The sequence below is a fragment of the Coccinella septempunctata genome, chromosome X (assembly GCF_907165205.1).
Source record: "Coccinella septempunctata chromosome X, icCocSept1.1, whole genome shotgun sequence".
Taxonomy (NCBI): Eukaryota; Metazoa; Arthropoda; class Insecta; order Coleoptera; family Coccinellidae; genus Coccinella; species Coccinella septempunctata.
This window is the reverse complement of record NC_058198.1, coordinates 14,869,932-14,942,020: the sequence shown is the minus strand read 5'-3', so window position 1 is coordinate 14,942,020 and position 72,089 is coordinate 14,869,932. Positions and strand designations below refer to the sequence as shown.

The window sequence follows — 72,089 nt, the reverse complement described above, 5'->3', positions numbered from 1 at the left end:
TGTTGTAAAAATATGAGATGGTATCATTGAATGTGGTGGCCAGAACTCCCAGCAAACTCAGAAAAAGCAAAAGTTGATACCTTTAAGAAATTGCCTTTCCGTTCCTAAAATATTTTCTGACTAAGGTCAATTCTGCCGTTTACAGCGAAATATGCAAGTGCTTACTTACTCAAGGTGGAAAAAAATATGTTATCGAATAACTTATTCAATTGGAATGATATAATGATGATTGGAACACAATCTATGGCTAAGTTTTTACGTTAAAATTCGATATTTCTAGATTTTTGCGAAGTTTTTTCCATTTTTAAGGTCAGTATTTGGTTTTTTACTATCGTAGAGGAAGCGTAGGTTTTTGTTCAAGTGAATTGAATTAAATCTTATAATGCATGAATTATCAATTATTATGCTTCCTTTCAACTGCATGCAACAGATTTTTTGAAAATATTCAAGCAAATAAGCAGTGTCCGGTGATAATGTTTTTCAATATTCTAGGTACAAGAAAAAATATAATTTCGAATAACTCATCAACGTGAAAACTACCTCTGTTTGTTATATATCGCTCAAATTGTAATTATTTTGAAGGTGGATTTGAGAAAGGATAGAAATTTGTTGAAGTCAAGGTACCGACGGAGAAAAATCTGATATGTTATTATCAACATACAAGGATTTTTTTCGGAAGAACCTCAGAATAAATAATATGACCTTTTCCAAGAAAATTGAAATTTTAGTGAGTATATCGATATTCTATACAAAATGTGTGAAATAATGGTTTGTTTTTAAAACTTGACTTTTTATGAATTACAAACAATTCATTCATTCATTCATTGCTGTATCCCGTTACCGGGAATAAATCTACAAAAAGAAGAAGAAGAAAAAAAAATTCGAACAGACTTGTAATTTCTTAGTGCTAGTTGCGACTGTGTGCCCTCCTGTGACTAAAGAGACCCAACCGTGACCTGCAGATCCTTCCACACTCAGGGCATGGATAGTCACCAACCAGATCTGGCCGCCGCTGTATCCTTCTCGATTCTCCATTATAACTGTGTACCAAAGACCTCCACTGTGACCTATCAAACGCTAGTTGTTCCCAGTTATGATTGGCATTAACTGATTTTAGGGATTGATGTAGTGTATCCTTAAACCGCTTATACTGGCCTCCTGGTTTCCGGGCTCCCTCAGTGAGTTCGCCGTATAGAGCTATTTTGGGGAGTCTTGTGTCTTGCATCCTCAGAATGTGGCCGCTCCATCTGAGTCGGGCCCTCGTTACTTTAGTCTCAATTGTTGTACAACTCGCGCGCTGCAAGACTTCTGCATTCGAGACTTTGTGGAACCATCTGATGTGCATTATCTGTCTTAGATGACGTTGCTGCGTCTGTTCAAGCTGTTTAATATGTCGCCTGTAGGGAGTCCAGCTTTCGCTTCCGTAAAGAAGCGTTGGGAGGACCACTGCTCTGTAAACAGCTGTCTTGGTCTTCAGATTGAGGTCGTGATTTTGAAACACTCTGTCCTTCAGCTTCCAGAATGCCCGTGATGCCGAATTGATACGGTTGTGTATTTCCGCGTCAAGGTTAGCCCTAGTATTTATGAAGCTTCCCAAGTATTTGAACTGCTCGACCTCTTCTAGAGTTTCATTGTCCAGGCTGATATCTGTTTGAAGGCTTTCTGGCGGACTTACCAGGATTTTGGTCTTGTCAATATTGAGTCTAAGGCCTAAAGCTTCGTATGTTTATAGATGTCCATCATTATCTGTAGATAGATCAGTCCTCTGAGCTGCTAGCGATGAGTGAACAGTCGTCTGCATATTGAAGTTCCGTGATAAACTAGGTACGGGTTTTTGCTCTGAGGCGCTTCAGGTTAAACAGGCCTCCATCAAATCTGAATCTTATCCCAACACCTCTTAAGGGCATGCTCATAGGCTTGTTCGTAGAGTGGTTCACAACGGTTGTGAACTGTACAGAGCAAGCGTAATTGGATTTTCGCTACCCAAAAATGGAATTGCGCTTGCTCTGTACAGTTCACAACCGTTGCAAACCACTCTACGAACAAACCCATTGTCAGCAATTATCGATACAGCTATGGCGAAAATATTGAACAGTAGAGGCGCTAATATGCAGCCTTGTTTTATTCCAGAGTTGGTTGAGAAATGGTCGGTTGTAGAGCCATTATGCTGTATTCTAGCGGTGTTGTTGGTATGAAGGCTTTTACACACTGCTAGGAATTTTTCGGGTACTCCTAGACGTGCCATGATTTTCCATAGCGCTCTCCGATTCACCGAGTCGAATGGCTTGCTTAAATCGATGAAAGCTGTATAAATACTTGATTGTTGTTCACGGGCCTTTTCTTGTAGCTGTCGCAGTGTAAAAATTAGGTCCACCGTACCTCGATTTGGTCGAAAGCCGCACTGGGATTCAGGTAAAAGCTTCTCTAAGAGTGGAACCAGACGATTAGCCATAATCTTCGACAGAATTTTACCGGCCACATTAAGCAACGATATGCCCCTGTAATTGTTGCAATTCGACGTATCGCCTTTGTTCTTATAGAGGTTGATAACTAAAGCGTCTCTGAAGTCTTGTGGCACATCTCCCTGTTCCCAGATCTTGCGGAATAGTATTAGGAGACTATTGACAATGTCCTCATCCAAGGCTTTGAATATCTCCGCCGGAATGCCGTCTAGACCAGGTGACTTATCATTTTTCATATTTTTAATCGCACTTATGATTTCCGACATTGAGATTTCGTCATCAAGCGATGTCATCGGACTATACGCGGGGAGCAGGTCTAAAATGGATAAATCCGAGTCGTTATTTTGATTCAAGACCTGTGAGTAATGCTCCTTCCATCTTTCGAGAATTTTTCTATCATCAGTTAGAATAGCTCCATGAGCATCTCTTATAGGAAAGCTAGCTTTTTTGCTTGGACCGTAAACAGTTTTAATAGCTTCGAAAAAACGCCTGTAGTCATGGTTATCGGCGTAAGCTTGTATTTCCCTAGCTTTTTCTTTCCACCAGCTGTCCTTGATTTTTCTTATTTCTTGACGGACCTCGCGTTTTATGTTTATGAAACTTATTTGGGCTGCGACATCGCCAGGCTTGTTAATTGCGGTTTTCATCGCTTTGTGTTTTGCGTCCAAAAGGAGTGCGATATGAGTTTCGCTATCGGCAAACCAGTCTGGGGATTTTCGGGAGCGTTCTGTGCCCAGTATTTCTTTCGCTGTATTTGTAAGGGATGACTTAAAACGAAGCCAATGAGTCTCAATGTCGTCGTTATAATCCGGTGGTGTTAGGCTATCTTTGACGGCAGCTGTGAATCTGTCCTTTGTAGAAGGGTTTTGTAGTTTGGATATTTGAAGGCGCTCTCTTAGATACTTCGGCTTGCGTTGGTATTTTGGGCGCATTGAGATTTTCATTCTCGAGATTACCAGCCTATGATTAGTCCAGCACTCCAGATCTGCTCTGGGTTTAGTGACCAACACCTCTTTCAGATCTTTCCATCTCACGATCACATAGTCGAGGGTATGCCAATGCCCTGAGCGCGGGTGGCGCCAGGTCCCTCTTGAATTGGTTCTCGCAATAAAATAGGTGTTCGTTATACACAGATTGTGTTCTGCACAAAGAGCCAGCAGACGTTCTCCATTCGAATTAATGCTGTCTGTGCCGTGTTTCCCTATTATTCCCGGCCATAGTTCTGAGTCTTGACCTCTGCCCACTCTGGCGTTGAAGTCTCCAAGGAGAATTATTCGTTCCCGTTTTGGGATTTTACTTAATGTAGCAACGAGTGTTTCGTAAAAAGTGTCCTTTAAGTTGTCAGAGGAGTTCAAAGTGGGTGCGTATACTGCAATGATGTTCACAAACGTGTTATTCGCTGCAGGAAAACGTAGGGTCATTAAACGTTCTAAGATACCAACTGGATTTTCGGTAAGTTTGGCGGCCAGGTCGTTTCTAATGGCAAAGCCTACGCCATGTTGTCTGATTTCGCCTTCCGGCAAGCCTTTCCAGAAAAAAGTATACGCTTGTTCTACCAAGCTACCTTCGTCCGAAAAGCGTGTTTCGCTTAAAGCAACTATTGCAATGGATGTTCGTTGCAGTTCCTTATCGATTAGAGCAGTACGCCTCTCTGGTCGGTCGGCCTTGGGGTTGTCTAGCAAGGTTCTGACGTTCCATGCTGCAAAAGCTATGTGCTTTTCATTGGTGTTTGTTCGATGATTCACTCGCTCAGGCACCCTCCCCCGGAGATCCGAATGGGAGGGTATTTTACCTCCGGATACGAATTTTGTCCTGTTCGACTGATCCATCTTTTTGTAGGAGCTGCGTTAGAAGGTGTTCAAAAGCTGCACTGGTAACGCTGTCAGTGCAACTTTGGTTGCGGCTACGACTAGATTATCTTGTGGCACAGGTATCCTGAGACGACAAGGTCTGAGACGTAAGTTGAGCAACGCAGAGAGCCATTTCCTGCTCAAGCCAATGTTTAGGCTACGTAATTGTGGGAAACAGAGTTATACCGCTCATGTTCGGTCAACATGACAACAACAAACAAAATATGAAATTGAATCACACGAGTAACACTTTTGTGAAAATTGAGCAAAAATGCCATATTAGTTCAATTATGAAACTGGCTGTCAATTCTGATTTGAGGTTCAAATGAGTCGTATAAGTGGTGAGTAAGTGCTGTGTGATGAATTTCTATAATAGAATTTCTTTTTTCTTTTCAGGATTCAGAGGAAATAATGAAAACTCAACAGAATCGGTGGCCTGCAGTTAAAATAGGAATTTGATTGAAAACTGATACAAATGGATTGAGAACATTCTTTATGTGAAACTTTATTATTTTTACTCTATTCTATATCTTATTTCGGTTTCCAAGGGGCAACAAAGTTTTTCCGTAATAAACTGAATCATGGATTATTATGGTTTCTATGTGTAATTCGAAGAAAGGTTAGGTATGGAAGTTGCTTTTTTTATGTTAAATAAAAACGTTCATCATTTTTAAGGTTTGAATCAATCGAAATAAGATGGCAATTCGAATGAATTCTGTGACTTGAAACATCATTGCCTCAAGTGGAAAATTAGTTTACGTCAACCCAAATATCGACCAGCACATGATAATTGTGTTAGAACATTGAACTCTATGGGAACTGGAATGGCTTCGTAGGTAGCAAAATTCGTCGAAAATTGTGACCGAGAGAGAGGGAAGATGTAGAGCAACCTTTCTCTCTCTAGCGTGTTTTTGTTTACACTATTATAACGTAAATTTAAATGTCATTTTCGTAGATAAATTTTAAATTACATTGTTTAATGTCTTTTTGTCAGTATTTTAGTAAAAATCATGGTGAAAAATTGTTTAGAAGCCATATACTTCCGATTTACATTCCTAAGAAACTCGAAAAATGTCTATATATCAAGTCAAGTTAGCTGTTGAACAGAATTTCTTGTGCTTTTTCAAAGCTTAAATATAGTTTTTTGGTGGGTGTTTTTTAAGTCTATGTGTTTCCCAGAGTGACAAAAGTGGTTTTTGCTGTAACAAAAAACATTTTGAATAAGAAGAATTTCATAACAACAATGGTCCAGTATTGTGTTGGAAACGGATGCCATAATGCAGGGGACATAAATATAATATAATATTTTTTCTGTGAAGTGTTGGTATCACATAAACCAATCCATCCTGAACAGTTTTACAGAAGTGAGAATCCACAAAAGGAGAGAAGCAGTAAATAATTAGGAATTATGCCTTATGTTTTTCATTTTTTTAGGTTCCCTCTCCGAAAACCTTTTACTTTACAACTTTGGACCAAAGCTGCAGGAAGGAAAAATCGGTATCCGTAGAAATACATTTGCAGTCCCCCACAGGAAACATTTCTTGGCAGTTTGTCAAGGAATTAGAAAAAGTTCGAATGGAGGAAGGTCTAAGGTTGGCTAATTCCCTCTCATCTCAGCATATCAATTATAAAAATAGAATTATGAATGTCAGATTCACTTCCGTCAATCAAAATTAATGAATGATGAACTTCATGGGGATCCTCTACTATTCGTCAGAAAATGACTAAATTAATTTTATTTAATAATTGTTAAGCAAATGTAACATTTTTGTCCCAATTATGTTGAATAAAAATATTTCAGCAATTTTGTTCTTTACTTTTTGATATGATTCCTTTTATATATTGAACTATTTGGAATATTTAAAATCTCTCGCACTGACACCAGAGACGACTGTCTCTGCTCCAGAGACAACTCTGTCTTTGCTGACACTGCTTTTCATATGATTCCAAAGCTCTATCCGAGGCTTTTCAGAAGATCATTTCCTATATTCTTGCCTCAAGATTATAATTAATATTTATATTCAAATTACTCTAAAGCTTCTATTTTATTAATTCATCAAGGCTGCAAGGGTGATTATTAAAAATTTCGTTCCCGAAATTCAGGAAATTATGATTAACATCATAAATCACTAAAAAGAGTGCAAAATTTTTAGAGATTTCGATTAGAATGACAAACTAATGATTAATTATTTTGAGTACGAACCGACTCGTTGAAAGATTTGAACAATTTGGGAAATAGAGAAAGAAGTGAATTTTTCCAATCAGTATCAAACCTTCAAATATTTTCAGTTCGAATAGTTCATTCTTTCATTCCCGCACATTGAAATGTTTACATTGCTAATAGCAACGGCGTGCGAGAGAGAAAGGTTGCTCTACATCTTCCCTTTCACTCTTCCTCATTTTGCCTGTATCGCGATGCCATTCCAGTTCCCATAGAGTTCAATGTGTTAGAATGTTTGAGAATGTAGGGAAATTAGAAGGACTCTGTTAAAATTGTTGCACTGAAATGAGGGATTCCTACTGCCTTCGAAAATTCATAGTTTGTTTTAATTGAGGAATTTAAAATGAGGATTTAGTTCTTGTGACTACTTTCATCACTAAAGAAACCTGAAAGGAAAGACAGCATTAACTTCAGTAAAAATTCTTTGAAAACTAATTCCGTTGATTCAAAAGTCTTCACTTGGGCAACATATAATTTTTAAGATGTTCAAATAGCTGCTCATTTTGTGGAGAAAAGTTAGACACTACTTCTACATATACAGACCAGTCCAGAAACCTATCTTCTTGAACAAAATCCATAAAGTATAATTCTTATTGCTTTCTTTTGAAGTATGAATAATGCTGTCAAGTTTCCAGCCCCATAAAATACTAATTCAAAGCGCAGTATATCGTTGTTAATGAATTTTCAACCAAATATCTAGCTACTTATAGGTACTGTTATGGTTTCAAAATTATGATGTATGTTCAGATACATAATCTGTGAGGGTGGATACTCTTAAAACTGATGAAACGGTTTTTAACAAAGTTTATTTAAAGATATATTAACACATTGGTGAATAATACAAAATGGCCGATGGTCGCTTGAAACTATTAATAGTGAGAGTAGCCTTTATCTATTCGCATTCCCGACAGAACTGGCTTCTGCACCATTAATAGCACGTGTACCTAACTAAGTTGCGCTTGCGCATTAGGCCGAACATAATATTAGTTGTCAGCAGGTTGCTTTATAGAAGTGGACTGGTCCCAAATCAACTTTGGCCAGCAGTTCTTACTTCAACACCCCCTCCCGAACTGAGGACCTGACAACTACTCAACAGAAAACTGAAAGTTCCATTTAACTGACTTCGATAAACTAAGAAATATAGAATATATGTAAAGTGTACAATAGTAGATAGTATTTTATTAGAATTTATATAAATCAAGTCTTAAACCTACAACAGGATTGTCAGTGGAACCATACAGAGCTTTTGCTGTGAGGCAATGGAATAGGGTTCCTTATAGCGAACCAACTGTCCTTAATATTTGGTATGGTATCAATACATTGTGTCCAGGGACCGGAGACCCTTCCCACAAGTGATATTATACCATCATATCAACTGAAACTGATCAACAGATACATATGCCATAATGCATACATATCACATAGTAGATCAACATATAAATGACATGACTGATCACATACATAGTATGTTCCATCATATCAGACTAACATGATTAATTCATAACACACATGTGGTCAGAATTTTGGATTTCGCATCTATCATTTCCAGGGACCGGAGACCCTTCCAAATCAAGACACTAGTATTCGTAAGAGTATGTATCCAGGGACCGGAGACCCTTCCTACATGTCTCAAATGAACACATCAACATGTATATTCATCAAAGTATATCTCCAGGGACCGAAGACCCTTCCAATATAACTCGAACAAATATACAACAAATTTTGAGTATTATCAGATTATGTTTCCAGGAACGAAGAACCTTTCCACAATATACCGATAAAACACTCAACAGACATATTACCAAAGTACCTAAGGGATCGAAGGTCCTTTCAAGATACTAAGATAAACAACAGAATTCATTATCAGAGTATGTTTGAGATCGAAGATCATTTATAACACTACTCAGATAAGGTATACATAATGACTGAAAAGAAAAGAATTAATATTACTTATGAAATGTTTGATCAAACAGAGCATGTTATGAGTTTGTCGTTGACTTTTCTCATTTTCTTCCTATAATATTGAATCATTATGACTTATTACTTGGTTATCATCTTATGCTTGGATTGGATATTTTTATGCAAATCAAACCTCATAGAATACAAGGTGATCACGAAACTTAGTGAGCTTTGCTGCATTCAATGGTTTTGTTAGAATGTCAGCAATCTGATCATTGGTATTGATCTTCACAATATTAATTTTCTTATCTCTTACGTGTTGACGAATCAATAAATATTTACGTTCCACATACTTCAAGCGGCTTTTACTTGTGCTAGCCAGACAGTTACGTCTTGCTGCTTCATTGTCTTCATATATATTAACTGGAAATGCTCTGAGACCCACAGTCTCTTCTAATAATTGTGCTAAAAATAGAATTTCATTAGTAGCATGAGTAAGTGCAATAAATTCCGCTTCTGCTGAACTTTGTGCTATTGTTGATTGAAGTTTTGAGCACCATACAACAGGATTACCAAATGCAAAAATCACAAAGCCTGTGGTCGACTTTTGACCACACTTATCACCTGAAAAATCTGCATCACAATAACAAGACAAAATTGGAGATCCTACTGTGAATTTTAGACCTAACTGACTTGTACCTTTCAAATACCTGAAAACTCTTTTAACTAATGTCCAATGATACTGCTGTGGATTAGCTTGGAATCTAGCCAAATAACCTACGGCAAAGGATATATCAGGTCTTGTGAACATACTTAAATACAGTAGGGAACCTATAGCTTTCTTATACGGAAAATCTGCTTCATTCGTTACTTCCGGAACTTTATGATTACCTTGAGGAACTAAAGGAGTGTCAACTGAATTTGAGTTTTCCATTCGAAATTCTTTCAACATTTCATTAACAAACTGTGTTTGATGAAGAAACAACTGATTTTCTGATCTAGTGATTTCCAAACCAAGAAATTTTGTAGGAAAGCCAAATTGTTTTACCTTAAAACGTGACTTCAACATATTCACATTTTCCTGAATAAGGTTTCTACAACTACCTGTAATTAATAGATCATCAACATATACTAAAATCAAAATGATATTACTATCTTCCTTTTTCTTATATAAACATGGTTCTCGTAAATTTGATTCAAAACCAGAATCCTTCAGAAAATTATAAAGTGTCATAAACCAACATTTCGGTGCTATAGATAATCCATAAAGAGCTTTTCGTAACTTCAATATTACCTTTGATTTATCAAGATTGATTCCTTCAGGAACACTTACATATTTTGGTCGATCAATTTCACCATGAAGAAATGCTGTTTTGACATCCAACTGTTCAACATGCCAATTCCTAGAAACTGATAATGCAAATAATAATTTAACAACTGATAGAGCTGGTGTAGGAGATGCAGTTTCCTCAGGAGTATACTTTTCAGTATCTTTGCATCCTACAACAACTAAACGAGCCTTACACACACCATTGTCCTTAACTGTAAATACCCATTTCAACGGAATACTTTTCATACCTTGTTTTCTTTCCACAATTTCCCAAACTTCATGTTGGTTTATAGCTTCAAGTTCGGACTGAATGGCAGTAATCCATTTACTACTTTCTGAACATGTCATTGCTTCCAGATATGTTTGAGGTGTTTTACTTGTCTGATAGATTTTTGTATCATATACAAAACCAAATGGATTCAAAATTGTGGCATTAACTGAAATTTGCGGCATATCAAGTCCACTGGTTTCATTGCCATCAAAATCATCTAGCTGGGATATTTCTTCATATTCTATCTCATTATTTATCTGAGAGCTAACTGAAACATTTTCTAACATATTTGTAGCACTTGTTTTATCAACAGAATTGTTGGAGCTACTCTGTACTGGACTTGTAGTTCTTACAGAATCAGAGTTTTGTTCAACTGATTTCATTTCAACAGGATTGTTTGCAACTGATACAACAGAATTGCCAGTAGGTGGCACAACAGATATGTCCGTAATGGACGCAACAGAATTGCCTACAGAGGGCGTACCTAACAGAAACGTTCTCACTGGACTCAACAGATTCAGACGAAACTGTTAATTCATCACTTGGAACTGATAACTTTGATTCATATGACTTGTAGGTCAACTCTTCATTTATTAGAACATTACAAGATGTAATAGTCTTACAGGTTTTAGGATCATACAACAAATAGCCAGTATCGGTATATCCTATTAAATACATTGTGCTAGATCTTGCATTCAACTTTTTACCTTTTGGAACATTTTCATTTCTAACTTCTGCCTGTGAACCGAAAATTCTTATATTTTGCAGATCGGCTTGTTTTCCATAGAGTTTTTCATATGGAGTCAAAAAGTCTAATGATGAATGAGGCGTACGATTGTATAGATAGCAAGCAGTCGAAAATGCAAAACCCCAGAAAGTATTTGGAAAGCCTGATTCAAATAACAAGGCTCTAGCCCTTTCTTGGAGTGTTCTATTGGACCTTTCAGCAGTTCCATTATGCTCATGTTGATAAGGTTCTGCTAACTGAATTTGAATACCAAACTGATCGAGAACTTGTTGACAAGATTCGCTGATGAACTCTGTTCCATTATCACAACGTAATTTTCTGAATTGACCAGGACTAGGAAATAATGACTGAAGATAGTTCAAAGCAGACTTCAAAAACTTGAAAGTTTCAGACTTTTGTTTCATCAGGAAAATTTGTGCATATCTTGAATAATCATCTAGAACAATTAAAATATACTTTTTCTTAGTGTAATGTGTTGGCGGATTGACAGTTGATAGATCTGAATGAAGAATTTCACAAGCTCTAGTGGCTCGATCTCTTTCTTTTGCACATGTTTTTCTGGTCATTTTTGCTTTAGAACAAATTATACAATTACCAGTACTGAGATTATACGTGAGTTCTTTAACTCCTTGAACAACATTAGGTAATTTTCCTAAGTAAGAAGATGATATATGACCCATTCTACGATGCCACATACTACCTTCCTGAGCCAACATTTTTAACTGATTACGAGTAAATCTTTTACGTAATTTTCGTGTTTCTCTTCTACTATTATTGACTTTCTTATTGGATTTGATAACTGAGAGTTTCATTTTAAAACTAGAATTATCTTTCGAACTTAACTGTTTATTTATACTTTCTACTTTATTTATATTAATTTTGTTGATACTACTTGTATCACCAGGATTGACTCTTGCTGAAATTCGATAAACGCCATCCGATACAAAGAGCAGAGAGATCTTTCTTCTTAATTTTCTAGATAAAATAAATCCATTATTAGCATTTAGCACAAGACTTGTCCCAAACTGAATATTAAATGCACGGACACTGAGAATATTATCCCTTACTTCGGGGACATACTGAACATTAGCTAGATGTACAATGTGCGAACTTTTTCCAAACTGTACTAGTAATGGAAGTGTTCCCTGACCCATTGACATAGTGCTTTCAGTTTCCGATGCCAAAACAACAGATATCGGCTCTTTATAAGCCTGATAGTTCAACAAAATATTCTGTACATTCACTACATGGTGAGATGCACCAGAATCAACTAGAAATGTTGCAAACATACTGAAATTATTCAAATCGAACAATGACTTACTAGATTTTTGATCTTTCAGTTTCTTACAGTCCTTCTTTTCGTGTCCCTTCTTATGGCAGAAAAAGCAGAATCTCTCTGTGTTCACACATGTGTTTGACTTGTGGAACATCAAACCACATTTTCTGCAACTTGCCTCACGCTTTTCAGCTGGTGTCATTTTCTTGATTTTCTCCAACTGATCCAGTGTGTAAGGACTCTTTTCTGCCCTTTTCTCTTTAAAATAAGGAGACCTCTTAGCTTGATATTTCTCTTTCTTTGAACCATCCCTGTTTGTTCGATCAGACCTATTCTCTAAACAAAAATCACAACAATTATTATCATCTCTCTTACCACATTTGATGCAGAGCACTGAAACTGAATTAGGATTAGCAAAAGTACATTCTCCAATGGGATCGTCAATACAAAAAGAGCATACAGTATACACTTCATTGATCTCAGTATTGAGATTCTCACCCGTAATACCAAAACACTCGGAACAAATATCCAAACTATCATTTGATTCATTCTTATACATACTGTTTTCTGCTTCCTTAAAATATTGGCTATTCGCCACCTCCAGAAAGGCATTCTTTACGAACTCGTACGTCCTCGTTTCCTCTGGTAGTGTAGCCATTGTGGTGAAAAACGCCAAGAAACCATTAGCATCCTTGATTTTATGTAGAAAATATCCCACTATGATCTTCGGGTCCAACGGAAAGCCCAGTTACTTGAATTCTTGAACTCCTTTTTCGAATTGTGAGACGAAGTTCACCGGGTTCATCTTCGGGTAAAATGTAATTTTTCCAAAATTGTCCAAAACTTCCACCATTTTTTGGACATCATTTTTGCCGAACATTTGAATCAGTTTTTTGAAGGCTTCAGCTGCCGATTCTTCGCTTTCTATTACAGCTCTGGGAGCGTGCTACAAAGATGCTTCCAAGTATTGTAGCACTTGAGCGTTGTACATGTTTTTTTCTTCTACGCTCATGTTACACTCTGGTCCACCCATGTTGTGCAGTAGAAATTGCGATCTTCCTAGGGCCCTGATGTCACGTTCGACTCTTTGTTTCCATGAACGGAAATTGGAATGACCCCTCAGCTTGTCGCTGGTCTCAAATTGAGGTATTATGAAGGTGGGTATATTGACCTTCTCCACAGATTGTTCTGATACTGTGCTTCCTGTTGACGTTGCCGGAGGATTCAAGTTGTTTATTTGCTCTGCCAACATCTTCACGAAATTGGTGTTCGTGAGCATTGCAAAAATATTTTCTGGTACTCCCATCGTTGACCTTTCGCTTGCATCGGATTGGTCCATCTCGATCATCTCTTCTTGATTGAACATGCTTGTTGTTGAACACGTGGTCGTCTAGTCTTCTGTTTAACACGTGGTCTTCTAGTCTTCTGTTTGTTAATTAATACGCACGCACATACACACAAGCGCTGCTACCATGTGAGGGTGGATACTCTTAAAACTGATGAAACGGTTTTTAACAAAGTTTATTTAAAGATATATTAACACATTGGTGAATAATACAAAATGGCCGATGGTCGCTTGAAACTATTAATAGTGAGAGTAGCCTTTATCTATTCGCATTCCCGACAGAACTGGCTTCTGCACCATTAATAGCACGTGTACCTAACTAAGTTGCGCTTGCGCATTAGGCCGAACATAATATTAGTTGTCAGCAGGTTGCTTTATAGAAGTGGACTGGTCCCAAATCAACTTTGGCCAGCAGTTCTTACTTCAACATAATCCTTACCAGTTTTTTCTGTGAGGAATTATAATTTCTGAGATTCAAAATTCTATAGTTTCTATTTACTTTATTTCAATCAGGTATGTCAAGGGTAAAGAGCTGAAATGAAAGATTTAAAGAAAATTTGTTGTAATTATTCTGTGACTAATTTAAATTAGTGATATGAAAAAAATCAAGATAGGATAAAAAAAAATTGAAGGAAAGAAACCGTGGAAACGGGACAGTTTTTGGTTTTTGTTTTTGGGGAGTTGCAAGAAAAGAAAATTGTTATGAGAAGTTATGAAAGAAAATTGTGAATTCTGAAGAAGTAAACCTGAAGCAAACTTGAAATAAAAGCATATTAAAAGTTGATTAGAGGAAATTACCTTTATGTAACAGAAAAACATTAAAATTTTCACCGAAGACACAACTTGTTATGGTCATCATACCGTTATTCAAGATCAAGATATCATAAACATTGAATACAAGGAATCATCGTAAGTTTGGACATCAAGAGATAACCACATCGACGATTAACCCAGGATTAACCGAAGAAAGGATAACATAACCTTACAAATTCTTTCTTCTTCTTCTTGATTCTCAAGCAGACTACTCAGCAGCCAGTGATGCCCTTGACTGAAAAGGCCTGAATATGGGCTCAGCCTGAAAGACTATGCACCCAATCTCTGTGTTGTAGTATTGCTTCTTATTCCTAATTCCTGGGTCCTGGGGCATCAGGAGTCTTGGAGTTCCAATCCCAGGTTAGGTCAACTGAGGGACATTCTTTATATCATTAATATTTTGGGATTTAATTTCATGCTTTACATGCTATAGGTGGTAGGCTAATGGAGTAAGGAAGGCAACAAGCAGTTAAGGCAAAAGCACACACAGGAACTAAGTCCAGGCCGACCAGGCATGCCACTACACTCGCAAGCCACTACTAGAAAGAAACTCAACCAGCAAATCCAGCACTTCTAGTTTTTCAGAAAAAATACAATTATAGTTAACAGGTAAAGAACTCTCATGCAAGGAAAGTGCAGTATACAGCCCGCTACTTCTGCTCAAGTTATTAACACAACCGAAAAACAAGTGTACGATATCTCCTACCTCACCACAATCACATAAGTTTGACTCTTTAAGTCCTATTCTATGAAGGTAAGATGGCGTAAGGCAATGACCGGATCTCAAACGTAGAACGACCGTGAGGAAACGGCGTGGCCGGTTGATTTTCGAAAACCAGGGATCATCCAAAAAGGTGTTGCGAGAGGCATATAACGCATAGACACGCCCTTTCAGGGCACAGATCTGATAAAAATCGTTAATCCAGGTGTTTTTTAGTTCCCTACGGAATTCTGGCCACAGTTCTCTAGGTCCACCCGGGATGATAGGAGGACCAACCTTATATCTGCCTTGATTGGCCAACATATCAGCGATATCATTACCATGTATATAGGAGTGGCTAGGAACCCAGAGGCACCTGACCGCAACCCCGGCCTTCCTGGCCTGATGAAGGAGTTTGAAGGTTCTTATCGTGATGCAATCCGTACTAGAACTAAAATTAGCTGATTTGAGCGCTTCCAACACACTCAAGGAATCCGACACTATCAACGCTCTGGAGATATTATGCTGCCGAATCATTTGAACAGCAGTTCCCACGGCATACATTTCTGCAGTGAATATAGACCAGTGATCTGGTAAACGGGCTGACATTTTTATCAATGGGTTTGAGCAGAACACACCATAACCTACTGAGTCCGGAGATTTGGACAGCGACGCATCTGTAAAAAATATACAATGTTGAGGAAACTTTTCCGCCACTAACGCAACAAACTCCCGAGGATTCGATATTGAAAACTTTGGAAGGCCCGAATTAATTACAAAAACTCTGTTGAGTCTAACCTGAAGGGAAATTTCATAAAATGGGATATTCTGCATGGCCTTTATGAGTTGTTTTCTGGTGGACAGGTCAGAGAATGCCTGAACAAGAGGGGGTATGGATGTACGCTGCCAGAGATGGTCCAAAACTTCATGCTGTCCAAATATCTTGCGAACTGGGTGGTCTTCCACCTGAAGGATCTTTGAAACATACTTAAACGCCAGCCACCTACGTCTGTACGCAAGAGGTTGCTGTGCTGACTCATAAATGATTGCATTAGTTGGAGTAGACTTCAACAGGGACATTGCCGCCCGCAGGACCGCATATTGTGCCCTATCAAGACGCTCCAGGTTATATTTAGAGCATCTCCCATAAAGAAAGCTCGCATAATCTAAATGCGGTAAGCCAGTACTTTATATATTCTGATTAGTATGGCAGGATGACAGCCCCATGCTGTCCTGCCCAATGCTTTAATGATATTCAGTGCACCCGAAGTCTTAGCGCATGCAGTGGCAATCTGCCCGCCCCAGCGAAAATAGCTCTCAAGTTGAACACCAAGATATTTAAGTGAAGACTTCCAGGGGATAATCTGATCGCGACAAGACACATTAGGGAGGTCAACACGAGTCCTAGATTTAGAGAAAATCATTGCTGACGATTTTTCTGGGGAAAGTGAAAGATTCCTATCAGACATCCAAGCATGTATCCTCCCCAGGTCAGCTGAAAGCTGATCTATCATTGACTGTAAATCAGTACCACTTACAAGAAGGGCAAAGTCATCTGCAAACTGCAGGCTAACGGTACCAGGAGACAGAGAATCAGCAGGAAGGAGAGAATACAAATTATAAAGAGGAGGAGCCAACACTGAACCCTGTCCCAGACCACACGAGGGTGTCACAGGACCAAGTATGATCCCAACTGCTGGATGGGTGATGAACAATGTTCTGTTCATCAACATATGAACAATAAGCCGAATGAGAGTTGGGGGCACAGAGGCCATCTCAAGGTCACCCAGAAGCACAGAGGGAAGAACATGGTCGTAAGCACCTTTGATATCTAAGAATACAGCCATCACCCTCTCACCACGAGAGAATGCCCGATAGACAAACCCAGCGAGAAAAGCCAGACAATCGTTGACTGAACGACCCCTTCGGAAGCCAAAAAGAGGACGATCTGGGCCTATTCGAGTCTCGATGAGCTCCTCAATTCGATTTTTCACAAGTGTCTCAAGGATCTTTGTGACACACGGCATAAGGGCAATAGGTCTATAGCTGCCAGGAAGATCAGGAGATTTACCCTTCTTCAACAGGGGAATTATTAGAGTTTCCTTGCACTCTTCAGGTATTGTTCCAGAGTACAAAATCCGATTGAAGGCAGCCAGAAGGTGAAGTTTAACAGACATTGGAGCATGTACAAAGAGCTGATATGAAATACCATCCAAGCCTGGGGCTGAGTCTCTCTTGTTTGTCAGAGCCAGAAGAAGTTCATCCAGAGAAAACGGGGGGCAGGAATCATCAGCAGACAATGAGGGCATATTATTAGGGTCAGACTTAGCAAGGCTCTTGAGTACAGAAAGCATACATTTTTTGGAAGGAGCAAAAGAAGATGATGACGTGGAACCTGAAAATTTTTTGACTACTTTCCACATTTTTTGAAGAGTTATGAAGTCGATACCTTCACAGAAAGTTCTGAAACACGATCTCTTTTTGTTTCTCATGAGTCTTCTACAAAAAGCTCTCTTCTGCTTGACAGCTGTATAATTTTCATATGTAGGTTCATTTCGATATTTTCTCAACATCGCTCTTCTCTCCTCCACCGCCGCAGACACCTCATCATCCCACCAATGTACCTTAAAAATACCTGACACAGTGACACAGGAGGTTTACATTTTGGAATGGACCTGTCGGCCGCATGAGAGATCAACATGAGGATCTCCCCCAATTCAGTGCTGGCTGAATCTTTTCCAAGAAACTCACCACTGAGGCAAGATGTGTATTCCAGCCAGTTTGCTCTCTTAAGGTTGTATTTGCGAGAGGAGTACATTCCAGTATCCACTTGTCCGCCTGCAGGTCCCCCATAATCAACCAGGATAGGAAAATGATCACTCATGCTACAATCAGGGACAACAGTCCATTGCATGTTTAGAGCGATCGTAGATGAACAGAGCGCCATATCTACCGCGCTAGGGTTAACTCCAGGAGGGGTAAACCGAGTGGGGGTACCGTCATTAAGAACAATCAGATCCTCTGTCTGCAAAAACGACTCTAGAGCTGCACCATTTTGATTCATAACTCCTGAACCCCATAATGGGTTTTGAGTATTGAGATCTCCCACTAACAAAAATTGAGGGGTAAAAAACGGAGTTAAGTTTTTGAGACACGTGACAGTTAACCTGACATCTGGAGGGGAGTACATGCAGATTATTCGAAGGGACTGAACCTCAAGTGCAAGCTTTTGCACTCTTCTTGGGAACCCTATATTATCAAGTGGGACACATCTGAACGGAAGGTTGCATCTGATTGCTGCCGCTATTCCGCCAAAACCGTCATCTCTATCTTCCCTAACCAGTGAATACCCGCGTAATGTCACACTAATATTGGAGCTAAGAAAGGTTTCATTCAACAAGACAATGTCAGGGTTATGGTCCCTAATGAGAACTTTTAAATCGACCATGTTCTGTAGAAGTGAATGGATATTCCAGTGTAATATTCTGAGAGGAGCCATTATAAGCTTTTAAGGTTGTTGAATTGAATTATTGAATATAAGTCAATAACATAGCCGACAAAAGTTGATGGCAGAGATTTAATATATGCAACAACAAAAAAAAAAAAAAGGAAAAAAAAAAAAAAAAAAAAAAATGACTTGTTTACTTGTTTTATATTTATTCATTATTATTATTATTTTTTTTTTTTTTTTTCAATAAAGACGATTAAGTGAAGCCTGGAAGGGAGACTTCCATGCTCCAGTCAAGCGGTGTAGGAGTTGATTTGGAGTTATCCACATTGTTAATATTAGCTTCTTTGTTAGAGATATCTTCGTCGTTCGAGGAGGGGGAAAGAGGCACATTTAAAGCTGACTCTGTGATAATGAGTTTTTGAGGTGGAAGAGCAGAACTAGAGGTAGAATAACCTTACAAATCAAGAGAGAAATAGAACCATAGATAGCTGATAGAGCATAGTGATTGATAAAATGAAATGAGGACTGTAGCATAGAATTGTGAGTTGAATGAAAATTAATTTTTTAACCGTATATAGAATATAATAAGAATTTTTTAGATAGGTTAGATAGGAATCATTGATTTAATTTTTAAAATTTGTTATTTGGAGAATTAATTAATAAATTGTTAATTTTTTTTAAATCTTTCAAAATTACATACTCGGACCTACCCTGAGACAATTCAAAATTCATCAAAATTTATAATAATCAACGCGGCGCTTCAATACAATTTGGCTCCGAACGTGGGCTTCATTACAGTACATCACAACTTGATAATTTATGTGTTATGTGTTACCCATCTACGCTCTACGACAATAAAATGATAGGTTATAAGATGTCTAAAACTCTGGTGTATTCACTGATTCGATTTTGTTTTTAATTTTGTGGGAATATGGGATCAGTTTCGTTTTTCCAACTGTAGGTAGCGCTGTTTAGAATTTGACAGACCATTGTCATTTGATATTTGAAAATAATTTGAATACTTTCCTATGACGTACGAATATGTGTATTTATAAGCGATTATTGGTATGTGAAAATGTATAAGTTTCGAGAAAGGGGTGTAGAACATTCAATCATTCAACATGTCGTTCAGTAAGTTCAGTTTTCTGTATGGACAATCAAGAACTACAGCTAAGAATTCGGTGTTGTTGGAATTTGAAGCAGAACCAAATCAGATGAATGAACATTCGGGACCGATATAGCTAAGTTTTATGGAAACTTCAGCAATATTTCAAAGAATCTGTATTGGAAATACGTAATGTGAATTGTGAGCATGTATTGAAAATCAGAAATACATAAATCTATTCGAGTCTGTTACTTCAAATATTCTTCCTGAGTAGATATAGTGAAGATTCTCTTTCCGTCAACTGAATATATTGGATATTTGACCAATCAACTGTGTTTTATTAAAATCATATTGAATTACCCCCCTCACGAATTCAAGTTGTCAAACGGAAAATATCTTGAAGAAGAACAGTAAATCCTCCTTCGAACCCTTTTTCGAAAGTGTTGAAATATTGACAGATTTGTTTTTACAACGAAAATAAAACTGTAAATCACAAATATTCCTTACCAGCTGACAAAATGGGCCGGTTCATATTTTGAACTCGTTGATCGACATTCGCAAAACAAAATAAAACGAGAGAGTATCATTGGACTTTGGTAGAACAAGGATAGAACGAAGCAAATGACATGGTGGCGCCGCCACGAAACTGATTCCATATCCCCGATTTTCTGAAATGTATATGCTTGCAAAAAGTGACAAGTGCACACACCAGTGTTTTAGACATCTTAGTTATAGCAAAGAGGCACTTTGCTTATAGGCATAGAGAAAGGGTCTCTGGTTATAGACCATATTAGTGAGGTTAGAATCACTCAATTGGCGGGAGATCCATATTCAAATTTTTTTACATAGGAATCGACTTTAAGATGGAATATCGCTAGCTAGAAGTAAATGTTAATATAAAGACATGCAAAATTGGGTGCCGCAATTATTAGAGGTTGTCACCAAGTACATTTTACATCACAAAATACTTTTATATGTCCTAGAGAAGGAATACTTACCATCACATCCTGTTTCATACTCACCTGCGTTAAGTTTGTTCATCAACACAAGGACAAATTCCCGAAAAACTCTCAATATCATAATTATGATACTAGGGGGAAAAATAATTATGCGGTCCCATACACAAGAATGAAGAGAACCCAACAAGGTCCAAACCATCTGTGTCTGAAGCTTTATAATAAGCTTCCTAGTCATATAAAAAATAAAAATCTTCCTGCATTCACGAGGGCGGTAAAAACTCTCCTCCTGGAAAAAACGATATATGACCTGACCGAGTTTTGAACTGGCTGTTTCTCAGTACAATGTTGATTATCTGTTGTGATGTGTTGATGTATTTTTACAATATTATGTGTACTCATTGATTTTACATATTTCTATCTTATACATGTTTTTACATACCTATACGTGTACATACCTTATTTGCACATTTTATGCATGTATGATGATGCTAAGCTATTTTACAATATTGTATGTGTTCATTGATTTTGTACATTTATACTTCATATACATTTTGACAAGCCATATATCATTTAATGGCAACTATTTATACATGTAATAGTATTGATTGTGACATGTATGAATAAATAAGTAAGTAAGTTAGTAAGTAAAATCAAAATTGGACTCATTATTATACGGAATATATCCGTATGTCGTAGATCATTTCTGCTATACGTCAATCATGAACTGTAACAAAGAAAATGACATGCTACGCTTGCGCGTTAGAATGATGTCAGCTTCAGAGGTTAGAAACGAAATGAAGCTACGACAAACCTACATGGATCTTGCTGACCAATTTTATATTGATCCATTATTAAAAGAATATATCATTTTATTACGAAATTTTGTTTTCAACTTGTTAAGAAAGGATCATAAAACACATTCCAACAGAAATAAATCTTAAGAAATTCGCTAAAATATCCAAAAACACGCGAGAAGTACGCGGCATTTTTAGTCCCATAAGAAATGCATAGGGAATTCAGGGACCAGATCCACGGATGGATCGCGATTCGAATTTCCCGCCTAACCTCACTAATATGGTCTATAGGATAGAGAATTTGAGCCACAGAAAAAATTCATTCAATAGTTCCTCTTTTGAATGACAGTGACTGTCGACTAGGGTTGTTGAAGAAATATCGATATTTTCAGTTCGATATATCGATATTTTTTGGCGATACTTTATTTTTCGATGTATCGATATAAAATTCGAACTATCGAATCCATGGTATAGAAAATCGATATTTTTACAGACCGACAAAAATTTCTTCATATAAAAAGTATTGGTTCAATTTATAAATCATCAATATTTTTTATCGTCTGTTGACAAGTATTTACTTACTACTGGTGTATGAATTCTCAGAGCTGTAATACCTATCCTTTTTGAAATCGTATCGATATATCGATATTTTTTTGTAAAAATACCGATATTTCTTGTAAAAATATCGATATTTCTGAAAAATATCGATACGATATATATCGATATTTTTTTCATTTCCGACAGAGACCCTTTCTCTATGATTTCCGACATCCCTACTGTCGACCATAGACCTAATAATAGACATAGGCGTAACATGAAAAATATTTATAAATGGACGTAACAATTTCCGTTATCATTTGGATCTGCACGAAAAACTATCTCAGAAAGATGAGCGATTTTTCTATGACTAACAAGTAGAGAATAATCGGAAAAATTCTATGATATATAATAAATAGTAACCGAATGCCGACAATTTTACCGACAACGCGAATGAGAATGAATAGGTGGATCTACAGGCTATAGACGTATCTACCGGCACCACAGATCTATCGGCATAAATGAAAGAGTCCGCATAGACGAATCTATCTTCATAGCTGGATTTATCAGCATACGCGTATCTACCTAAAAGGTGGATCTCCTGGCTATACTGATCTATATGGGCTTATACTTATCTACCAATAAAGGTAGATCTACGGGCTTATACTAATCTATCAATAAAGGTGGATCTACGGGCTTATACTAATCTACCAATTAAGGTATATCTACGGGCTTATACTAATCTACCAATTAAGGTAGATCTACGGGCTTACATATCCACCTAAAGGGTGGATTTTTGCCATTGACAGCGAATATTGCAAAACGTTCTGAAGATCTCATAACGATCGGAACCTTTTCGGGGTCCAGGAACGGGCTATGTCTTATCACGAAGGACCGAATCATTGAGGGTTAACACACTTGCCCACTTTTACGGCCCCAAAATAACCGAAAATTGCGTAAGAATAAGGTGGAATTTCGACAATTTTTAATTTCGCAATATCGAATTGTTTACTATCGACGATCAGAGAAAATTTGATGGATTTGACGATCGATGTCAGATCGGGATTCGTAGGTAAGTTAGGCTGTGGTCCGTATATACACTTTGGTTACTTCTGGTTAGTAAGTGGGCGGTCCGTATATGTCGAATTCCTGACAATTTGGTTCAATATCAGTCACCAGAGTAACCGCTCTGGTAACTTTCGGTTACCAAATGTGTATATACGGACCATACGCTTATTTTGACTGAAGTACCGTGGCAGGGATCACAGAACGGGGTGCTTAGAATCGAACGGAATCATAAAATGAGTATTCAGAGAAAATTTGCAACAGTCAGAGAGCGGGATGTTTTACATCGATGGGAATCCAATAGGGGCGTTCGTTTTTTTACTATCGGAGTGATGGGGGATCATTTTGACGCGTGACCGTTTATCACGTGATGATTTCTCATTTTCAATGTTGAGACTGATGAAAAAATCTATTAACTGGGGCGTCGAATCGCCCCCATTCATACATGTCCGTATTGATTTTTGTTTAGTTCGGAAAATTTTGCGTGGAGGGGGGTTATACCCACATCCCTTCTGAAAGGAGAAGGCTTTTTCTCGGCCCAGGAAAGAGCTACAGGTAGCGTTCTTTCGAATTAAGGATGGAAAAAAATCCTTTTTTTTTGCCCCACCCTTTTTTTGGGTGGAGGGGATCTCGGAAATCCGGGCACCTAGGACCTCGGCGATAGTTCCAAAATTAATAAGATGGAAGAACGAAAATTTTCGAGGTGGAGGAGGTGATACTCCCGCACCCCATCGGGAATGAGAATGCTATTTCTCGGCCCAGGAGAGAGCTACAGGTACCATTATATCAAATATGGGATGGAAAATGAATCTATTTTTTTATCACGAGGGCCGTAAGCCAGAGCCATGGCAGAGGCGAACGACGAGGGCCGTAGGCCCGAGCCATGGCAGAGGCGAACGACGAGGGCCGTAGGCCTGAGCTATGGCAGAGGCGAACCACGAGGGCCGCAGGCCCGAGCCATGGCAGAGGCGAACCACGAGGGCCGCAGGCCCGAGCCATGGCCGAGGCGAACGACGAGAGCCGTAGGCCCGAGCCATGGCCGAGGCGAACGACGAGAGCCGTAGGCCCGAGCCGTGGCAGAGGCGAACGATGAGGGCCGTAAGCCCGAGCCATGGCAGAGGCGAACGACGAGGACCGTAGGCCCGAGCCATGGCAGAGGCGAACGAAGAGGGCCGTAGGCCCGAGCTATGGCAGAGGCGAACGAAGAGGGCCGTAGCCCCGAGCTATGGCAGAGGCGAACAACGAGGGCCGCAAGCCCGAGCCACGGCCGAGGCGTATCAGCCCGAAAAGGCGAATCTGCGGGCTTACTAGTTCTACACTAACTAATTCTAAGTAATGCTGAATATACGCTACTTACTTCAACTTCTCGTACCAATCATCAGTTAATCTCATTTTCAAATGTTATCGATACGGTTTTCTAAATGAAAAAATTCACAAAACTTTGCCAATGATCTAGAAGACACTGAGGAATTCGCCAAAATTTTCAACTTCTCAAAAGAGCGAACAGAGTTATACTGAATAGAATTTCTGATACCTCACGAAAAATCGATATTCTTGAAGAGGTATAATGATTTTTGGTTATTTTGATTTTGCATGTGATTTTGAAGAACTGTGTATATGTTCAACTACTCAAAGTCCACAAGCATTCAATGAAAAAACAGTTTTATGATTGCAAAGTTAAACAAAAAGCATATAGAAAGAATTGAAATTTTATTATTGTTGGATATTTTGAATCACAATTATGAAATCATACGTTAAAATCTAAAATGTTCTCAATCAAAGAAAATACTGCAGATATATGGGCATTAGAAGGGTTACAGTAACGTTTCGAAAAAACTGAGCAATTCTCTAGTGAAAATGATGGAAAACCCGAAATTCACCACACTCACTAATTCAAAGAAATCACTACATATTATAAAACAGAGTTTTAAATTATTTGTATTATTATTATCATCATTCTTTATATTTATTAGAATTTAGAAGAGCAAACAGAAAGAATAAAGCGATAATTGAAATATTGAGTATTGAGAGAGTTGAAAATATTTAATCAGGACTATAAAACCCTACGATAAGTTTTGAAATGTCTCGATTGAAAACAGAATCGATACTGCAAATTCAGCTCAGATAGACGATATGAGAGATAGAGAGAAATTATCAACTCCTCTTTTGTAGAGCTCAGAAAGTTCTATAAAAAATCAGCGATGCTATATATCCTACTCTTGAGTATAACCCAATTAATCAGTTTCAAGGTTGTATATTTGATTCGAAAATATTCTCCATTCAAAGAGGTGTTTTGAGCGTCCTAAAATAAATCAATATATAAATTAATATGACCTTCCTCTTCGGCATTCATTCCTGATAAAAAATGCTTTCCGTAGCATCTTTTTTCAACGAATAGTTAGCGAGATGTTGCAGGTTGAAAACATGCATGTAATTTTGAGAAACCGAAATTATGTTAAGTATTCAAAGTCCACAAGAATTAATTGAAAAAAAAATTATGTTTATAAGAGCAAACCTAAAGAAGTCAGTTATAGTTGAAAATATTATATCACCATTTTAAACTATACGATGAGTGGAGAAATGGTTTTAATAAAAGAAATTATTTCTGCAAATGTATTGAAATAGAAAGAGGTTAAACATACTTTACAAAAATATTTGTTTTGCAGTTAATATAATCGTTATTTTATTTTTGTTGAAAATTTGACTTGTTAGATGGTTTCAAGAATAAAAAAATATATTTTTGCTCACTTATTTATTTGAATAATTATAATATAACAGAGTATGGGCACTAAAAAATCCGCTGCCTTGGGCGCTGACTCTCTCAAGATAGTCCTTCAGGATTTGCGGGATGACGGCCATGCGATTGTCGGTTGGTATCGCCGTTATGTTAACAGCAGGGGCGTAGCTACCGCGGTATCAGCGGTATCAGTGATACGGGGCCCCCAGGCTTTAGGGGCCCCCGACTGTCTGTAAGCAAAAAATTCCTAAAAATATTATCCAAAACCTCTTACAGGTTTTACAATAGCATTTTTGAGAATAACTGCTAAGACAACCATTAATTTCAAAATCCCGTTCATTACACCGAATTGATCATTCAGATAGATACGAATACTTAAAATCTGAAATTCAGAAAATTCGTGCCATCAAAGAAGTTTTAGAATTAGTCCTGATAAAATTCAATAACCTTGCATCCAGTTTTCTGGACGTTATTACTGCAGGCCTTTTATTTTTGACCCTTCCGGTTACAACTGCAACCGCTGAAAGGGGTTTTTCAAAATTAAAACTCATAAAAAATTATCTGAGGACTTTTATGGGACAGGAACGGCTTTCAGACCTTGGAACATAAATACATGGAATGGACACTGACGTGCTATGAATGTATTTGTTGTGGTACAAACATTCGATGCTTCTCTGTCTAGCGCGACACTAAGGCAGTGGCGTGAAATAAATAAAATGACGTGACAATGATGTCAGATTCGACTATCTCCATTGTGATTGGCGACACTAAGCAACTATCTCACTCCAGTCTTTGGACAAATGTTTATTTTCCATTCCTTGTATCTATGTTCCAAGTTTCATGTCGTTATTGTCAATAGAGGGCAGAGGGGGAACAACTCAAAAAACTGCTATGGCTGATTTGATAAATAGATTTGCTGAAATAAAGGCTAGAAAAGTGAATCTTTAATTTTTTGTATTGTTTGTTCATTATTTGTTTGTTTATCATTTTATGTTGTTTGTATATTATTTCGGTATTTTCGCATCAAGTATGAGTTAGAACTTTTAATTACCTATAAGTGGGTAGGTACATATAATTATTTCGATACAAATCGAACATTTTTTGCTACTTTTATTTTTATTTCACCCTTCGTTAGGGCCCCTCAACACATTTTGATACAGGGCCCCTCTAAGGCAAGCTACGCCATTAGTTAACAGCATCCGTTTCACTACAGAATAGTCTTATTCCTCGTCGTCACTGGTATCGGACAACGCCAATTGTATTCTGAGATCGCTGGAGGAGAAATTAAGGATCAGTTGAATGCGAATCTAAGGTTTGGGATGTGGTTCGAAAGCGCTCGACGGGGGGATACTAACGCTGATGTCCCAGAGACAGTGGCGGCGATTGGGCGTAAGAAGTGGGGGGGCAATAAGGTGAAATCTAAAACTGAAAATGGCATTGTAAGAAATTGCTTCAAGTTAGTTTGATTTTTTTGCACCTACAAGCCTTTCCAAATTCGAAATTCGAGGAAAAACTAAATGCAGTCGTAATTGATCTCGTAATTGATTAATTAATTTATCGGTAAAAAGAAACAATAGTTTAAGTAGGAATAAACAAAAATAATAAACAGTATGATATGTCTTCTCGACGTGTACTTGTTTTAAAATGAAGCTAGATGTCTTGATTTCCGCCTGGCATATATTTCTACGCATTCTTCTAATTTGATGTTTTGAGCAGCATCTTTCTCAATGGGATAGCCAAAAATAGTTGCAGAAGCTTGAACAAATTATGGAATACATACTGGTTGTGGACATTTTCTGACTTGAATTGTGAAACCAAATTTGGCACAAGATGACGATCAATTTGGTCTGAATCATGATGTTTTCTTGAAAATACATCGATTTCGGATGCTAAAGTATCATTTTTCCAAACCAAACGCGGAACTCACAGCAGAACACGCTTCTTTGATGCGGTCGTTACAAACTGCGTTATTTTTCATCGAAGCCGTCAGCAGTAGTTCCATCTTGCACAACGATGCATCGGATGCTCTAGCCAGAGAAGGCGCGACATCAACGCTTATTGGCCCGGAACCCAGTATAGGAATTTCTAATTCCTTAATCAGGGACCGAAACAACAGCTGGATAAGGCAAAAGGTCCTAGAGCACTGGCGCAACCGTCCTGGATTGCGTCACTCGCACAGGGCTATTTCAGTGCCTCCCAGCCCATATACCAGTCGCTGGCTAGAATTTTCTAGAACTAATCTGAGATCTATAATAGCGGTTTTCACAGGACACTGCAGACTCAGAGCCCACCTCAAAAAACTCAGCATCGTCAATGACCCACTCTGCAGACTCTGCTTAGAGGAAGACGAAACAATTGAGCATATCCTCTGCGACTGCCCGGCGGCAGACAGGGTCAGACATGGAGTTTTTGGCTCTCCGAAGTTGATCCTAGAGGAACTCAAGAATCATTCCCCCTCCGACATCATCTCCTTTCTGGGTAGGATGGGACTAGAGGGAGAGATCTAGCTCTATGAGCTTGCTTGTGTACTACAATAGACCGCTTGGTCGCAGTGGAATTTCATCTGTTGATTCACTGACGAGATTTTGTGTGGTTGATCTATGGCTGGAGTAACCGTCAGTGATAACTCATTCAATTCACTATTTGAATCCGGAACAACAGCAATATTTAGAGGTGTATGGGACTGTAATCCTTCTTGGGATTTCTGCTTCTTAACGAAGAAATCGAACAACGTTTTTCCCGAAGAACGCTTCATTTTGAACGTTCGATTTGACCAGAAATACGCGCGCAGAGAGGTTATATTTACGATGAGGCAATGCGCATGCAGTGAACTCTAAAAGAAGTCTTATAGAGTTCACTGTGCGCTTGGCAGTGGGTTCAGATATGATCGCGAATTGTCGTATGACGTCGGTTTGCGAAGGCAGAGCCTCGCTCGCCACGCCGTGAGGGCCACTCAGTTTCAAAAGTATACAAGTGTTGCTACCCTAAAAAAATTATATAAATTCATTTCATATTCTCCAGAAAGGGAGGGGGCAACCGCCCCCCTGGCCCCCCCTAATCGCCGCCAATACCCAGAGATGTGCAAGGTTTGATCGGAAGGTTCTACATTTTATTCTGAAAAGATAAAATTATGGTTACTAGATAAAAATTTCGAATTTTGGTGAAAGCCAGCAAGGTCTAGATCTATTCTCGCAACCAATTACCTCATAGGTGATCAGAAATTAACCTAGCCCGACTTAACTTTTCGGAATGAAATCTGCTGGCAGGTGGATGTCTGGAGTATTGTGGTGAATGAGAAATAACTCTTTCTTTCCATTCTGTTTTTTGTTCAACTCTTGAATTTCAAGATTATGTAGTTTATTCGCAATCGATCAACAAAACAAACAGAGGAAATTTTCAGCAATTTTTACAATTTTCTCTCTGAATTTCTTTATTACTTCGCCAAAGTTTCTGACATAGTTTGGTCCTTTCTCAAGGCTACAATATTATTTGACATGAAATGACGAATTATTACAAATAATTAAATTTTTGTCTTTTAATACTAAGTAGTATTTAGAGAGCAGGGTAAGACATCACAGAAACAGTTAAAGGAGATTGGGAAATACATATTAAACAGCTCTAACAGTATATGTACAAAACAAAATTCCTAAATTTAATATTAGTTATAAATTCTTCCATAGTATGTTCTTGTTCAAAAAAGTATCAATCACAGGAAAACACACTATAATATTCCTCCAATTCTCAGCATGGATTTCTCAAGTCAAGGAACACTGAAACTGCGATATTTGAACTGACCAGATCGATTCTGCGGGCGCTGGAGAGCAATCTCATTCCTATGGGGCTCTTCCTTGACTTCTCCAAGGCTTTCGACTGCGTCGATCATGATCGGTTGTGTCAAAAACTATGGACCTACGAGATTAGGGATAACCAGCTTAATCTTGTGTGGAGCTATTTGAGAGGTCGAGTTCAGAGAGTTTCCGTTGAGATCGATGGTGTTGTCTACACTTCACTTGATGAAGAACTGAATGCAGGTGTCCCTCAAGGTGGCATTGCTGCACCCTTATTTTTTTTGGTTTACGTTAATGACTTGCCTGACCATATTCTGTTCGAGGAGACTATGGATTGCGCTGATGTGATGCTGGCCGCGGGGCTCAATGATGAGACGAATGTGGACGTGGTAATGTACGCAGATGATACCAATATCTTAAATAAGGCTCCCAAAGTGTCTGTGGTGGTTGAGCTAGCTCGGAAAAAATTCTCAACAGTCTCTGAATGGTGTCAAATTAACCAAATTACCCCAAATTTGAATAAAACGGAATGTGTGATGTTTGGAACCTCTCAAACAAAAACCATCACGCCTGATACAATTGACCTGCAGGGACACTGTTTAAAACTTAGTCAGAGTACTAATTTTTTGGGAGTTATGATGGATCAACATTTAAACTGGTTTGACCATGTTGACAGACTGCAGAAAAAACTGAATTCGGTTCTCTACACCATTCGGGTACTGTCACAGCTGGCCAATTACGAGTTGCTAAGAACTGTATACTTTGCGAGTTTTCAATCTACGATGGGATATGGAATATTGGCGTGGGGGAACAGTTCGGCTATTGGAAGATTATTTGTTGTTCAAAAAAGAACATTAAGGGCCATGCTTCACTTATCCTCCAAAACAACCTGTCGAGGATTATTTAGAAAGGAAGGTATTCTCACAATATCTGCATTATATATCCACAGATTCGTACATAAGAACCAGATCTACTTTGAGAAATACCGTAATGTGAACATGACTAGGCGCGTTCATTCATTTCACCTTCCGAAATGCTCTCTCACACTGTCTCAAAAAAATGTAGAATATATGTGCCTCTCACTCTTCAATAAGCTTCCAAAAGAACTCCAGATTCTAACAGATAGTAGTAAATTCAAGAGAGAAACTCGGAAACTCCTAACTGACTTGGAACCTTACAACATAGCAGACTATTTCGGATGCAATTCTTATCTGGGTGTATGAGATCCTATTGCAGTATTTGTTTTTGTCATTTCTTTTTTCTCATGTTTGACCTATTTTCTTTTCGTAATGTAATTCGATTATGAAAATAAATATTATTATTATGACTTTAGCCTTGCGGCTTTCACACTCCTCTCCAGAGGAAAATTCACTTATCCCAGATATCTCAGATATCAAAAGGATTAAGCTCTGTTGGAGCCCTTTCCAGGTTTTCGGGCTCGTGGTGGTGGTCGGGTCCGGGTCGCTCCTCGCCTCCCTGCTGTAGGTCGGATTCCTGCTCCACCCGCACTTCCTGTCGGAGCAGACGGTGTTCCTCTGCATTCCCCATGTACTTGTGTACAGTTCTCGCCGTTCCGAGCAGTACCGCCTTCTGCATGACTCTATAGATATTTTCGTCCAACTGAAGTTTCCTCAAGTTCTCTAGTAGTTTCTTCGGTATCAGGCCTGTAGATGAAATGACAATAGGGATGGTCTTGATATCTTTCAGCTTCCACTGTCTTCTGGTTTGTTCCTCGAGATCTCTGTACTTTGAAATTTTTTCAGTGTGCCTATCTAGAAGATTGGTATTATTTGGAATTGCCACGTCTATGAATAGTGCTCTGTCCTCATCCTTATTGAGCAATATGAGGTCTGGTCTATTGTGGGTTATTTTTCGGTCTGTGAGAACTGTGCGATCCCAGTAGAGCTTGTGATGTTCGTTTTCCAGCACAGCATCCGGATGGTAATTGTAATAAGGAACCTTTTTCGAAGTTAGAAGTTGGTGTTTCAGTGCCAATTCTTGGTGAAGAATCTTGGCAACAGCATCATGTCTATTTTTGTACTCCGTGCCCGCGAACTTCTGACATCCGCCGGTGATGTGCTGGATAGTTTCATGTGTCGCACAGCCATAACGACAGCTATCGTCCGCCACTGACGCATCCTTGGCGATGTACTTCATGTAATTTCTTGTTGGAATCACCTGATCCTGGATGGCGAGCATGAAGCCCTCTGTCTCAGGAAACAACCTTCCGGAAGTCAACCAGTAGTTCGACGCAGATATGTCGACGTAATCATGGTTGACCTCGTTCTGGTGCCTCCCATGCAAAGGTTTGCCAATCAGTTTCTGCATTTTACTTTCTGCAGAGTGTTCGACGGTTTCCAAGTGATCCTGTTGTAGCTTTAATGGTGTAGAACTATCAGCAACACAAACTACTCGATGGAGTTCTGACGAAGCTGCCTTGCTCAAGAAATATTTTCGAAGTCCTTCAGTTTCCTGGGACATACGGTTGGACAAATCAACAATTCCTCTACCCCCAAGATGTCGTGGCAGCTCTGTCCGTTCTATTGAGCTTTTGGGGTGATGTTTATTGTGTTTAGTCAGCATCGTCCTTATTTTTCTCTGTAAAGCTGCTAAATCGGTGGTCGTCCAAGAGATAATACCAAATGAATAGCTCAGCGCCGAGCAAGCGTAGGTGTTAATCGCTTTTATCAGATTCTTGCTGTTAAGACCAGTTCTCATTATCCTCCTCAATCTTCGGGTGAACTCCTCCGTTAATTCTTTCTTCATCTGGGTCTGATTGATTTTTCTTGCCTGTTTTATGCCTAGATACTTGTATGTGTCTCCTTCCTTTAATGCTTCAATTTCTGCACCTTCCTTGAGTTTGAACGTATCATCTTCTATTTTCCCTCTCGTTATGTTAAGCAGTCGACATTTTTCTAGTCCAAACTTCATTTCGATGTCTTCCGAGAATCCTTCCACCATTTTCAGCATCAGTTGCATTTGTTTTTTGGTAGATGCGAAGAGTTTCAAGTCGTCCATGTAAAGGAGATGATTCAGTTTCATCATAGGTTCTACTGCCGCTCTTGATGGAAAATCCGTAGTCCGTAGAATTCAATCTATGAGACAAGGGATTCAGGGCCATGCAGAACCACAGAGGGCTCAGCGAGTCTCCTTGGAAAATTCCGCGTCTTATTGGAATAGGTCCTGTTGTAATGGAGCAATCTGCTGCTTTCATTTGAAGACTAGTACGCCAGGTTGACATGGCGTTTTTCAGGAACTTAACAATATTGGGATCCACCTTGTAAATCTTCAAGATCGTCAAGAGCCATTCGTGAGGTATAGAATCTAATGCTTTTTTGTAGTCTATGTACGCAGCGTAAAGATTCCTTCGCTTGGAGAACGCTTGATTGCAGATAACTGAATCTATTATTAGTTGTTCTTTGCACCATCGGCTGTCTTTGGTGCATCCTTTCTGTTGCATGGCGATGATGTTATTCCTTTCGCAATGGTTGTGAATTCGGTTTGAAATGCACGATGTGATTAATTTGTACATCGTTGGAAGACATGTGATTGGTCGGTACTTGGATGGGTCTTCTGTATTCCTTTGGTCTTTAGGTAACAAGTATATTGTGCCATGTGCCAAGGAATACTGGCATTCTTTCAGGATTTTCAATGACATCATTTATTGCGGAGGTCAATTTGTCATGCATGATCCAACGTTTCTTGATCCAGAAGTTCTGTAATCCATCAGGCCCAGGTGCTTTCCAGTTGTGCAGTCCTCTGATAGCTGATTTTACTTCTTCAATTTTGATCATGTCATGCTGCATCGGCTCATATTTTATAGCTTCAGATTTTTCATCTTCAATCCATCCGGTATCTCCATTGAACTGAGGTTTCGTTGATAATTGTTCGGTCCAGAATTGTTCAATGGCTTCCTTTGGTGGTAACTTTCCATTTTCTCCATCCGACGATGTGAGTGACCGGTAGAAAGATTCTTCCGACTTTTCGAATCAATTATTGTCTCTTTTCCGGCTATAATTGCTTTTATATCTCCTCAGGCGTTCTGCATACAGACTTAATTTTTGCTTCAGAGTGTCGAGGCAATGGTGAGCTGTAGCATTCTCCGTCTCTCGTTCTGTATGTGTCCTGTTTCTATCCATGATCTCTTTGGCAGCTTCCACAACCTTTCTTCCTCGATTCCCGTTCAAGTACTCCGTCAGTCGTCCAATGTCTCTTCTTAGCCTTTCTGTTTTGTGTTGAAGACGTTTCTGCCATGCTGGCGCGTGTAATTTGTGTAATTTTGGACCATTGTTGTTCGTTCCGCGAATTTTTGCCCCTATGGTTTTGGCTGTCGTCAGCGCTGCACAGTAAAAAACTAGATGCAGATATTCCAATGAACTTCCGTTCTGTAGGTATTCAGGTAAAACGTCCTTATTCAAGATGTCGATTATAAGTGACAGCTTCTTGGATGTATTGATTCGGGGAGGTGTTATTCGATGAAGAGGGTCTGTCCCTTCCAGTTCGGCGAAGTATCTCCTCATGTCAGAGTGAACTTGTCGGTGGAGCTCTTCCCTATCGTCCTGGAGTTCAGGCTCACTTGGGTTGCAAGATGGACTTTCAGTATCAATGTCTTCTAGGTGTTGTTGCCCAGGCATGTGAATTTCATCAGAGGTGTTGGTGTTATTCTCTATTGCTAGTGGACGCTGAAGTTCCCGTTTAATTGCGTCGATTCGGGCCGTTGGTATTAGTTTATTTCTCAGAATTACGCGGTACTGGTCTGCCACTCGTTGTTCAGTGACATTGAGATTTGGGTAGGCGTTGCAGAATTCCTCATGGAGCCTTTTCCTATAGTTGTTCGTGTTCTGCCCTAGTCCCGTGATGGAGTTATATATGCGCACAATAGTTTCATTCATGGACGTTGTCCACTTCATGCGCTTTCTAACTAACCCCGCTTGGGTGAGCACTGGCTGAATATCCTGCGCAGCACCTTCAGCGGTTCGAGTCGGCAATTGAATTGGACTCGTTGGTTGCTGTTGTTGCTTTGGAGCTGTAGCTTCTTTTGCAGCAGGAGCCCGCTTCCTCAACATCCTGCCACCGACGTCCCGCATGCCGTCATGTCCAGCGCCGGCTCCAGACATGCCCTGACGATCCCCAGGCAGCGACTTGTTTCCGAGGCTTCTCGTAATCACCATTTCCATGGGTTTCTGCTCCCTTTTCTCGGTTTGGGTGAGGGGTAGAGAAATGGGAGCAGAAAGAGCACCCCCATAAAGGATGTGAAAGAGAGAGGAAAAAGGGATGGGACTGCGGACAGCAGGCGTGGCTGGCTGCACCGTCTACGTCGTTACGATGGCTACCTGGCAGGCCATCTACCAGATAGCTGCCAGGCAGGCCAGACATTATTATTATTATTATTATTATATTATTATTTATTAATCTTAGGCTATCGATTTCGGAACATTCCTATTCCATCATCAGGCCAGCTGAAGGTACACGATTTTATAATATGTATTTCAATTTGCTATGATTAATTTATGTATTCGAAATGGGATATTTAGGGTTAAGTTGAGAGTATGCAACTTACTGTCGTCAAAATGGATGGAAATGTGCTTCATTAAATATTATTATTATTCTAGTTTTATTGAGTTTCATCAACAGAATCGTATTATTTTATTTTACTTATTTCTTTCAGCAACGTGGTGTCAGTTTGGAATATGGAGAGTAGAGAGAAGGAGAATGATCGACGTACTAAAAATGTGTCCCCGAAAACGGGAAACGTAGGATAGGTGTCGCTGCGATTGCAGCGGGTGTCGATAAAGGGTGGGGATTCAAGCGTCAATTTGAAATGAACAGCCTTCATTTTATTTTAGGTTATCTGTCACCAGTTGCAAAGGTTCTCTAATCTTTTGCACAGTTCTGAAAATAATTTTCAAATATGTTGAAATTTTTGAGGGTATTGTAACGTGGTTACTCGGAGAATACCTATCTCGAGCGCCAGCTATTCTTTTCAATAGGAAGAATAGCAAACCTACCAGAGTAGCTGCTAGTCGGAGACAGAGTTCGCTGTTATCTAGGGTGGTAGCGATAACGAAGAAGTCAAAATCGAATTATGTAAAAGTTTATTCACACCTTCGGAAACTAATTATATGTACAAGGGAGATATGTGTAGGTATGAAATATGAGTGATTCTATAAGCGAACATACATTCGGGAAATTCTATCCGGCCACGAGCACATTATGAATTTATACCGGGTGCAGTGAAAAAAATTAAAGGTTCAATAAAAATGCGCCAACCAGAACTGACGGAATGATTACTAAGGTCTTGCTATACGGTATCGGGATGTAATTGTATTTTTCCGGGAATGAAACACAACCAGGGCGGATCTATTCGAGACTTTTATTCGCTACCGCAAGGGCTATACCGCGCCATGACTGACAGAAAAGAAGAGATTTCGGATTCAACACTTATGACGGGACTTTCCCTTCAGTACCCCAAGGGCTTGCGCACCATGACTGATAGCGAAGGGAAAAGTCAGACTCGCGAAACAGAGTAAAGAACGATAAAATACAACAGAAAACGATACAGTACAGCAGTGTCAAAGTTAAAGAAGTAACGGTGTAGGTCTAATAAAGAAACTGAACGGTACAGACGGGGACCTACCTCCTTTGTTTCAAGCACTATCGGAAAAACAAAGGAAAGAAAAGAAAACTAAAAAATTAATTCTAAATAGAACTGATGCAACACAAAAAAAATACTTCTTAAACGGCGAAATTCAGAAAATACGGAAAACTAGCGGAAGTAAGAGAACTGAATCTAAAGCAGGAGTCACCACGTTAAAACTGAAATCTAAGAGCGAAAAATCGAAAGTCGAAATACTGAAGTAACCGAGCAAAGTTAAAAGGTGAGTGCCCGCCGCGGGGGAAAATTTGCTTTTATAGGCAAATCCCCCCTCACGGTAAAAATCTGAAAATTCCAGAATGCGACAAGAATGAAAAACGTCGTCAGCTCCGGTTTATCGCATATCAACAGATGAAAACGTCGAAATCTTCAACGGCATGCAAGAAAAACAACGTTAAACACAGATAAACGGTTTTTTACATTTACTCTGCCTACCGGAATGAACGTACTGAATATTCGAGAATTAAAATATTGTAACGTTTTATTCGCTTGATTAAAACGTCCAACTGATTTGAATTATTTATTTACACTTATAACTCACAAACTAACTGTTACACTACTATTTATTTCCACTCTTGTTTATTTTCACTAGTCGCTTGCACTGTAACTGTACTTGTACTTGCCTACCTGCTCCTCCGCTGGGCTTATATAGGCGCCGGTAACATTCAGGTACCTTCGCGAACCTTTCGCGATTCTTCCAGAAGGAAGCGACCGCCCTGGTTCTCGAAAGGTCCGATCGCAAGGGCCGGACTGGTTACACTGTCCCCTCCTTAAGCCTGTTCTGTCCCAGAACAGATTTAGTGAATTTCTCCGAGGACCGTGGCGAAACTTGCAGTCATCACCATTCCTACAGTAGCCATTCTGATGGAAGTAGCACTCCACAGTTTTTCCAAGCTCCCTGGCCTGCTTTGGGTTGAAACTGCACACCAGGATCCGTATACCAGTCCCCTGAAATACCACCTCCAGCATGCTTCGCACAACTCGCCAATTCAGCTGGTCCAATCCACAACCGAGCTTGGGAACAGCTAATTTCCTAACTCCAAAGCGTTGAAGGTCTTCTTTCAAGCTATGCAGTGCCGTCCATAGATTCTGATAGGTTGGCTTCTGATAGGAATATCGCTTGGTGACTAGGTAATAAATGAACCGACCTTCAGCCTTCAATTTCAAAACTTTTCCGATTCTTGGCTTACGAGATTTTAATCTGGCACTTCTAGAATCTGGTAAATATGATAAAATTGGAAATGAATTTGGGTAGGAATGGAATTTATTCCAAGACTTCGAGACTGCCACCTGTCGGCGAATATGAGGTGGTACGATGTTTGACAGAACGGGTAACCAATGCAAAGGTGTAGATTTGATAGTCCCCGTAACGATCCTCATAGAATCATTGAGTATGGTGTCGATTTTATTGACGTGAGCACTGGTGAACCAAACAGAGCAACAGTACTCAGCAGCAGAAAAAACTAGGGCCAAAGCTGCCGTACGAAGTGTGATGGCATCAGCACCCCATGAAGAACCAGCTAATTTTTGAATTATATTGTTCCTCTATTTTAATTTCAAACGTAAACTCTCCAAATGAACCTTAAAATTCAATGAAGAATCTAATTTTATTCCGAGATATTTAGGATTGAAATTATGTTGTAGAACATCATCATTAAAAGTTACTTTCAATTTTCTATATTTTTGCTGATTATTAAAATGGAAACAAGAAACTTCTGTTTTATTTGGATTAGGACATAACCGCCATTCAAGGAAATAATTTTTCAGGATTTCTAAGTCTTGCGTTAAAGTATTTTCTATTACTTCGAAATCAGAATGGCGAAAAGCAAGAGCAATATCATCGGCGTAAATAAATTTTTCGGAAGACGTATCGGGGATATCACATAAATATAAATTGAAAAGAAGAGGAGATAATAATATATGTATATATATATATATATATATATAAGGAAAAGGAGAGTGATATTGCCGTGTAGAAGAAGGTTCAAATCTAGAACCGAAATATATACAATTGATCATCAAACAGTTGTTTTGATTCACACCAAGGTCCCCAATAGCTGAGCACCCATAATTTTTTTGAGGGAAATTAGACTGACAGGACGGAAAAAGAAAAACTAGATCTCTTTTTTTGTCATTTACCAAGCTTTCGAACAGCAATTCTATTCTTCTTCAGGGTTTACTAAAATGGAAAAACAAACAATCAATACATTTACAATTTTAACATTACATTTTTCTAGTTTCTTAAAATTACTTACACAATAGCAAGATCTTTTCTTTATTTTATTAAAATTCATAAAATATACAACAATTTTGAACTATCTATCAGTTTTTTATTTTTGACGTCAAATTATTAATCTTTCATCTTTCAACCTATAATTCACCACAGTCTGTCAGTCTTCTGTTATCTTTTTCTTCTTCCCCATTTTTCTTCTTCTTCGTCTCTCAACCATCCACTGGTCTCATGTATACCTCTCTTTGTTTTCTCCATTGTTCTGAGATTAAATATGTATATATGTTACTTAATGAACTTGTGTCAGTTTTTTTATTCATAGGATCTTTTTCCTTGTTTATGTGGTACATTTCCAAAAACAGTCTTTTTTTGTAGTTTTTTTCCGACTTTAGTATTTTAGCCTCTTCGAATCTAATCTGATGGTCTTCCTCTGAGCTATGTTTCGCTAATGCACATCTTTCCGGGTGATTTTTTACATCACTTTTATGTCCTGATATTCTGTTCTTCAATAACTGTGATGTTTGCCCTATATATTTTTTCTCACATTGTCCACACGGAATTTTATAGACAATATTTGATCTTTCATCATTCCTCTTTTTGTCTTTTGTTTTTGAAAACAGTTTTCCAACTTTATGTGTATATTTTCTAGTGATCTTTATGTTTTCATTTCTGAACTCTTTTATTATTTTATCCGACAGTTTTTCAATATTCGGCAGTGTACAGTAAAATTTTCTGCATTCATCTGTTATTTCCTCATTTTCGTCTCGTTCTCTCCTTGTTTGTATATTTGAAGGTAAATTCATTATTTTATTGATAAATTTACTTGGATAGCCATTTTGTTGCAGAGTTTTCTTCAATACTTTCAGATTTTTCATTATTAATGATTCATGGCATATCTTCTTTATTCTTTCTTGCATTTGGTATATTGTGTTAATTTTTATTTTCATGCTGTGATCTGACATAAAATGCACTGTTCTGTTAGTTGCAGTAGGTTTTTTATAGCAATCTAGTATTATATCTTGTGTGTCCTTTCTAATTACTTTGGTGTCCAAGAATGGTACCCAATTTTCTTGATTTTCCAATTCAACTGTAAACTTTAAACTTCTATCAATCTCACCATTGTTAAACATTTCAATTAGTTCTTCTATTTTTTCTTTTTTTGTTGCTATAAAGAGATCATCTACGATTTTTTTTAAAACTGATGGTTTGTAGCTTAGTTTCGGAATTATTTGGTCCAAAACATAGTCCATACAATATTGTGCTAGGATTGGGCTGAGCTTAGAACCCATTGCACAACCCTTAATTTGTTTATAGAATCTTCCTTTGTAAACACACACATTATTTTCCAATACAAATTCTAACATTTTTATAAACTCCTCCTTAGTTGTTTTCGCACGTGGTTGTATGCTTTCCCATTTATAATCTATCGCTTTCCTTATCAAATCAATTGTCATGTTACCAAACAAATTTTCTACGTCCAATGATAGTAATACTTCACCTTCTGGGATGGTTAAATTTCTAGTGAATTCTGAGAACTGGAAAGTATCAGCTACATAATATTCATTATCCTTTTCATATGCTGTTGTTAGTATGATGGCCAAATACTGAGCAAGATTCATGGTGGGTGAGTCTATCCCGGATATTATAGGTCTCAGTGGTGTGTTTTCTTTGTGTATTTTGGGCTTTCCATAAATTCTTGGACATATGGTGTCATACCTTTTGTATTCTCTCTCTTCTTCTTTGGTTATTATGTTCTTTTCGGCCAAGTTACCAAAAAGTCTGTTTGATTTGGTTTGTATGGTGTTAGTGGGGTCCTTTTTTAATTCTTTGAAGTTTTCTCGGTCATCCAGTATCTCCATCATTTTTGTGTGATATTGTTCCCTTTCCATAATTACTGTTGCTCCTCCTTTATCACTTTGGGTTATTATAAGGTTTTGGTTGTTTTTTAAAAATTGGTAGGTAGCCTTGTAATATTTGTCTAGAGGATATTTTTTGTCTTTGTTGAGATGAACATAATTAGTTATTGTACTTGTAATTTTTGCCCTATATATATCTTTTCTTTGTGTTTCCGAACTGGATATGGCATATTCAACATCAGCTAACAGTTCATCCATCTTCAGTTCACCAGGTGTAATGGGTAGTGCAAATTTAGGTCCCAGAGATAACATTTTTTCAATTTTATCTGGAATCTCTGTCTGTGTCAAATTTATCAACCAATTATCTTGTGTAGTTAGTTGATCTAATTGTGCAACCTCCAACTTTTCTATTTTGCTTATATTTCTAGATTTTGTTTGTTGAAATTCTTTGTCATAGTTATTCCTTTGTCTCTTTTGGAATTCATTCAGTATGTTAGTAGGTAGTACTTCTCTCACCTTTTCTCTCTCCTTGTCTAGGTCTTTTTTTAACTTATCTAGTGTCCAATTTGTGTGTGAGATCTCTATTCTGAGCATTTTTATTGTGATGTATTCACTTAGTTTCCTCATTTTGTTAATGTAGTGACCATTATTTCCCTCCAAGATGTTTAGAAGGTTTTTTTGACTGTATTTTATATGATTCGGGCAAAGTCCTCTTCTCTTGCACTCCAATAGAAATTTTAATCTGTTTCTTGATGTTCCTAATTTTATGTTTAGTTTGCTCCATTTTTTAAGACTTGTTGTTATTTCATGTCCGTAATTTGATGTTATGAATTCAAAAAATCCCATGTTTATATGTTAATCTGAGTTGTTTTTTTAACAGTCTTTCGTTATTGTAGGGGTTTGTTTTTTAAGGGAAATTAAACTGACAGGACGGAAAAAGAAAAACTAGATCTCTTTTTTTGTCATTTACCAAGCTTTCGAACAGCAATTCTATTCTTCTTCAGGGTTTACTAGAATGGAAAAACAAACAATCAATACATTTACAATTTTAACATTACATTTTTCTAGTTTCTTAAAATTACTTACACAATAGCAAGATCTTTTCTTTATTTTATTAAAATTCATAAAATATACAACAATTTTGAACTATCTATCAGTTTTTTATTTTTGACGTCAAATTATTAATCTTTCATCTTTCAACCTATAATTCACCACAGTCTGTCAGTCTTCTGTTATCTTTTTCTTCTTCCCCATTTTTCTTCTTCTTCGTCTCTCAACCATCCACTGGTCTCATGTATACCTCTCTTTGTTTTCTCCATTGTTCTGAGATTAAATATGTATAGATGTTACTTAATGAACTTGTGTCAGTTTTTTTATTCATGGGATCTTTTTCCTTGTTTATGTGGTACATTTCCAAAAACAGTCTTTTTTTGTAGTTTTTTTCCGACTTTAGTATTTTAGCCTCTTCGAATCTAATCTGATGGTCTTCCTCTGAACTATGTTTCGCTAATGCACATCTTTCCGGGTGATTTTTTACATCACTTTTATGTCCTGATATTCTGTTCTTCAATAACTGTGATGTTTGCCCTATATATTTTTTCTCACATTGTCCACACGGAATTTTATAGACAATATTTGATCTTTCATCATTCCTCTTTTTGTCTTTTGTTTTTGAAAACAGTTTTCCAACATTATGTGTATATTTTCTAGTGATCTTTATGTTTTCATTTCTGAACTCTTTTATTATTTTATCCGACAGTTTTTCAATATTCGGCAGTGTACAGTAAAATTTTCTGCTTTCATCTGTTATTTCCTCATTTTCGTCTCGTTCTCTCCTTGTTTGTATATTTGAAGGTAAATTCATTATTTTATTGATAAATTTACTTGGATAGCCATTTTGTTGCAGAGTTTTCTTCAATACTTTCAGATTTTTCATTATTAATGATTCATGGCATATCTTCTTTATTCTTTCTTGCATTTGGTATATTGTGTTAATTTTTATTTTCATGCTGTGATCTGACATAAAATGCACTGTTCTGTTAGTTGCAGTAGGTTTTTTATAGCAATCTAGTATTATATCTTGTGTGTCCTTTCTAATTACTTTGGTGTCCAAGAATGGTACCCAATTTTCTTGATTTTCCAATTCAACTGTAAACTTTAAACTTCTATCAATCTCACCATTGTTAAACATTTCAATTAGTTCTTCTATTTTTTCTTTTTTTGTTGCTATAAAGAGATCATCTACGAATTTTTTTAAAACTGATGGTTTGTAGCTTAGTTTCGGAATTATTTGGTCCAAAACATAGTCCATACAATATTGTGCTAGGATTGGGCTGAGCTTAGAACCCATTGCACAACCCTTAATTTGTTTATAGAATCTTCCTTTGTAAACACACACATTATTTTCCAATACAAATTCTAACATTTTTATAAACTCCTCCTTAGTTGTTTTCGCATGTGGTTGTATGCTTTCCCATTTATAATCTATCGCTTTCCTTATCAAATCAATTGTCATGTTACCAAACAAATTTTCTACGTCCAATGATAGTAATACTTCACCTTCTGGGATGGTTAAATTTCTAGTGAATTCTGAGAACTGGAAAGTATCAGCTACATAATATTCATTTTCCTTTTCATATGCTGTTGTTAGTATCATGGCCAAATACTGAGCAAGATTCATGGTGGGTGAGTCTATCCCGGATATTATAGGTCTCAGTGGTGTGTTTTCTTTGTGTATTTTGGGCTTTCCATAAATTCTTGGACATATGGTGTCATACCTTTTGTATTCTCTCTCTTCTTCTTTGGTTATTATGTTCTTTTCGGCCAAGTTACCAAAAAGTCTGTTTGATTTGGTTTGTATGGTGTTAGTGGGGTCCTTTTTTAATTCTTTAAAGTTTTCTCGGTCATCCAGTATCTCCATCATTTTTGTGTGATATTGTTCCCTTTCCATAATTACTGTTGCTCCTCCTTTATCACTTTGGGTTATTATAAGGTTTTGGTTGTTTTTTAAAAATTGGTAGGTAGCCTTGTAATATTTGTCTAGAGGATATTTTTTGTCTTTGTTGAGATGAACATAATTAGTTATTGTACTTGTAATTTTTGCCCTATATATATCTTTTCTTTGTGTTTCCAAACTGGATATGGCATATTCAACATCAGCTAACAGTTCATCCATCTTCAGTTCACCAGGTGTAATGGGTAGTGCAAATTTAGGTCCCAGAGATAACATTTTTTCAATTTTATCTGGAATCTCTGTCTGTGTCAAATTTATCAACCAATTATCTTGTGTAGTTAGTTGATCTAATTGTGCAACCTCCAACTTTTCTATTTTGCTTATATTTCTAGATTTTGTTTGTTGAAATTTTTTGTCATAGTTATTCCTTTGTCTCTTTTGGAATTCATTCAGTATGTTAGTAGGTAGTACTTCTCTCACCTTTTCTCTCTCCTTGTCTAGGTCTTTTTTCAACTTATCTAGTGTCCAATTTGTGTGTGAGATCTCTATTCTGAGCATTTTTATTGTGATGTATTCACTTAGTTTCCTCATTTTGTTAATGTAGTGACCATTATTTCCCTCCAAGATGTTTAGAAGGTTTTTTTGACTGTATTTTATATGATTCGGGCAAAGTCCTCTTCTCTTGCACTCCAATAGAAATTTTAATCTGTTTCTTCTTCTTCTTCTCTTCTTCTTCTTTATATATAGGCATTTCTGCCTGTTTTTCTTTAATGCAATGTCGTCATAAGTCGTCGTTCCATCGTTTTCGCGGGCGTCCTACACTTCTTCGACCTCCCGGCGACTTATCTCGGGCTATCTTTACTATCCGCTGTTCCGTCATCCTGTTTATGTGTTGGTTCCATTCCCGTTTTCTGTTCTTTACCCAAGTGTTAACATTGTCAACCTCGCATATGCGTCTTATGCTTTCATTTGTTTCTCTGTCCCACAATGTTTTTCCTGCAATCTTTCTCAGTGTTTTCATCTCGCTTGTTTCCAGGTATCTTTGAGTTCTACTTGTTTGTGGTCTCGTCTCGGCGGTGTAGGTCATAACTGGTCTAACAACAGATTAATAATAATAATAATAATATACTTTATTTTCATGGACAATGCATACATGTATTGTGTAGAAAATTGTCAGTAAAACAATCAGCTGGGGTATACAGCAAAGAACACTATACTAATAAAGTACATAGAAAAGACAAACAAGTAACAGTGCACCCTATTACACTAATTTCAAAAAATCATTCAATTTATAAAAACAGTTGACAAGGAGATAGCTCTTAAGACTTCTCTTGAAAATTACTTCACTACGGATACTTTTAATGTCATCAGGTAGTGAATTGAAAATTTTTTTTCCCATATAATTCGGCGTATTGAGGGTTACATTATATTTATAGAAGGGAATATGGAGGTATTTATCCTGCCTTGTGGATCTTTCACGCATAAGATCGTTGGTCGAAAACAGAGCTCGATTCTTGAAGACATAAACAGACATCTCAAAAATATACAAACATGCAAGAGGTAGAATTCTATATCTTGCAAAAAGTGGTCTACAGGAAACGAGTTGGGAGACACCAGCAATCACTCGCAGTATCCTCTTCTGCGCGATAAACAGACTCGGAGCCAAGGATGAATTGCCCCAATATAGTAGGCCATACCTCAAACGTGACTCCACCTGCGCATGGTACATTAATACAAGCTGATCTGGAGCCAACACAGTTTTTAAATTACGAAACAGAAAACACTGCGAGCTTAATTTCGTTAAAAGAGACTCACAATGATCTCTAAAGCAAAGGGTGTCATCCAAAATCATTCCCAAAAACTTAAGAGAAGCAGTCTGAGGCAACGGCTCATCATAATCATTTAATTTTACCTCAAGCGGTTGAACTTGTTTCTGTCTATTGTGAAATCGCACAATTTGAGTTTTTCTAGGATTGAGACACAATTTATTTTTTATACACCAATTCAATGTGTGTTTCATTATTTCTGAACAAACATCACTGAGTCCGCTATCACTCCCGTCACTGACAACAAAAGAAACATCATCTGCATACTTTACCATAGAGACCCCCACTGGGTCAGCTCCCAAAAGTGGCAATTGATCTAGATCATTAACGTAGATGACAAATAGAATAGGCCCCAACATTGAACCTTGGGGAACCCCGATATTTACCTCTCTTTTTTGAGAAGAATAATTTTTAAGAACTGCGCCATCAGAATGACGAACCGTCACGTACTGACTCCGACCCGACAAAAATGAGGCAATCCAGTCATGGGCCTTCCCACGGACACCACAAGAATCCAATTTCGACAACAAAATCTCGTGGTTGACACAGTCGAATGCCCTGCTCAAGTCACATGAGATTCCAGCAGGACACTCGCCTGCCTCAATGAAACTCACAACCCTATCCACAAATGAACCAATAGCACTAGAAGTTGACCGGCCTGAACAGAAGCCATGTTGGCTAGCATTAATTACATTCTTCTTCTCCAAAAAATCAGTTAGCCTTATAAGGAAGGGCAATTCAAAAACCTTTGAGAAACAAGAAGAAATCGTTATAGGGCGAAAATTTTCCAAGGTTGGTGAATGGCATCCTGATTTCACAACAGGTACGACCTTACCCATTTTAAGAATTGAAGGAAAGCAGCCCGATGTAAATGAGAGATTTACTAAAAATGTGAGTGGTTCAATCACAACAGGTAATACCCTCTTCAATATAGATGTAGGAATATCATCGAAACCTTTAGAAGACTTACCTTTTAGCCTATTATTCAAAAGTGTCAACAGTTCGTCACAAATGAAGGGTTTCAAGAATATAGAATCATTCAAAAGACAACCACCCACTTCAGGTAAATCAGAGTTCTGTGATGGTAGCGAATTGACAACTTCACTGGGTTTAGCAATGAAGTAATTGTTGATCATGTTAACAACTACCTGAGGATCAGCTTGTTCTTTTCCGTCCTCTCTTATGATAATATTTGAATGAGATTCGTGTTTTCCTGAGAGATCACGAATTACCCTCCAAGATGACTTGCACTTTTTGTCTGACGTAAGAATTTTATTCTGATAATAACGGCGCTTCGCGTTATGTACCAGTTTTGTGTGCTTCTTCTTTTCCTTATTATATAAACCAGCCAACTCCGGGTAGGAGCTTCTTAATATGAACATGTCACGCAAATTTTGGCTGGACGTCTTCACCTCATCCGTTACCCACTCACTTTTATTGTTAGCCCTGATGTGAAATTTCTTTGGCGGAAAACAGATATCAAAAAAATAAGTAAATATTTCAAAGAAATGCCGGAATGCCTCATCAAGATCACTGAAATGATAAATAGAAGACCAGTCTTGAGATTGTAAACAACCATAAAACGAGTCAACGTTGGATCTGCTGAAGTTCCTTCCCTGTGCGACGCGAGCTCCCCGATCCCCCGCGACGGAATCGGCACCCACGAGCACAGTTCTATGATCAGATAAGTCATTATCTACTACGCATACCGTTGTATCCGTCATATTGCTAAAAACATGATCTATTATTGTACTTGAGCTCTGGGTAACTCGTGTAGGCCAACCAACCCAAGATTTTAAACCGAAACTCATGAATATGTCACATAACTCCTTGAACTTCTTGGAATCATGCGTGTCAGGAGAAGCATCTATATTCATATCTCCACAGACATAAATACATGCATTCGCCACGTACAATTTATTCAATAAATTAATCATATTATCAAAGAAAACATTAATATTTCCACTCGGGGAGCGATAGCAAGAAACAATGATGTACTTTACCGACTCACTGAGCCAAGAAACTGCACAAACCTCAAAATCCTTCTCTGAACAAAACTGATCAACATCAATAGTCTGAACATTCAAACCGGTCCTAGAATAAATGGCTACACCACCCATCCCATTCACTCTTCTACAGTAAAAACTCTTCAAATCGAATCCCTCAATTGTCTTCGAAAGAATTGAATCGGCCGAAGCATGAGTCTCGGATAAGCACAAAAACTGAACACTACGAAAATTACATAGATCCACCTCCAAAGCAGCGATCGTATTCACGTTCAGAGATTGAACATTCAATGATAGAATGCTAGGCATAAAAATCACTTTTCTGTCGTCAAATTCTTTTTCCGCTTTCCAAAAAATCGGCTAATGCACGCTCCACCTGGCCAGAAGTTGGGATTCATCGCAGTTTTAAAGTCCCGTTCGTGAATTGTAATCTTGAATGAAGCGTATATCTCTGGACTTCTTGACGAAACTGATTCACAGGAAACCACATCAAAAGATCTCTGCAACAACTCCTTAAGTTGGTCAGCAGTGGTCGTCTTGTCAATTCTACAGACATGCAACTCCGACAGTTTAGGAACTCCCCTTATACTAAGATTAACATTATTGCCAATAATGCGTTTTCCTGACTTTTTCTTACGATTGACAATTTTCCATTCCCCCTTTTGACTATTCGATGGGGTCCCCTGAATTACTTTTCGGGTATCAATTTTCGGCGGGTCCACTGTTTTATTTTCATTATCCGTCATCTCAGATGTTTTCAATGTTATCAGGGAATTCTCTGTTTTGTTTTCAATATTGACATAAGATCTAGGTACACATTCAGATCTTGATGTCGTATGTGGGAACATTTTATCATAAGTTTTGGTTGGTTGTTTTTTCTCGGTTGAAATCACCTCGGCCTGTGACTCATTCAATTTCTTTAACAGAACAATTTGTTCATTAAGTAAACCAATCTTGTCCCTCAACTCAGAAATGAGTATGTCCTTTTGCTTTATAATGTACGAAACCATTCGCTTGTCCATGCTCTTCTCGGAACCGTTTACCTCGTCCAGAGCGTCAAGAAATGCAATGTCATCCTCTCTATCGGTCATTTTTTCGCAACAAATGTAGGAATTTTCCTGTGTCAATCTCAAATTTGAGTGTCTCGAGCAACTACTGTGGAAAACACTAGCACAATTAATACACTTAACAGATTTTTGAGTCGAATTTACTTTAGATTTACAGTGTTTACACACCGAAACTTCTATACGTGTGCACTCGACAGTCGCCATATTATAATCGTTTTAATAATATTATTATATTATAAATAAATTTGTATATTCTAGATTTTGTTTCCGTTCTTATGTGCTTATTCCTCCATATCGTATCATTCAAACAACCTGCTATTCTGTTGGCTTTCATTGTCTGTTCTCTCACTTCCTCTTCTATATCGTTGTTGTATGTTAACTTGATTCCCAAATATTTAACCGACATCACTTGTTCTATCATCTGGCCATCAATTTCTAATTTGCATCTTATTGGTTCTTTAGAGATTACTACTGATTTTGTTTTTTCTGCTGATATTTTCATATTGAATTTTTTCGCGGTTATATTAAACTGGTGCAGTAGTCTCTGCAGGTCATCTTCATCCTCAGCTATTAGCACAGTATCATCGGCGTAGTATGTTTGTATCTCTCTGTTACCCATTCTGTAACCCCTCTTTGTTTTAACTTGCTTAATTATTTCGTCTAATATGATGTTAAATAACAAGGGACTCAATGAGTCTCCCTGTCGGATACCAGTTGTTACATCTATTGGTTCCGTTAACTCTGAATTCACCCTTGCTTCTATTTTATTTCTAGTGTAGATGTCTTCGACAAGTTTTATTATCTTCAATGGAATGTTTCTATTGTAGAGTATGTGCACTACGTCCTGTAATTGAACTCTATCGAACGCTTTCTCAAGATCTATTAAACATAGGAACGCTGGTCTGTTATATTCAATTGATTTCTCATTGATTTGTCTAATTACAAATATTGCGTCGTTATAAGATCTCCCGGTCCTAAATCCTTGTTGTTCTTCCGAAATTTGTGTTAGTGAGGTTATTTTGTTGCTAATAATTTTTGCAGTCAGTTTTAACGTTGTGCACAGGAGGTTAATTCCTCTGTAGTTGTTAGGATCGGTCTTTTCACCTTTCTTAAAGAGTAGTATCATTATGCTTGTTCGCCATTCTTCCGGTATTCGCGATTCTTGTATTATCTTATTTTTGTTAATTCACTAGTTAGTTTTGTTCCTCCATACTTCAATAGTTCATTTTGTATTCCGTCTTTACCAGCTGACTTCCGATTTTTTAATTTTTTGAGTGCTTGTTCGACTTCCTGCTCCTCTATTTGTAGTGTTTCATCTGTTACAATTTCTGGTGTTTCCGGTGTTAAGTTTTCTGTTCCATTGTGTAATTGTTTTAAGTGGTCTATCCATGTATCCTTTTCGATGTGCCTCACTTCTATTAGCTCTTTCATTTCCTTTCTCTGTCCACGTATCATTCTCTAGATCTCTTTCTGCAATCCATAGAAGTCATGTTCCATTTCTTTAGAGAATTTTTCCCAATGTTCTGTTTTCTTCTTTCTTACTAAAGCATTTGTTTCGTTTCGGATTGTCTTATATTCCTCATAGGCTTCTCTGGTTTTTCTTGATCTATATTTGAGATAAGCTTTTGTCTTCTCCTGGCATTTTAATTTCACCTCTTCACAAAACCAGGGTGTATTTTTCACTCTTCTTGATGTTCCGTTTACTTTTCGCTCCCCAAGTGCTTCCCTTGCTGCCTTGATGATGTTATTTTTTATCTTTCTCCAACTATCTTCGATGTCTTCCTCCTCTGTCACAGGATTTTTGTCTATTTCATTCTCCAGTCTTGACTTGTAAAGATTTCTTGTTGATTCATCTTGTAGGCTTTCGACTTTTATCTTTGTTTCGGAAATTATTGGGTCTGTGTTTTGGGGTTTCTGTATTGCCATTCTTATCTTTCCCAAGACCAGATTGTGATCACTTCCTATATTTGCAGAACATAAGCATCTTATGTCCAGTATCTGTATACAATGTATCTTCCTGTTTGTCAAAATGTAGTCTATCATTGACCTATCTCCTCTTGTGTTTTGAAATGTATATTTGTGTTGTTCTTTGTGTTTGAAGAAAGTATTGTTTATTCGGAGCTCGTTTTGTGCGCAAAAGTCTATCAGTAGTTCACCATTCTCGTTAGTTACATCTTCATTAAATCTCTGCTTCACTCCAGGTATCATCGTGTTCCCTACTCTGGCATTAAAATCCCCCATTAGAATAACTGTTTCGTTTCTTGGTATTGTGTCAATTGTCTCCTGTAATGTTTCATAAAAGCTTGTTCTCTCCGCTTCTGGTTTGCAGTTTTCTGGACTGTACACTCCAATTATATTAACCTTTTTTCCCTGTGATCTAAGTTTTGTCGCTACTATTCTCGATGATACGTATTTGCACTCTCGGATGTTCTGAGTTAGCTTTTTGTGGATCATCAATGCCACACCCTCTTTCGCTCTCCTATCCCTTTCTACTCCGCTGTATATCAACAAGTATTCACCGAGCCACATTTGTCCTTTGCCCTTCTTCTTTGTTTCCTGTAGTGCGCATATGTCTATGTTTTTGTCTTCTAGTTCCTTCACAACTTCCTGATCTCTATTGTTCAGCGTTTTCACGTTCCATGTTGCCATCCGCATTATGTTCCTCTTCCTATAACCATTCCATCTCCTCTTTCTCGCCGGGTTCGTCATCAAATTATCCGTCCTATTCCGAGGCATTGCATTAGGTCTATGAGCCCTATATTTGTTTTACTGTGGGTAGGTTGCTAACCTTGCTCACAAACCCTCCTCCTTTTTCCGGGCTTGGGACCGGCAACAGCACCGTCGAGCTACTCAATCCACCCTCCAGTGCTGCAGGCGGAGTTAATCTGTTTCTTGATGTTCCTAATTTTATGTTTAGTTTGCTCCATTTTTTAAGACTTGTTGTTATTTCATGTCCGTAATTTGATGTTATGAATTCAAAAAATCCCATGTTTATATGTTAATCTGAGTTGTTTTTTTAACAGTCTTTCGTTATTGTAGGGGAGCAAACTAAACATAAAATTAGGAACATCAAGAAACAGATTAAAATTTCTATTGGAGTGCAAGAGAAGAGGACTTTGCCCGAATCATATAAAATACAGTCAAAAAAACCTTCTAAACATCTTGGAGGGAAATAATGGTCACTACATTAACAAAATGAGGAAACTAAGTGAATACATCACAATAAAAATGCTCAGAATAGAGATCTCACACACAAATTGGACACTAGATAAGTTAAAAAAAGACCTAGACAAGGAGAGAGAAAAGGTGAGAGAAGTACTACCTACTAACATACTGAATGAATTCCAAAAGAGACAAAGGAATAACTATGACAAAGAATTTCAACAAACAAAATCTAGAAATATAAGCAAAATAGAAAAGTTGGAGGTTGCACAATTAGATCAACTAACTACACAAGATAATTGGTTGATAAATTTGACACAGACAGAGATTCCAGATAAAATTGAAAAAATGTTATCTCTGGGACCTAAATTTGCACTACCCATTACACCTGGTGAACTGAAGATGGATGAACTGTTAGCTGATGTTGAATATGCCATATCCAGTTCGGAAACACAAAGAAAAGATATATATATAGGGCAAAAATTACAAGTACAATAACTAATTATGTTCATCTCAACAAAGACAAAAAATATCCTCTAGACAAATATTACAAGGCTACCTACCAATTTTTAAAAAACAACCAAAACCTTATAATAACCCAAAGTGATAAAGGAGGAGCAACAGTAATTATGGAAAGGGAACAATATCACACAAAAATGATGGAGATACTGGATGACCGAGAAAACTTTAAAGAATTAAAAAAGGACCCCACTAACACCATACAAACCAAATCAAACAGACTTTTTGGTAACTTGGCCGAAAAGAACATAATAACCAAAGAAGAAGAGAGAGAATACAAAAGGTATGACACCATATGTCCAAGAATTTATGGAAAGCCCAAAATACACAAAGAAAACACACCACTGAGACCTATAATATCCGGGATAGACTCACCCACCATGAATCTTGCTCAGTATTTGGCCATCATACTAACAACAGCACATGAAAAGGATAATGAATATTATGTAGCTGATACTTTCCAGTTCTCAGAATTCACTAGAAATTTAACCATCCCAGAAGGTGAAGTATTACTATCATTGGACGTAGAAAATTTGTTTGGTAACATGACAATTGATTTGATAAGGAAAGCGATAGATTATAAATGGGAAAGCATACAACCACATGCGAAAACAACTAAGGAGGAGTTTATAAAAACGTTAGAATTTGTATTGGAAAATAATGTGTGTGTTTACAAAGGAAGATTCTATAAACAAATTAAGGGTTGTGCAATGGGTTCTAAGCTCAGCCCAATCCTAGCACAATATTGTATGGACTATCCCAGGTGACCAGTAACATATCTGTTATGTTTTCTCGGGAGATCGAATGGGGAACTTTGTTATGTGTTATTTTTCTGTAACCATTACGTGTCTGATACGATATTTGGGATGTACCTGTGCTGTATTTAAATAATATCCACATTTTGTAAATTTCATGTACCCGCTCCAAGATATCCACGTAACATATTTGTAACATTGTTCTTTATTTGTCATGTATCATTTTGAGATCATCGACAGAGCATGACACCATAAGCGTTTTAACTACCTTCGAGGGCGCTGTAAAACGTAAACAAATATGGAGGATTGTGAGAAATGCTATTGATACTGCTGTCGTTTCGATATTTATTTATTATCATTTAGACGTTTTGTCAGTTGAATAATGGATTACTGAAAGTGAAGTGCAGATATTGAACGTTTGATAAGTTATTTGTGTGTCATAGTGATTTTCCAGTGAAATGGTGAATTACTGAAAAGAAAGTGCTGTGGATATCGAACTGTAGGTCAATAAATCATTTCTCGTATTCTCATAGCAGTCCTATAAAACATAATAGGCTATGGTTTTATTATATCCAGTATATAAAGATTATATTTGAATAAATAATGCCTGCTTGATGTAAAGTTCGATATAGGTTATTTTCTCACGTGTTGCATGTACCTCATTTGTAGAAATAAATGAATAAATCACATTTCTATATTGAAAATTTTTTCTTCAGAAAGATATGAAATATGCATATAGTATTCTTATCTTTTTCATAACGCATAACATGGACAAAATTCTTCTAAAAACTTTTTGACCTAAGCCAAAATATTAACAAACTGTTGATTATTCTTTTTATGGAATGCAGGAAAGTGGAAAGACCAGAAAAGCATGTCCTAATCTTTCTTGGAGAACAATAATCATGAACCCAGCAGTTTGCATGATTTATTCTTTCTAGTTTTAAACGTGTGCACTTATTTGGTAATCTGAAATTTATGAAAATATATTGTTTTTGAACATTAGTTCATTCGTTCACATACCTCACCGAACTGATGTGAGATTTTTTTGAATTTTATTTTTAAGAATGATTGATAAACACACACTATTTGAAAAATCAAAATTTGAGTTCATTATTATTGCAATAGTTTATATTAATTTCCATAATTCTTCATCTTTTTGTTGAAAGCGTTTTTAATAACAAATGAAACATAATAAACATAACACATGAAGGTAATATATATAGATCTCCCATGAAACAAATATTTGCATGATCCATGTTTGAACTATTTATGCTCCTTTCAGAAAGGAGATGTGTTCCTTGTTTGAGGCGGACATAGGAGCATAGCTGCTACATAAGCGTTCTGTATTTGTACTCTTAGTGTGATATATCTGTTATAAAACAAGGAGCGCGGGATACATTTCTGCTTCATAACTGTTATGAGATATGGTCAACTGGGATGTTTTGGACCAAATAATTCCGAAACTAAGCTACAAACCATCAGTTTTAAAAAAAATCGTAGATGATCTCTTTATAGCAACAAAAAAAGAAAAAATAGAAGAACTAATTGAAATGTTTAACAATGGTGAGATTGATAAAAGTTTAAAGTTTACAGTTGAATTGGAAAATCAAGAAAATTGGGTACCATTCTTGGACACTAAAGTAATTAGAAAGGACACACAAGATATAATACTAGATTGCTATAATAAACCTACTGCAACTAACAGAACAGTGCATTTTATGTCAGATCACAGCATGAAAATAAAAATTAACACAATATACCAAATGCAAGAAAGAATAAAGAAGATATGCCATGAATCATTAATAATGAAAAATCTGAAAGTATTGAAGAAAACTCTGCAACAAAATGGCTATCCAAGTAAATTTATCAATAAAATAATGAATTTACCTTCAAATATACAAACAAGGAGAGAACGAGACGAAAATGAGGAAATAACAGATGAAAGCAGAAAATTTTACTGTACACTGCCGAATATTGAAAAACTGTCGGATAAAATAATAAAAGAGTTCAGAAATGAAAACATAAAGATCACTAGAAAATATACACATAAAGTTGGAAAACTGTTTTCAAAAACAAAAGACAAAAAGAGGAATGATGAAAGATCAAATATTGTCTATAAAATTCCGTGTGGACAATGTGAGAAAAAATATATAGGGCAAACATCACAGTTATTGAAGAACAGAATATCAGGACATAAAAGTGATGTAGAAAATCACCCGGAAAGATGTGCATTAGCGAAACATAGCTCAGAGGAAGACCATCAGATTAGATTCGAAGAGGCTAAAATACTGAAGTCGAAAGCTTGGTAAATGACAAAAAAAGAGATCTAGTTTTTCTTTTTCCGTCCTGTCAGTCTAATTTCCCTTAGAAAACAAACCCCTACAATAACGAAAGACTGTTAAAAAAACAACTCAGATTAATATATATATATATATTTGTCCAATAGACGTTTCCAGTCCCGATACGTTTCTAAGGCGACCTGAGACCCACATGATCCGAATGTTTTCTTCGAGTATATATGATGAAATAACGTTAATGAGAATTATAACTCCTTAGGCACACTTAGAGGGGAAAAGAATTCCTTCATTTGAAAAAGTAGCATAATCGATAATATTTTCCAAACCCGAGACATTGCACCAATTTTACAATCCCACATATACTCCAGCGGTAGATATGGCCAACGTTCACGATCCCGGCGCTGTTGCCAGTTTGACGGGACTGGAGCCGACAATTTCGATGTATAAAATGACGCGAAAAAGTAGGTGTTACGGTAGAAATTCATATATGTGTGAGTTTGTTGAGAAAGAAGTATTTTCTCAATATTCTCATAAAGCAAATTCCTTTTTAACAGATTCTTCTCAAATTTTGATCCATTAATAACATAACCTTGAGAGGCCTGTATACATAAAATGATTGTAATAAAATATGAAAAATTAATTTTTAGCTTCCTTCTGAAATCTACAAGGGGGTTCCTGAAATTCGTGCAAGTACTCCAACTATCATAAAAATGAGACAAAAATCAACAAAATTTATTGAAACACTGTTGACAAAAAATCTAGAAAGCGGAATATGAATTGTTTTAATATTCCAGAGCTAGACTCATCACACCTAATTCAATGTGTTCAGTTTTATCATATCATCCTGTATGTCGGATTGAAAATAATTGTTTCACTTTCCAAGAAGTTCATGCCAAGCCCAGAATTCCTCCTCTAATGTATTTTCCAAATTGAAATAAAGAAAAGAAGAAAAATCTACTTAATTCCTATAAATATCACGTCAATGAATAGAGATGTGAAAGATTCCATAACAAACTTTAAAACGACCAGAATAATCGTAATAGCTTAACTCGATAGGTACAATCATTCATCAATGCGAAACACTGAAATGAAAAAACACACACAAAAATGAAAAAATTGATTACTGAAGTTCAAATTCCGTCAATATTATTTTCAAAGTTTTGCGAAATGAGAACCGTTTGTTTGTACACATCTGTCACGTTGAATTCTCCGATGAGATAAAGCCTTTCGATCCATTTTGCCATTATTTCTTAATAGATCACAAAAATTCATAATTCAATTGAATGCATTCAATTGGTTTCTCGTCGCCTGGATATCCTCCTCATAAACCTCCTTCAATTTTACCCACGAAGAATTTTATAGAAGGTTCAGATCTGGTAATCTATAAGGTCATGGTTCCCAGTTGGGCCTCCTGGACCAATTCATTTAATTGGATAGGTATGGTCCAGGCCATTCCTTACTTTGAAAATGTGTTTCTCCGATTTTTATGCCCTGTGGCATGCCAGGAGAAATATTTTGTGGAAAGTTAATATTATACAAATGCGAAGGACTAAGGGAGATGATTCCTCGATGAAAATAAGCAGGGGTAGTTCCTATGAATTTCTTTCGAAATGGACCTCCCATCCAAGATACAGCCTTTGGAAGGCGATGACGAGTTTATAGTTTTTGATTTTTCACGGGTTCTTAAAAACACTGAGTCATAAAACTATACATAATATGAAGCACTAAGTATATATTATTACTCACACAATTTTTTAGATCTCATAATTTCATTATTAAGGGTCGAACATAACAACCCTTTATGATTTTTCCTTCAAAAATTGTTTTCGTGGGATAGATATTCAAAAAACAAAATTCTCTTATGGATTCCTATTCGATTCGGGAGAAAAAATCGCCTGCAAAGTTTCGATACAGTCGATACTTTCTCGGAAGAAATATAAACTTGCAATCAGTTCTGATTACTGTTCATTTCATTTCGTCGTATAAGTGTTCCTGAGATATTGTATGTCTATGACGGGAGATAAAGATGTTCTATGAATCTTTCTGAAGGTTAAATTACTAATTTCCGGAAGAAAATTATATCCCTAATATTTTAATTTAACAAATTGAAATTTCTTTCGACTAATGAGCAAAAGTGACAACAGTACTTTTCATTTTATTTCAGATACAATAACGCTAAACTATAATAAATGTTCAAAATGACTACCTCTCGCTAAAATATATGCATCAACTCTCTGTCTCGTAGACCTTCGTATTCTTTCGAATATCCCGGTAGTATTTCTTATGGTTTCACACGATCTCTGGAGTATTAAACGCATGATCTTCAGTGAACTGAGCATCATCATCACTGCAGATTCTCATATAGAAAGAAGATTTGTGATTGGCCATACAATTTGAAAAATTCAAGGTTGAAAATTATCTCCAAGTTCTAAACATTCTACATACTGCATGTGGAGAGGAAACTCTTGTATACTGCGCTGTGCAATTGAATACTGTTGAAAAATTAATTTTCGACTCTCAAGCTTAATCTAATTGATTATTGGTTTATACAGCGTGTCCACTTTTAAAAGGACCAAACTTCATGATGAGATCATACAAGTGATTTGGAACGAAAAATGTCATATAACACATAATCGAAATGTTATCGGTTATTCTTTAATATAACATTTTTTGATTTCACGAAATATTCCAAGTTTTTCTAATGGTATCAATCACACTACAGTTATCTCGTAGCCTAATTAAATTTGACCACATATCTGGAAACAGCAATAAATCTGCTACATGATGAGAATTCGTGTGTACGAAAAAATTTCTTATTGCGGGCTTGGTAAGGGGATCGGAAGAATATCACGATTCTGAAGTGAACAGAATAAAGCCTATTTTTTCAATGGTTTTATCAATGAAAAATTATTAATTATGGATATGTTTTCTTTTCAACCCTATTTAGATTGCTTCCGAATGACATATAAGCTTTTATTCTTGCTGCTAGTCTTCTTCCTTCATATTTATTTATTACATAATTGTTTCCAGTAGAGGACAAGCCTATAAACTCGAAGGTTATAGATTACATACATGCATACATAAACTGTGTGGATAAACGAAAATGAAAGCGAAAAATACAAAACTGAAATATCATATACAAAAAAGAAAAAAAATTAGATATAACACCACAGTTCCTCACAGAGAGGACTTCTACCTGTCATAACTGTTTTTGAAACCGTTTACCGAGGTCGATCGCACTACGCATTCAGGGAGACGGTTCCAGTTGTGAAATATACGGTTAAGGAGAAAGTGTTAACATATGAATATAATGGCTAACAAGATAACAACGAAAAACTCGACACATTCCAAACCTTAATTTGATTTATTTTGAAGCTCCTTATGATTGAATATTAAAATTATTCACATGGAAATCATGAATTTATCTGCAAAATCAAATAACCCAAATGAGTAAACTAAATTTTAATGATATAGATTTTATGAAAACATGTACCTAAAGAAAACAAATTACTACCGGTACTTATACTCGTAATAATTGCTCGAAATGCCACCGCCTTGTTCAATACATTTTATACATCGTTTTTGTAGTGAATCTGCAACCCTGCGAAGTTTCTGACGCATTTTAGCATAACACAATGTTATTCTTTCGATCAGGACCTCTCGAGTCTGAACGCTAATTTAATAAACTTTTTCTTTCAAGGTGTTCCAGACATAAAAATCCAAAGGCGTATGGTCGGAGCCTCTTTGTGGCCATCTTACGTTGACCATCAACTCATGTTGAAAATGAGAAACCATGGTCTCAAGGGAGTTTTCTCTTTTCCATACATGGGTTGAGGGTCAACGTGTGGTTGGCAGTCATGAGAGGTGAACTTTTCGGACGAGTAATATTTCCCGATCCGATTGATCCAAAGCATCTTGACAGACATAGTGGAGAAAATGTCTGGTTTCAAATGAATGACTGCCCAGCTCATAATAGCCGGAATGTACGGGATTAAATAAATCAATATTTTGGGGTGCAATGGATTGGAAGGTACAGTCCGGTAAGATGGCCAACAAGAAGCCCCGACCTTACGCTTTTGAATTTTTATGTCTGGAACACCTTGAAAAAAAAAGTTATCACAATATTTTGAATAGAATCTGAGAGGTGTTATTGAATTCTTTTCGTATGCAAACTAGATTATCACACGTCCGCAAAACTATAAACGTCCGATGAAGTCAGGATCTTCGCCAAAAAAAAATTAATTTTAACTTTACCCTACTCTACCCTCTTCAGTCAATAGTCGAACGTTCCTCGCAGATTCATTTTAAATCGTCTCAGTCGTCACTGAAGGTATTTAATTTTAGTTTATCGCAACAGTTGCGAAATAATTTACTAGTTACGAGAAGTAAAAATTTCAAGACATAGATGAGTTCCAGAAAACGTCAATTTAAATGTCAAAATTTGAAAAATCACTATGGTCTTTTCCAGAATTATTGACATCCCAGTAGGTTTTTGAAGTCCAGAGGCTCATAACAGCGTTTCTGGTGTTGGAACCTGAAGATGGGATGCGATTAGTCATCCCGAAACCGGTAGTTCTTGTAGAATAAATTGGTGAGAGACAGTTTTTAGGTGTTTTTAATTATTTTGGTATATTATATCATCTGTTCATTTAAGCTCAAGCTAATTCAAATATCTATATTAAACTTATATTAGGTATCACATCACTCTGTCAATTAACTTGTACCTATAGGCGAAAACCAATCGTGTAACTGAAAGTCCTCTGAATTGATAATGATTTTTATGTGTATTTTCATGAATGATTAAATTGAAAGTTTGACTGAGGAATACCCTTCCACCTCCTGAACTGAAAATTTCCAATTGTTAGCTCGGGATACTCAAGTAATTTCCAATATTTCATCTCTATCATTCAAACAAAAATGAAGAATACTTGTACCAGAGATAGAGTTTTCAAGAATAGTTTTTCAAGAATATAAGGACTTCATACTGAAAAAACCTTTTTATCACTGTGGTAGGAGTAAAAAATCTCCATTGCTTTTGTATATTGATCTTCTGAAAAATTTCTGGAAAAAAGCTCCTGTCAAGTCAACCCAATATAACTACAATGATGAGGAAATTTGTAAATTCGTAAACACGACAGAGGGTCAAGTAGGGTGTGGTGAAAATACAATTTTTGTGCATAGGATCCTAAACGTGCCAGTGCTCCTGAAATTAGCTCGACTCACTTCACTTAATCGGGCTTGTATAAGTTTCCATACGTGTGCTATTATAGTTCGTATACGAAAAGAATCCAATAACACCACTTCAATTCAAATTCAAAATATTGTCATATTTCTCATGACGACTGTTCATCATACCGGGATCGTATAAGTTTTCTTATAGTACATTCGAGGTGTATAAATCGAAAAGATGACAAAATAAATTCTCAAGCTCTTCAACTGCAGCGTTGCCAAATTTTCGGACTAGATGCGTCGGTCAACTATGCGGATTATATACATCAATTTCATGTCGCTCGAAGCGCCCTCGCACTGGCCAAACTCTGAAGTTTTCTGTATATAATAACGAGTATAACCGACTTTTCAGACCCACCTGAAAATTCACCCCTAGCATCCCCTAACCCCCCTTATAACGATTCTATGGTCGAACGTTACCAGACCCGGAGCCGGGTCTGACAACGTCACTTTTGGACTGAAAAGTCGGTCGAGTATACCGTTTTGGGTCTGTATATGCGGTCGAAATAACCAATATACGCAGAGAAATCTGATATATATTCATGGGTTCTGGTAGAGACCTATTGCTGGATCATATGGTGAGGACCTATAGATGCGGGGATATATATATATATATATATATATATATATATATATATATATATATATATATATATATATATATATATATATATATATATATATATATATATATATATATATATATATATATATATATATATATATATATATATATATATATATATATATATATATATATATATATATATATATATATATATATATATATATATATATATATATATATATATATATATATATATATATATATATATATATATATATATATATATATATATATATATATATATATATATATATATATATATATATATATATATATATATATATATATATATATATATATATATATCCCCGCATCTATATATATATATATATATATATATATATATATATATATATATATATATATATATATATATATATATATATATATATATATATATATATATATATATATATATATATATATATATATATATATATATATATATATATATATATATATATATAGCCCCTTATGGTTTTGCCTGGCACTGAATCCCCTCAGCATGCTCGTCAATAAACAGAAATACGGATACATCCTAGACAAAAACAGAAAGGTCAAAATAACCCATCAACTATTTATTGATGATCTCAAGTTATATGCGTCCAATGAAGAACAACTTGAAAAAATGTTAAAGATCGTGGCAACATTTAGTGAGACCATAAAAATGGAGATGGGGCTGGACAAGTGCGCAAGGCTAACAGTCAGAAGGGGAAAAATAATTGAGAATAATTCCAATATCTTGAATCCAAATGCCATTCAGAACCTCGGCCGGGATGAAACCTATAAGTATCTAGGTATACAGCAAGCTCTAGAAATTAAAAACGCTGAAATGAAGGAAGCCTTTAGTAGGAAACTTTTTTATCGGGTGAACCAAGTGCTCAAGTCCAAATTAAATTCAAAATCTTTGTTTCTAGCCTTGAACACATGGGCATTGCCCATAATGACGTACACTTTCGGGATACTTACATGGTCGGCTACAGAACTGCAGGCATTGGACACGAAGATCCGCACCATTTTGACGGAATACGGAGTACATCACCCTCACTCATCCGTGGCAAGACTCTATCTCCAAAGACATCTAGGGGGAAGAGGAATGCTTAACCTAGAAACAACACATGACAAATCCGTATTAAAACTAAGGGAATACTTCATGAAGCAGAACTCACCTTTTGTCAGGACCCTTCGTTCAGTCGATGTAGGATGCTCCCCATTGCGGCTATCGGATTCCGAATTCACACAACCGATTTGCACTCAGCAAAACCTGCAGGAGGAATGGAAAGCTAAGGTATTGCATGGTAGATTCCCCTCATAATTTAGAAAACAACAATGTGAATAAAAAAGAATCCTCAACTTACCTTAAGGCGGGCTACCTGTTTCCTGAAACCGAAGGCCGGCTGCTTGCAATACAGGATCAGGTGGTTCCTACCAGGTCTTACCTCAAAAACATAGCGGGACAACAACTTACCTCTGATCTATGTAGAAAATGCAAGCAGGGACGTGAACACATCCAACATGTTACGTCTGGTTGCTCAATCCTTGCGCCGAGAGAATACACGGATAGACACAACCAAATGGCAAAAGTTTACCATCAGGCCATGGCACTGAAGTTAAAATTAATTAAAACAAAGAGAAAAAATCATCTATACTTACCTGAGAATGTCCTCGAGAACAAAGAATTTAAACTGTATTGGGACACCACGATGGTGACAGACAGACCAGTTGCAAATAACCGACCGGATATCGTCTTACTAAATAAAAGAGAAAAAAGCTGTGTGATCATCGATATAACGGTTCCTTCAGACGACAATATTTCAAGGGCCTACACTGAAAAACTAACAAAATACTTCGATCTGTCGTTCGAACTAAAGGAGATGTATAAGCTCAAGAAAATATCTATTATCCCACTGGTGATGTCGGTCAACGGACTCGTAGAAGTACATCTTGTTGATAATACGAAGCTGTTGGAACTTGACAGCTATGTTGTCTCGAGTGCCCAGAAGGAAGTCATACTGGGCACTACACGTATCGTAAGACGCTTCCTTCATAGCTCTTGATTCCACTTTGGCTCCCAGAGCCCGGTGGTATTTCGTAATTCCCTGAAAGGTGATTGACAAAAAAAAAAAAATAAAAAAAAAATAAAAAAAAAATATATATATATATATAATATGCAGGGGGGCGTATGCCCTCGGGGAGTGACGGCCCCGCATACCCGAGTCACCCAGCTCCTGGGGTTAGCAGCCTGGGGAGTTGTAGAATATGGAGCTCCTGTCACAAGAAGTATGATGAAGGGCTGTAGAGGGCAGCGGGCTGGCCCTCTTCGGAGCCGTCCAGAGGTAGAGCCTGATGGGGTAAGCTGTGGGGCAAGCGGCGCAGCCCCCCGAGATGGCACCGTACGTCCGAATTCGCATGGAAGGGAAAGAAGAAGCATCAGCTTGGACGGAATTCGAACCCGTCCCGCTGAAGTTTCAAGCACGCGAGATGGAAGAGTACGCTGGACGCAGGAGGAAAATATCCTTTTAATGCGTACTCATTTCATTGCTCAGCAACAACAACACGACACAGGAGGGAACTACAGAGAACTTTTAACAACCATTTGGAACAAGATTAATCCAGAGAAGCAGTCCTACCCGAACCTACTTGCCAATAGAGTTAGGCTGTTCCTTCAGAACGAAAGGTTCTCTAGTGTTGAACTGGAGGCAATTAAGAAAAGTATAAGGCCTCACACACCAAATCCAGCAGAAAACACAGATGTCCACAATGAGGAAGCCTATGCAGAACATCCAATGGAACTAACCCCCCAATGGAGCCAAACCAACAAAATCTTCCAGAAAAACATGAAGATGTATGCCAGAGTATCTACGCAGGAGAGACCGAAAATACCAAGACTCAAAGGCTCACGGAAAATCCTAGAAAGCGTTGAAAGAGCCAACACGGTGATAAAATCCAGCATACGAAGTGATTCCACCATTGCAGATCTTATCGACTCTGTGTACACGGGAGCGATCACAGTATGTGAGGAGAATGGAATTCGTCTGTATAGTAGAGAAACCAAACCTAGAGAAGAGAAAATGCCACCATGGAAAACACGTCTGGAAAAGAAAATTAATAATATCAGAAAAATAATAGGCACGCTACATACTTACCTGAATGACAACTCACCGACCAGGAAAATTGTCAAACGAGTGACACGCATAACATCACAACATCATATCAAGGCCCGCGACGAACAACTTCGGCAGCAACTTATAATTCTATGCGATACTCTGAAACAAAAAATTAAGGCTCTAGGAAATCGTATAAGACGATATAATGAAAGGGTAAAAAGATATAAAAACAACCAACTCTACTACAAAAATCCCAAACAATTTCACCGCTCACTTGAAGGGACAGTCACAGACAACAAAACACACCCAACACCAGAAAATATACATGCAACATGGAAGGAAATTTGGGCTCATGCAGGAGATCATGATGATGAGGCATTTTGGATCAAAGAAGCAGAAACTGAATCAAATAAATTCATGATGGAACAAATAATCATAACTGAACATGACATAAAAACCGTGCTAAAAAAAAACAAATAACTGGGCTGCACCGGGACCCGACGGTATACATAACTACTGGTGGAAATACTTCAACTCAACGCATGATGCCCTAGCGAAACTCTTTCAGAAAGCACTAACGAACCCATCAGTTATACCAGAATCCTGCACACTTGGTATCACTTATGTGCTTCCCAAAGGAGCCAACAATGAAGATCCAAAAAATTATCGACCCATCACGTGCCTGCCAACGATATACAAGATACTCACAGAAATACTCACACACAAGCTATGGAAACATGTGGGCAAGTATAACATCATGGCTCGTGAGCAGAACGGCTGTCGAAAAGATGCAAAAGGATGCAAGGAGCTACTGATCGCCGACACAATCATAACAAAACAGGCAAAAAAAAAAAACAGCGTAACCTATCCATGGCGTGGATTGATTATAAAAAAGCTTATGATTCTATACCACACTCATGGCTAAAAAAAATCTTAAGGCTCTACGGTGTGTCTGAGACAATGATCAATCTACTTGAACATCTAATGGGAACATGGAGGACAAGGTTACATGTAAACACCAACAAAGGAGGATACACAACTGAAGAAATCGAAATCAAGAGGGGAATCTTTCAGGGAGACAAATTAAGCACCCTATGGTTCTGCCTCACAATAAACCCCTTGAGTAAACTGTTGAATGACTTCATATACGGCTATGTGATCGAAAAAAGGAGAAATACGAAAATCAACCACCAACTCTTCATTGATGATCTTAAATTATACGCCGCAAACGAAGAACAGCTGATGAGAGAACTGAAAATAGTGGCATCATTCACTAAAACTATAAAAATGGAAATGGGGTTGGATAAGTGCGCTGTTATACACATGAAAAGGGGGAAAGTAACAGAAGGAGAGGCAATGAGAGTTCAGGATCATCTCACCATTCAAACGCTGGGCCCAGAGGAAACTTATAAATATCTGGGAATCCAGCAAGGTCTAGAAATAAGAACCAATGAAGTAAAAAACACCTTCAAGGACAAATTCATAGGTAGACTAAAGAAGGTACTACAGAGCAAACTGAACTCCAAAGCAATGTTCACTTCAATAAGCACGTGGGTGGTGCCGTGTTTAGCATACTCGTTCGGAATAATAAAATGGTCAACAACTGAACTGAGAGCCATCGACACCCAAGTAAGGGGTCTCTTAACTAGGTATGGAATGCATCACCCAAACGCCTCGGTCAATAGACTATACATACCTAGAAAAGATGGAGGAAGAGGGCTACAAAACATTGAAACTACGCACCACAACACTGTTAATGAGATGAGGGAATATTTCAGATCAAGAAACTTACCTTTCTTCAAAGCGCTATCTGAAGAAGATGACAATGTAACAGCACTAAACTTGTCATCTAGCAATGATCCAATTGCGCCCCCCAACATCCAAGAGCTATCAGAGATATGGCATGGCCGAGCACTCCATGGAAGGTACCCAACAGCCCTGAAAAATAAGAAAATTGATAGAGAGAAATCACTTGCATACCTAAAGGCTGGTTACCTGTTCCCGGAAACAGAAGGCAGACTAACGGCCATACAGGATCAGGTCATACCCACCAGAGCATACCTGAAAAATATAATAGGGAAAAATTTAACCACCGACAGATGCCGCAAATGCTCACAATCACTCGAGACAATACAACATGTCACGTCGTCCTGTCCAATTCTAGCACCAAGAGAATACACGGACCGCCACAATTCCATGGCAAAGGCATACCATCAAGCCATCGCCAAAAAATATGGACTACTCGGAACGACCCAACCAATCCATAAATACTCACCAAAAGAGATCCTGGAGAATGAGGAGGTGAAGCTGTACTGGGACCAACCACTCATAACAGACAGGTCCATTCCACACAATCGTCCCGACATTGTGCTCTTCGAGAAGAAACTGAAGCAGGTAATAATAGCTGACGTTACCATTCCAGCGGATGACAATGTTGAGAGAGCGTACACGGAGAAAATCTTAAAATATCACGACCTGGCCTTTGAACTAAAAGAAATAAATAAACTTACCTGCACAAGAATCCTTCCTCTCATCATAACAACCAATGGTCTTGTCGAAACACATCTGGTGGAGAATACTTTGAAGCTCGGCCTCGATGAGAGCATAATAAGCGATGCGCAAAAGGAGGTTATCCTGTGGACTACACGTATCGTACGTAGATTCCTCACGAGCAACTGAGATATGTCTTGGTCAAGATGACCCGGCATCCTCAGCGACCTAACCCTAGAATGGTGATTTTAAAAAAAAAAATACATATATATATATATATATATATATATATATATATATATATATATATATATATATATATATATATATATATATATATATATATATATAATACGCAGGGGGGTTCGTGAACCTTCGGGGAGTGACGCCCCCGCGTACCTGAGTCAACATACCTGACCAAGGTTAGCATCCTTGGAAAGGCATCGAATTAGCGAGCTCCTGTAACTAGAAGTAAAACACAGGGCGGTAGGGAGTCTCAGACCGGCTCCTTTCGGAACCGTCCAGAGGTTCGGTCTGTAGGAGGTACGTGTGGGGCAAGCGGCGCACCCCTCCGAGATGGCACCGTAAGGCCGGATCCCGCTTCTCCGCAAGGAGAAAACCCTGGTAATTTGGGTGCACAAACTGTTCACTCCGCTGCCAGAAGGCAACAGCGGGATGGGCGAACACGCTGGACAATGGACGACAACTGTATGGTTATGCGTGCGCATTTTATTGCTGTGGAACTTGCTGAGAGACTTAACACCACCTATAGGCGCCTACTTGTAGAGATATGGAACGACATCTGCCCCGATCGACCGACATATGCGCAGTTACTCTCCAATAGGGTACGATGGATTCTGGCTAACCAAAAACTATCTCGCGCTGAACTAGAGTACATCAAGAAAGGCTGTTTTCCAAGTATTATGCTCGAAGAGACTGAAGATCCACCAGAAACAGGCCGAAGAAAATCGTCTTATGGAATAAGAAAAAGTGGCCTTTTTGTTGGAGAGCAAGAGGATGGCGTGATTGAGCGCTCTTTTGAGGGGAACCTGATGAGGTTTTCGGGAGTGGCAGCAGAGAGCAAGCCTGAGATCCCACGGCTGAAATACTCTAAGATGGCCTACGAACTGGTGAGGAAAGTTGACTCTGTTCTCCCAAAACACCTGACGAGTGTGACGACGCTTGAGGAGCTGGTGGAGGTTGTTTATGCGGGTGCTGTGACGGTCTGTGAAACGCTGGGGCAACGGATTGGTCACCAGCGGGATACACCGAGAACTCCCACGATCCCCCCTTGGAAGTTACGCCTGGAACAAAAAATTACATCTTTGAGAAAGAAGATAGGGATTATTCATACTTACCTTAACTCTGGGGCACCAAATACTAAAGTAGTTAAAGCTGTTAGAAAGGTAGCATCTGGAGCCCGTATCAAACGTAGGGACCCATCGTTCAACGAAAAAATAGCTATTGTTTCCGATCAACTAAAACAAAAAATTAAGGCATTAGGGAACCGTATTAGACGGTATAATGAAAGAGTAAAGCGCTACAAAAATAACAACCTGTTTTTCAAAAATCAAAAACAATTCTTCCGTACTCTGGAGGGCGAGGATGCAGTGGACGCTGATCAATTAAGACCCCAGGATGCCCATGGTTTCTGGTCTGGAGTGTGGTCTCGGCAAGGAGTGCATGACGAGAGGGCGTACTGGATGGAGGAAGCAGAGTCAATTATCCCCAATACAACGATGGATGATATAAAGGTACAACAATTAGATATAGTAGAGATACTTAAGAGCTGTAACAACTGGTCATCTCCAGGTTCAGACAAAATCCACAACTATTGGTGGAAATACTTCACTAATGCTCATGAAAAACTTGCACTGCTTCTACAGGAGACCTTGAACAACCCCTCTCTAGTGCCTAAGTTCTTCACGCTAGGAGTCACATACCTCATTCCGAAGGGTGGCGATAGAAAAGACCCTAAAAATTACCGACCCATTACATGTCTACCATCGGTTTATAAAATACTTACGGGCGTCCTCACGAAAAATATTAACAAGCACCTAAGAGAACACAATCTGATGACCGAAGAGCAAGGAGGCTGCCGAGCCAGGACAAAAGGCTGCAAGGAGCTTCTGGTCATGGACCACATCATCACCAAACAAGCGCGAAAAAAGCTTAGAAACATATCCGTGGCCTGGGTGGATTATAAGAAGGCTTTTGATTCCGTTCCCCACACGTGGCTATTGAAGGTCCTGGAGATGCATGGAATATCAAAAAAGGTAATTGAGCTGATGAGACACCTTATGAAGAACTGGAGGACCTCACTCAACATGCGATCGGGAGGCTCTATGATTAAAACAGGGCCAATAAAAATAAACCGGGGAATATTCCAAGGAGACACACTGAGCCCCATTTGGTTCTGTTTGGCACTCAACCCTCTCAGCCTAATTCTCAGGAAGACTAAATATGGATATGTAATCAATAAGAACAGACAAGTTTCTATTAACCACCGCTTTTTCATGGATGATCTGAAATTATATGGGGCAAATTTCGAACAACTTAAGAGAATGCTAGAAATAGTGGCATCCTTCAGTGAGTCAATTGGAATGGAGATGGGAGTCGAGAAATGCGCGGTCCTAGATGTCAGAAGGGGACGAATTCAGGAGACAGAGGAAGGAGCAATACTAATGAATAACATCACGATACCTGCCTTGAGTGAGGATACCCCATATAAGTACCTAGGAATCAAGCAAGCACTTGAAATAAAAACACCAGAGATGAAGGAATCCTTTAAAAAAAAGCTTCTGAGCAGGGTCGGATTGCTTCTTAGAGCTAAGCTCAACTCCAAATCTCTCTTCACAGCCATCAACATTTGGGCGATCTCAGGCATGGCTTATTCATTCGGCATCCTCAACTGGTCATTGACTGACCTCCGGGGTCTAGATAGGGACATAAGATCTATGTTGACGAAATATGGAGTACACCATCCCCACTCCTCGACTATGAGACTTTACCTCCCCCGACATCAAGGGGGGAGAGGACTGCTGAGTTTGGAGGACGTCCATGGGAAAAACGTGTGTGACTTAAGACAGCACTTCCTGAGGAATAACTCACCTGTGTTCAGGGCTATCCGCGAGGCAGATGACAGAATATCAGCATTGAAGCTCTCTGATGCGGAGTATCAGGTCCCCAGGTATACCGAGGGAGAACGTATTGAAGAGTGGAACTCCAAGGCCTTACACGGCAGGTATCCGGCTCACCTGAAAAGTGAAGATGTGAATAGGGTGGAGTCCCTAACTTACCTGCGGGCTGGGTACCTGTTTCCAGAAACGGAAGGGAGACTCCTCGCTATACAAGATCAGGTGGTACCCACTAGAATGTATATGAAACATATTGCCAAGCAAGCAGTCCCATCCGACAGATGCCGAAAATGCTCTCGAGCAGCCGAATCCATCCAACATATTACCTCCTCATGCCCGATTTTGGCTCCCAAAGATTATCTCGATAGGCACAATTCAATGGGAAGGATATACCATCAACATATTGCTCTGAAGCTTGGGTTGCTGCATGATGAAATACCACAACACTTATACCAGCCGAAAACACTCCTGCAGAACCAGCGCTACAAGTTGTATTGGGACGCAACGCTTATAACCGACAGAGGGGTTGCGCACAATAGACCGGACGTTGCGCTCTTCGATAAGGAGAAAGAAACATGCCTGCTGCTGGACTTCACGGTTCCAGCGGACGAGAATCTAGCGAGAGCTTACTCGGAGAAGATAACAAAATATCATGAACTCGCTTACCAACTACGTGAGATTCATAAGCTTAAATCCGTTGGTGTGCTCCCGTTGATCATTTCAGTGAATGGTCTGGTCGAAAAACATCTGCCCGAAAACACTGAAAGACTTTGTCTGGACCGCAGTGTTATATCGAGTTCGCAGAAACAGGTGATGCTGGGTACGGCGAGAATGGTCAGAAGGTTTCTCCAAGGTCCGTAGCGACTGCACATGCTTTGGCGAAAGCCCGGCGGGTGCAGCATTTCCTCCCGTTCAATACGGTGCTATAAAAAAAAAAAAAAAAAAAAATATATATATATATATGTCTATATATATATATATATATATATAGACATACCATCTGACCGATGTCGTAAGTGCTCCCAGGCACCTGAAACTATACAACATGTTACGTCTTCTCGCCCCATTTTGGCGCCGAGAGAATACCTTGAAAGACATAACAACATGGCAAAAATCTATCATCAGAAAATAGCACTGAATCTGGGGTTACTCCAGGATGTAACTCCGAACCATCTATAATATATGTCCCAAGAACATTAATTGAAAGTGCACGATACAAACTATACTGGGACTCGGCGCTGGTGACGGACAGAAGCGTAATGCATAATAGACCCGACATAGCGCTTTTCGATAATGACAGGAGGACGTGCATGTTGATAGAGTTCACAATCCCAGCTGATGATAACATCACAAGAGCATACACCGAAAAAATAACGAAGTATGGTGACCTGGCGTTTCAGCTGAAGGAGATGTATGATCTGAGCAAGATTAGTATTCTTCCGTTAATAATGTCGACCAATGGAATAGTTGAGGCACACCTACCTGAGAACACCAGGAGATTATGTTTGGAGCTAGATGTCATCTCTACTTCCCAGAAGCAGGTCATCTTGAGTACAACTAGAATTGTTCGGAGGTTTCTACAAGGTTTTTGAGCGTGATGTTAACTTTGGTGAATAAACCCAGTTGCATCAGATATCCCTGATTGGTGGTTAAAAAATATATATATATATATATATATATATATATATATATATATATATATATATATATATATATATTTTTTTTATTTTTTTTTTTATCGTTTTGGTACAGTTTTTGCTCAAAGAAGAAGTTCTGGGGCTTGCACGTGACTTTCTTCATCAAAAGCAGGTATAAGTTTACTTAGATCTCCTAAACCAAATAAATTATCATTCATAGTTGAATTTGAAAGTTGTTGTGTCCTTGAATAATGAACAGCATGTACATTTAACCCGGGAAGACAATGAGGCAAGTTCAAATTGGGACGGGGTTTCCGAATAATTGGTGTAGGATTCAGAGAAAATAGTTACTGACAGAAATTTTCATTTCATTGAATCTGAATAAGTTTATCACATGAAGATACAAAATTTACATTACAAAGTTATTAATCTCACCTGAAAACGTTGACCAAACTCAAGTATGGTACTTTCACCGTTATAACAGCAATTTAATCGAATAAACTCGATAAAAGGCTCAATGAAATAGCTTCAATAATAATCAAGATTCGTCACTCGAGAAGATGTCGATTCGTAAATGATGAAATGAATCAAGTGAACAAAGAAAAGAACACCACACATGGACAAACGATAAGATTCTATCAAGATTCGGATTTTAATGAAAATGGAGCACCTGGTTCTCGGACAACCCATCATACACGCACAGTACAGGGTGCTCTGGTACAGTACAGTTGGAATCTTCAACGTTAGTAATGATTCGTAACACAAAAATTTTTGTTTGTAACCTCACCTTTAACAGAAAAATGACAACCTCAAAATGCGAAATTAGCACCCACGCTTTCGAAAATGAAGATAATTTTTTTTGCATTCGTTCGTAACTCGTTAGTACCCTGTTACTAAATGTTCGACACACAGAATTTTTCATTAGTATAATATACAATTTTTCAAATACTATACAGAAAATGTTTTTTTTTGTACATTGTTATAAGCCCAATTAACAGAACGCAGAGAGAGTTAGATTGCTCTACATCTTCCTTTTCAGTCTTCCTCAGTTTGCCTTTTAGAGTTCACTGATTCTAATGGTTAGACAGATCAACTGCGCATGTCAGAAAGTCCTTCGGATTCGAAGAGCGCCGGTCTGGTGACTTTGGGCCACTAACCGTGAGAACTTCATTACCATGCGCATT

At 37.9% G+C, this 72,089-nt stretch overlaps 3 protein-coding genes across 6 annotated transcripts; 1 reads left to right on the top strand and 2 right to left on the bottom strand.

Annotated features, from left to right (window-relative positions):
* Window positions 1-49,402: 49,402 nt before the first annotated feature.
* LOC123322273 (craniofacial development protein 2-like) lies at window positions 49,403-50,933 on the bottom strand. Its single transcript, XM_044910215.1, has 2 exons — window positions 50,746-50,933; window positions 49,403-50,666 (listed from the first exon to the last, which is right to left on the bottom strand). Exons 1-2 carry the CDS (start codon window positions 50,931-50,933, stop codon window positions 49,403-49,405), a joined length of 1,452 nt encoding a protein of 483 aa, XP_044766150.1.
* A 12,824-nt stretch (window positions 50,934-63,757) lies between these two features.
* LOC123321934 lies at window positions 63,758-66,002 on the bottom strand. 4 transcript variants are annotated; one of them, XM_044909745.1, is made up of 3 exons: window positions 65,637-66,002; window positions 65,434-65,579; window positions 63,758-63,800 (listed from the first exon to the last, which is right to left on the bottom strand). In XM_044909745.1, exons 1-3 carry the CDS (start codon window positions 65,669-65,671, stop codon window positions 63,781-63,783), a joined length of 201 nt encoding a protein of 66 aa, XP_044765680.1. In that variant the 5' UTR covers window positions 65,672-66,002; the 3' UTR covers window positions 63,758-63,780. The 4 variants fall into 4 exon arrangements, 3 of the variants coding, with proteins under 3 accessions (XP_044765680.1, XP_044765678.1, XP_044765679.1); XR_006538986.1 differs by lacking the exon at window positions 63,758-63,800 and having other exon boundaries at window positions 65,200-65,579; window positions 65,637-65,702; window positions 65,758-66,002; XM_044909744.1 differs by lacking the exon at window positions 63,758-63,800 and adding an exon at window positions 65,204-65,337.
* Window positions 66,003-70,527: 4,525 nt separating this feature from the next.
* LOC123322271 lies at window positions 70,528-70,860 on the top strand. Its single transcript, XM_044910214.1, has one exon. It carries the CDS (start codon window positions 70,528-70,530, stop codon window positions 70,858-70,860), a length of 333 nt encoding a protein of 110 aa, XP_044766149.1.
* The last annotated feature ends 1,229 nt before the right edge of the window (window positions 70,861-72,089 follow it).

What these genes read in the sequence shown, in the direction of transcription:
- LOC123321934 (XM_044909743.1), bottom strand. Translation starts at nt 65,671, where the DNA reads ATGGCCGTTAGTCTGCCTTCTGTTTCCGGGAACAG. An exon ending in CCTTCTGTTTCCGGGAACAG is followed by an intron (nt 65,580 to 65,636) that starts GTAACCAGCCTT and finishes CTTATTTTTCAG; the next exon opens with GGCTGTTGGGTACCTTCCAT.
- LOC123322273 (XM_044910215.1), bottom strand. Translation starts at nt 50,933, where the DNA reads ATGGGATTTTTTGAATTCATAACATCAAATTACGGACATGAAATAACA. An exon ending in AGCCCGGAAAAAGGAGGAGG is followed by an intron (nt 50,667 to 50,745) that starts GTTTGTGAGCAA and finishes GCCTCGGAATAG; the next exon opens with GACGGATAATTTGATGACGA.
- LOC123322271 (XM_044910214.1), top strand. Translation starts at nt 70,528, where the DNA reads ATGCATAATAGACCCGACATAGCGCTTTTCGATAATGACAGGAGGACG.